General features: G+C 36.4%; 1 protein-coding gene and 1 pseudogene across 1 annotated transcript; one reads left to right on the forward strand and one right to left on the reverse strand.

The window, feature by feature from the left end:
- The first annotated feature begins 32,420 nt into the window (after positions 1-32,420).
- On the forward strand, positions 32,421-34,067 carry LOC139877767 (CBL-interacting protein kinase 2-like; annotated as a pseudogene).
- A 1,871-nt stretch (positions 34,068-35,938) lies between these two features.
- Positions 35,939-37,278, reverse strand: LOC139877719 (CBL-interacting protein kinase 2-like). The gene has a single exon (XM_071865147.1). It carries the CDS (start codon positions 37,225-37,227, stop codon positions 35,998-36,000), a length of 1,230 nt encoding a protein of 409 aa, XP_071721248.1. The 5' UTR covers positions 37,228-37,278; the 3' UTR covers positions 35,939-35,997.
- Between the last annotated feature and the right edge of the window lie 34,811 nt (positions 37,279-72,089).

Consider the following 72,089-nt stretch of genomic DNA (forward strand, 5'->3'; position numbering starts at 1 on the left):
GAAGGGCGTAAAACTTGGTGCAACCAAGCATTCCTTAGTGTTGGAAAATGTTTCTATCAAGCCATGGGTATGGGCTTTGGTGTTCGGTTGCTAAGTGCGTGTTTGCTTTCGTGTTGAAGTTGATGAACCAAGAGGTTCGACGGGTGGATAAATCCCTAAAGGTCGAGGGTTTGATCTCGATGTATGTTGGTAATGGAGTCTACGTGACGCGATATTAGGTGCCTCTTTCACACCTACTAGCATGGTATTCGACTCCGATGGTGTTGCGGTTACATTGTACGTAGGGTACCGGATGATCATATATATAGCATTGTATATGTATATTTTATTTTCTAAAAAGCTAAGGACATAACTACGCGGATTATAAGGCACAGTTATGCAATATTCGCTGAAAATAAATACTGCGGTTATGTATTCGCTGAAATGCCAAACTGCGGTTTGATCCGCTGACTTTCCGCGGAGAGCCGAGCATCTCGCAGACCGCGGATATCACGGATACTATAAATAGGGAGCTTGGCCTCTCATTTATAGGTTGTTGATTCTCTGCCATTTGCCTAAGCCTTTGTAGATTTCACTTGTGACTTTGCCCAAGGACTTCTTACATTGAGTTAAGGTGAATCATGCTAATCGATAACGAAGACCGGGTCGGGGTGGTTGATCACTTGATAGTTAAAGTGAAAGACGATCATCGGGGCCCAAAATAATCATCGAACATCCCATCCTCCATTACATTCTTATTGCACTCAATCCGTAATTAAGTAACATCGCTAATTAAGGATTGATCAATTGGCGCCATCCGTGGGACACGTTTTACAAATTAAACTGAAAATTTTTTGTTTTACGCCGATTAAACAATTAATTCAACGGTTTAATTTCAAATCGTGTTTTAGTTGTGATGATTTGCAGGTGTTTTTTCCAATACGTAAATTGTTAATCTGCTTAACAATCATGACGTCGAATACAAAACAAACTGGCGTCTCTGCGAATGCTGATGCATTGCTTGGCGATTCGCAGAACGTTATCGTATTTCCAATGCAAACAGATGCAAGTGTTACTGCGGGAAAATCGGTTCAGGAAACGAATGCTAAAAAATCTAATGCAAACAATGCTAACGATTCGCAGCCTGAAGCTGCCGCTGAAAAAATGATCGCACGCAGAACGTTATTGCAAAATCGCGAAGAATCAATCGCTGAAGGAAAGCGAGCGAAAATCTTATCGGGAAAATCCAGTTTACGCACTGAGAAAATTGTTAATACTGCTATTGAGCAAGCCAAAAGAGACGCTAAGCATAATTGTGAATCTCGCATACCGCGCACATACTTATGGACATTAAGTGGTTCAAGATCACAAAGTGATCGGTTGGTTCTTGAGCACAATGACAGCGATAGTGATAACGCGGATGATCAAATCCACGCGCGCTCCGCACACAAGTCCAGATTGGCGAAAGCGCCAAGGCAGGAAGATGAATTTTCTGATGACTCAAACAGCGCAGAAGAGTTTGTTAAAAATCCATACGTCAAGCGAAAGCGACCACCAACACCTTTCCCTCGCTATGGGGAGGAAGGTGAAGCGTCTGAAGCTGCGCGCAGAGAAAACGCCCAAAATTTTTTAGCGGATACTTTCAGAAGCATTGCGCCGAAATCAATGCAGCATAAGTTCGATCAGCCAAATTTTCTGCAAGATATGCTTACCAAATTTTGTGCGGATAACACAGACATTCGCGCAAAAAAGGCAACAGAAATTACCACTGCTGCAGATAAATTTGTCCAGCACATTTCTGACTATCCAATAGTTTCTCCGCCGATTGTGCCGGCGACGTTGGGAGTTTACTCAGGCCTCACTGATCCCTTGGATTTTCTGCAACGCTTTGAGGGCGTCGTAAGCACTTACAACTGGGATGAACCAGTCGCATATAGAGTGTTTCCTATGGCCTTGCAGGGGTCAGCAAGGGAATGGTTTCACAGCTTGCCATCTCGCAGTATCGTTGGCTTTGTGGATCTGCGAGAAAAGTTTTTGCTGCAGTTTCAAAATTTATTACCGCAGAAAAAGACACATATAGAGTGTCACGATATTAAACAAGGCAACAAGGAGACTCTAAGTGCGCTACTTACGCGGTATATTTATGAGTGCCAGAAAATTCCGCGGTTGAATGAAGATCAGAAAATTTCTGGTTTCTTGCATGCTATCAACCCACAGCGACACCCTACGCTTGTGCGGCGATTAAGAAGAGATGTCCCGCAGACATTCGCAAAAGTGCAACAGGAAACTTATGATTATATCCGCGGAGGAGAAGATAGCAGTATTACCCCTGCATGTGGCTGGGGTAGAGATAAAAGTTGGCGAGATGACAATGACTCTTTCAGAGATAGTAACAGCGATAGCTATCGCGGTCCAGGCTTTTCGCGAAGAAATGGTGGCGGCGGATATCAGCGTAATGACAGGTTTCAAGGTCAAAACTATAACCATTCATATGGCCGTAATAACCGCTATTCTACGCGCAAGTGGAATAATGAGTCATTCAATATCATTCAGATGCTAACAAAAACGCCCAAAGAAATCTTACTGCAAGAGCGAGTTGCTAAGTCTTTCCCTGATCCGCAGCCATTGGGAGAAAACAGCAGGCGTGACAGATCAAAGTTTTGTGTCTTTCACGACGATTACGGTCATGACACCAATCTCTGCAGAGATTTAGCGGAATTTATTGCGGAAGCGTATGAACAGGGTAAGTTGGACCATTTGTTGGCGCAGAACTCATCCAGCACTGCGAATGCGATCATTATGCCAGCTGAAGCTAATGGTTCGAGTGCCCCAAACGCGGTTGAGCGGAAAGCTCCTGCGGTGAAAAATTTGGGAGTACGGATGGTAAATAAGAAAGAAAATCAGCGCGGGGTACAAGTGATTAATGTGGTGGAAGTGCACGGTGAAATGTCAGTGCTGTAAATTTCGGCGCAAATTGTTAGCTGGAAATGTCCCTCTATTACATTTCCCTCAGCGCGTTTGAATGCGGATGTTGATAAGCCCGTGGTTATTTCATGTCGTGTTGCTAATACCGGCATTATAATCATGAAGGTACATGTTGACACTGGTAGCAGTGTAGATATCATGTACGAGCAATGTTTTCTCAAGCTGCCCGCACAAATTCAGGCTTTGATGAAACCTACTGCGGTTTCATTGGCTGGTTTTTCGGGAGAATCATCATGGCCTGTTGGCCAATTGGAATTACAAATGGAATTGGTTGATGATAGCGATGAGTCTCTAAGGCGTCAAGCCTTATTGAATTTGTACATTATGCGGAATCAATCGCGGTTCAATATGATACTTGGCCGCGCAGCTTTGCGCATGTTTGGCGCTATACCATCTACAATACCTGGTATGCTAAAGTTTTCTGCTAATAAGGGTATTGGCACGATGATTTCTGCGGAAATGGAGCCTTCATGTGCTATGGTTATGACAAGTGCGGATATGTGTGTTGAAGGGCATTCAGTTAACCCTGCTTAGTGCGAAAATGATTAACAAAATATTGTATTGAAATTCCATTAATGCGAGACATGTTATGTTCATGATTTGAATAATGTAATGCGAATTAATAAAGAATAAAGCGAAGTTAATTTCAGTGTTAGTACTTGTTTCTTTAAACAGCGAAAACACTGCGTGTGGCCACGCGTAGTGTTTATTTCGCAGAATAAAAATACTTATCTTTTTGAAACACTAAGTTAATGTTTGCTCTGCGGATGCTTTAAGTAAGGTGGCATTGTTTTCGCTAAACATGACCTGCTTAAAATAATATATCAATACATAACTGTATTGCGAAATACTTTGCAGAAAAGCCAAGTGATGAAATTGCCCACTTATGTTAATAAAAATTGCGAAAGGATAAATTTTCCTAAGTGTTTGATCTTGCCAACACTTAGATGCTTCGCAATGCTAGATTTTACCTAAGGATCGTTTTGTCGGACTTAGAAGATTCATAATGTTAAAAGATTGTTTCGCACAAAGTACGCTTTGTTATGTGCACAATAACGAATGCGGAAATTGCAATGGACAAGTCTGAATTATGAATAATTAAAGTAAAAGCGCTATATAAATAAAAGAAGTTGCAACTGCGAATGATAAATAAAGTGCGAATAATGTTATATTAACAAAGCGAACAAGTTGCAGATAGTTACAAAAAAGCAATTCATAAATTGCACGCATACATTAAAATAAACCAACTATAAACTAGAGCTTCAGCGCTTTAATGTCAGCGAATGTCATGCCTTCACGCTGACATAACTCTTCCAAAGCTGGAATGCTCACCTTCTCCACCTCTTTCTTAGCCACTTTTAATGCTTCGCGAGCATCATCCGTTGAACATATTTCGTCGGCTAAGTCTGATGGAAGGGGTTTGGAGAGATCGCCGAGCTTGCATAGTAAGTCATACCACTCGCAGCGAGTGGCAAGTTTGGCAGCTTGAGAATAAGCTTGAAATTTTTCAGTGACGGGTTTTGAGTCCATCACTTTATCTGCGAACTCGGGAAGATACTTAACAAGTTGAGCGAAATCATGTTCCGCAGTGTTCGCTCTCCTATTAAGCTGGGCGATTGCTTCCTTCGCTTTCCCCAGCTGCGTTTTTAATTTTTCCGCTCTCAAGTACTGAGTGTTGGCCACCTTGACAGCATGTTCACGTTCATCTGATAAATCAGTGAACTGTTCTATGCTATCCATAGTAAGACAGAGCGAGTTATAGCAATTATATAACCGAGGTCTTGCAGATTCAGCCAAAGTTAGACTGCGGTACTTTGCCTTTGTTTGCTCAGGAAGAAATTTATGCAGTTTCTGATACAGTCTGTTGGCTTCCTCATCAGCTACAGCCTCTTCTTCATCAGCACCCTCTCCTTCTTCCTGATTGGACGCCTCTGCGTCAGAAGGAAGGGATGGGTCTTGCTCAGGCTCTCCTACCACATCTGCGGGAGTGCGGCTCCTGATGTTGTAGCACGGATTGGTTTCAGCGGGAGACTCTGAAATCACAACTGAAATAAGATTAATAAATATCGCTAATTTATGCATAATATGCGCATATATGATTAGAAGTCGTAAAATTAAAATTACGCACTTATCTCTTGTTCTGCAAGAGTATGCAGTCGTTTCTTGCGTGGAGTCGGTGAACTCTCCACCATTTTCCTTTTGCCCCGGTCCTCGCCGCCGGCGATGAAAAGCTCGTTGATGATTGGTTCATCAATCAGAATAATATCACCCTCGCCCTCCTTCGGGCGGCGAGCAGGGCTGATTCTGCTAACATCCGTGGTCCTCATAACAAGGTCAAGAGGAATCTCTGCGAAAAAACAATGCGAAATGTTATACAAGGCAAAATGTATACTGTGAAATATGTTATGCGAAAAAAGACAAGTGAAATACCATTCTTGGCTTGATCAACTAAAAGTGCATCATGGTTGCTCCATGGCCACTGGATTGATACGTGTCCAATGTACAGCGGTACATTGGAATATGGCCTCACAATGATGCCCGCCTTCCTAAAAATATTGAGAACATCGTTCTCAAGATCATCCAACACCGGCTTCTCATTGACTTCCGAATTAATCTCCTCGCTCCACTTTCTCGGAATGTTGCTATCGACATACGCGGTATCGTTAATATAGAAAAACGAACCGCGCCAATTGCCGATGGAATCTTTAGGAGAAACCATATTGCCCAACTTGCTGGGAATGAGAACCATCCCATATCATATAAAATTAAGCTGTTAAGAGTGCGGAACACGGTTAACAACGGCTGCTTGTTGTTGGCGTGGCAATACATTTCGAAAAGCACAATTTTGTTCACCGCATTTGGGTGAAGCTGTGCTAACGCAACTCTGTAGTGTTCGCATACACTGCGAACAAATTCGGTTAAAGGAAAACGGAGGTTGCCCTGCGAAATGGCAGCCTCATATACCGTAATCATCCCCTTAGGGGGAGTATCGGCTCGGTCCTCGTGAAGGGGCACGGTTGGAACAAAATGCCCAAGTGGCGGATACCACTCTCTAAGGGTTTGTAGTTTGGCCTCTGTCATATATGACACAAAACCGCCGGGAGTATGCATCGATGCAGAAGCATCCATTAATAATATGCAAGGAAAAATTGAGTATGGAAGTGATGAAATTGAAGGTCGAATTGAGAAAATCAAAGGCTGAATTGGCTAATTGTCAATTACGATTGCGGTTGTAAGATTGCAAATTGAATGCGAAATTGGGAAATTAAAGCGTAAAGTTTTTGTGCGGCGTTGTCTTCTATTTATAATTGGGATTAGGGCAAGCAAGTTGAAAAGGTAATCATTGAATTTTAACGGCTGTAATTACTGTGACGCGTAAAATGGTAAAAATCTAGCCATTAAAATAAGCTGATTTGACAGAATAGCGAAAGTTACCGTTGTAATTACGCGTTTCGCCTAATTAAAACAACGGTAATAAATGGACAGTAAAAAATATATAATAAAGTTCGCGAGATATTTTAAGATGCACTTCTTTATTTTTAGAGTTTATCATGATGCATTTGCTTCGCGAAAATGCATCATAATAAACTGGGGGGACTTGATCATATACATAGCATTGTATATGTATATTTTATTTTCTAAAAAGCTAAGGACAGAACTACGCGGATTATAAGGCACAGTTATGAAATATTCACTGAAAATAAATACTGCGGTTATGTATTTGCTGAAATGCCAAACTGCGGTTTGATCCGCTGACTTTCCGCAGAGAGCCGAGCATCTCGCAGACCGCGGATATCACGGATACTATAAATAGGGAGCTTGGCCTCTCATTTATAGGTTGTTGATTCTCTGCCATTTGCCTAAGCCTTTGTAGATTTCACTTGTGACTTTGCCCAAGGACTTCTTACATTGGGTTAAGGTGAATCATGCTAATCGATAACGAAGACCGAGTCGGGGTGGTTGATCACTTGATAGTTAAAGTGAAATACGATCATCGGGGCCCAAAATAATCATCGAACATCCCATCCTCCATTACATTCTTATTGCACTCAATCCGTAATTAAGTAACATCGCTAATTAAGGATTGATCACCGGAGAGAAACCCTTAGGTACATGAGTGACTAGGTGGAAATTTGACAAGCTAGAGCAATTGGAAGATTGCAAGATTGAAGTTTGTGTAAATTGTGGTGAACTCTTCGTTCAAAGTGTTTAAGGATAGGTTAAAATCCTTCGTGTGCTCAAGGATAGGGCAAGGTATTGTGAAGTGTATATCATGGGATACCTTTATCTCGATGATGTGGTTATGGAACGGAGTCTAAGTGGGGGAGTTTAAACTCTCGCACGAAGATGCTCTAGGGTATTGATATTGGACGATGCTCGTATGGATTCGGAGCTAGTATTGAGACCTACGTTAGTCGATTGTGGTAAAAGTACGATTTGGAATGAATTGTACTTATGGTTGGATTTAAATTATCACCGAGGTGGTAATGTGGTGAATCTCATTTAGGGATAATGGACGTGTTTGACGAGCAAGTGAGATCCCTCGGTTAAGGGACGTGCGTGTCGGATTCTCTTCTAGGGAATTATTATTTTGTGCCTATGTGCGGTATGGGATGTTCTTGCTCGATTGTGTTAGCGTTGGGTACGCATACGTATGATGCGCGTATGTGTATGATGGATTTTACTTGGGTGGGTTAGTCGCGGTGTTAAGACACCACCTGGGAGTTAGTGTTATGCGGTGTTAAGTACACTAATGGAGATTTGCTTGGGATGGCGTTAGGATTCACTATGGTGTAGCAGTGCGCGATATTGCACTACTCGTTGTGATCGAGGCCAAAAGAGCGTGTGTTGATGGTTAGTGTATTCCGTTAGGATTCACTATGGTGTAGTAGTGCGCGATGTTACACTACTCGTCGTATGAGGCCAAAAGAGCGTGGGTGATTGGTGGGTTATGGCCGTGGCTCGGTCCGCCAACTTCATCATGGGAGTAGTGTTATATTGGTAAGGTATAACGTATTGGGAAATGCGAGTACCGATGGGGAGTGGGAGTACCATTCCTGTGTTGAGATTTGGGAGGTGGATCACATGTGGATGCGGATTCACGATGACGCGTGTAGTTCGGTCATCTTATTGTAGAAGTGAGTCTCGTGTAGTTCGGATTCACAATGACTCGTGTGGATGCGGTCATTATATTGTGGAAGTGAGTCTCGTGTAGTTCGGATTCACAATGACTCGTGTGGATGTGGTCATTATATTGTGGAAGTGAGTCTCGTGTAGTTCGGATTCACAATGACTCGTGTGGATGCGGTCATTCTTTTGGGATAGTGACACTCGTGTAGTTCGGATTCACTAAGGCGCGTGTAGTTCGGCCAATCCCGATTGTTGTGCGGTGGAGGTAGTTGAGTCGCGTGTGGTACGGATTCACTAAGGCGCGTGTAGTTTTCGGCCAGCCTTCATGTTGTGTAAACTATTGGTTGTTTTATACGCCAATGGTAGGGTCGTAAGGACCATATTGTGTGAACTATTGGTTATTTTATACGCCGATGGTGGGGTCGTAAGGACCATGTTGTGTGATTAGTGATGCGATAGCCGTGTTTCACTCACATGATTGTTGATACGGGTGTGACAATAGTCGTTTTTGTACACCTTGGGATTTGCGTTGCCATAGTCGTTTGGGGCACTAGCGGTTTAGCCGTTGGCTTATGATGTTACGATAGCTGCGTATTGGTCGTATTGCGCACTACAAGAGATGTTTAGTGTTAAGTGTTATCCGTAAGGATTCGTTTGTTCGGACTTCATCGTTCGGATTGTTGACCTTAGGCTGAGACTTGGTTGTTACTAGCAATGTACTTGGTATGGGTACGCTGGGAGTTGATATCTCGATGCGAGATTGGTTGAGTTTTCCCGTTACGAGGGATTGAGCAAGTTCTTGTGCTAGGATTTGTGGATTTGATAAATCGCGGACGACGATTTTGTGGTAAGGGCGATTCAGTGAAAAGAGTTGCTTATAGGAGTTAGAAGGATACACGGTGGTTCCGTGTATCCTAAGTGATTGATATAGATTTCGGATGTTGTGTGCATTGCATGTCTCGAAGTGCGTGAACGTGTGTATGTTTGGTAAATGGAATAATTCTCGAGTTTATGATACATGTGGTGGAAGTCGGATTGGAACACATGTTGGAGGACCATTGAATGTTGGTCCGGTTGGTTAAGTGATGGAGATCACGAGGGCGTGATCGATTTTAAGTGGGGGAGAGTTGTAAGACCCTGTTTCCTGTTTCAGCTCAATGGGACGACGTCCCAATTACTGGACGCCGTCCGGTTCTTTTGTGCTGGACGCCATCCCACCATCTGGACGCCGTCCAAATGTGCTGACGGGCCAGCTGTTAGTTTTGTTTTAAAAAGGGGTAAAATGGTAATTTCACTTGGTGGCCGATTTTAAGCCACAAATGGGCAAGGTTGAGCTCATTCAACCTTATCTTCACCAACACAAACACTCTCATCCATATCTAGTGAGAGAGTAAGAGTTTTGAGAAAGAGAGCTTGATTTGGAGAGGAAGGAGTCGGATTCTCGCTAAATCTCGGGTTCTAAAGTTGTTCATCTCGCTCCTAGCTACGTTGTGGTGGTATTGGTAAGTTCAAACGTTGTGGTGGTATTGATAAGTTCAAACTCCGAATTTCAATTGTTAGATTTGATATTCAAGTTAGGGTTTGAGCTTGTTTAGTTGTAAAACCCTTTGAGATGATGAAGTGGGTTTATGGTGACTATCACTTGGCGGGTTTTGGGTTGGTTGACGTTTTGGCCATGTTTAGGCTTTGATAATGGGTTTAATCACTAGGTTTAGTGATTTAGGAAGTGTTGGAACCCTTTTGAGAGTATTTGGTTGATTAATTTTAAAATGGGTCAAAATTAGGGTTTATGTGTCAAATTAGGCAAACCGAGTGTTTAACACTTGTGTTCGGGTTTAATTGGAGTATTAGGACCATTCTCACTTGTGTTAGTGATTATTGGTTAGTTTGGACGCGGTTTGGTGCTTGGAAGTGCAATGGGTCCAAATTGCACTAAGTGTCGATTTGAGTTGGTTTGTAAATCCACTCTAAGTATATTGTTTGTATTGTGATAATGGAATAGGTACTTTCCATTGGCGCGTTGCAAATTTTTCGGTTGCATTCATCAAGGCGACAAGGTGAGTGTTAATATCCTATGTGCATATGTATGTGTAGGATGGGTGCGGGTCGGGTGAAGTGGTTCTCGGTTATAGAGCTCACTTCACATATAGGTGGATTTGATGGACTTGCGTATAGGTCCAATTGGCACGGTTGTGCGTTTTGGTTGACCACCTTTGGTGAGGTGCACACTTTGTGTGTACGTTATCACATGTGCTTGTGATGCGGAGTATATAACCCCAATGGTGAAGGGTTGATATTGAGTTGCGATGTGGATAGCCCCAATGTGGTGGATTTTATAATCCCGTGACCGTGGGTTTTGATGTGGAGAGTGAATCACGTGTGGATGCGGATTCACGATGACACGTGTAGTTCGGTCATCTTATCGAAGAAGTGTGTCTCGTGTAGTTCGGATTCACGATGACGCGTGTACTTCGGTCATCTATTTGAGGTAGTGATCTCGTGTGGTTGCGGATTCACTGAGGCTCGTGTAGTTCGGCCAACCTCGATGTTGTTGTGATATTGAAGATAGTAGTCTCGTGTGGTTGCGGATTTACTAAGGCTCGTGTAGTTCGGCCAATCTTCATTGTGGTATTTTCGGCTTTCGGTATTTGGGTTAAGGGGTTAACCTTGGGCGGTTTACGCTTGACATATATTGTTTTATTGTTGTATTGTTGTGATGTAGCTAGCCCACCGGGCTTAACTCTATGGCATTGTTCATATCGTTGTTGGTGAACTTACATTGTTGATATTGCTAGCTTGTTATTTAGCGATTGTACGGTATGCATAGGTTAGCTTGCCTTATACTTGGATTCTCCGGTATGTGTTATTTGTTTAATATTGTGTGGCGTGTCCATTTTATGCATATATATGTATGTAGTATATTCTCACTCACTAAGCATTAGCTTACCCTCTCGTTGTTTACATTTTTATAGATTTGCATGGATGCGGTGGCTCGGGTAAGCGTGGGAACTAGTGGACTCGCGTAGTTGCTTTAGAAGATCTTGCTTTTGGATTTGATTAGGATTGGGTAGCGTATCCCCAATCGCCATGCTCGGTCTTTAATTTATGTTAAAACTCACATGGTCGAAAACTTGGAATTTTGTACGAAAGTCGTAAAACGGCCGATGTGGGCCGGTGTCGTAAAACTCGGTTTTATTGTGGAAAACTCTTAATTTTAATTATTATAACATATTGTGAAAGTGTTTTGGTTTAAAAGTGTCGGGAAGCGGGTTTTTCGCCCGTGTAACTTTGACAAACTGATCAGGAACTTTTAGTACATTTGGACGCCGTCCAAAAGGCTTGGACGCCGTCCTGGTCTTCACAACTGGACGCCGTCCAAATAACTGGACGCCGTCCAGATGAACTGTGTTACAAAAACTTTTTTATGGCACGTTTTTGGTCGGATCATGGGTTGGGTCGTTACATGGAGCCACTTTAAGTGACCCTGATGTTGCATGGGCACTACTCAGAGATTAGCAGAGGCTCTACCGAGCTCTTAGAGCATACCTTCAGCGCGAGGGGATGCCGCGCAGTACTCTGGGCCCGTCTTCATTTAGGCTAGCACGCCGTGTTCAGCCGACACGAAAAGCTACGCCTAGGCGTTCCACACCGGCCTCAATTCACTCAGTTGCCTCAGCTGCCATACCTGCACACGCTACTCCTATTCCCATCACGCCGCTTGCTCCAGTCACCGAGCCAGTTCCAGTCACTGAGCTACCTGAGGTTTGTCACTTAGTCACTATTCCCATTTCAGTTGAGCCACCAACGGCCCAGGCATTTGAGATCACTGGGAGCATACCTGACGAGGAGCCTTTCCCGAGCCTATCCCACCTGGAGTTGCCATCAGACCTATGTCTGGATTCACTACTAGGCCCTGAGTTGGATATAGGGCAACCTCTTGAGTATTTACCAAGACTAGAGGATGATGATGATATCTTCAGATACTTCGCAGCGCCGACTCAGCACATTGACCAGGATAGTATCCCATAGACTACTTTATTTTACTTTTAGTTTTATCTTTTTGAAGCATTGTACTAAAAAAGTTATATATAGTGGAAATGTTGCCTTTCTCTTTTTGTTCTTCATACAGAAATATTATCAAAAAGAGACTGGTCCCTAGGAGATTGACCGTAGGAAGGCCCAGCACTAGGAAAGTAACACGACCATAGGGAAGTAATCCTTCCTCAAACCTATTTCAATTATAACGCACTAAAATCTCTAAGTGTGGGGTAACCCCCGCAACTAACTTAGAAGTTTAGAAGTCAATGTCCTTAATTTATAAAGTATTAAAATAATCTTTCTAGAGAACATTAGGGACAATGTTCTTCTAAGTGTGGGGTAATGGGTAAAGGTTTTAAAAGTCGAGTAACCATAAAACGCCAAGTTTTGAAAAATTCTTTTGTCCAAAAAGTAATTAAGCAATGGATATTGGGTAATTTTGAAAAATTCTTACCTTGTTTTTGCCCAAAAGATCTAATAAAATTGCTAGAAATCGGTTTTTGGAACATTTATTAGAACGAAAAGATTAAGCTGAAACTTATGTTTTGTGTCAAAAGATTTCTTTTAAGAAAATATGTAAAAGGCTATGCATGATCAAGCACGACCCCTACTCCCTAAAAGGTAAGGAATCTTGGACCCAAAGTATCTGTATGACCCATCAAATCTACAGTACTTTGTTATTTCATTTGATGAGCATGCCGGTGTACGGTTCAAGTTAGAACTTGGTTCGGACATACGTTTCAAGACCAATGGTTAGTGAGCGTCATACGTGGTGCAGGTGCGATACTCCATCCGAAATCATTCTGAATAGAGAAGACAAAAAGCCATCCGTTTTCGTTTCCACTCCACGCAATTTAAACCGGCCAACTCACATAAAGATTTGATGAATCACAAATGTTCACCCCAAATTCACTCCCAAAATACACCATTCACATTCACCACCTTTCCATTCATCAAAAGATCCAGAGATTTATAAAGAGATAGATCGATCAAATTCGCTTCAAAAGCACTTGTTGAAAGATTCCGAACCCCTGATTGTTTTTGATAGGTCAAAGACCTATTTTCAGTGGATTATCACTTCCTCTCTGGGCACCAGGAATGAAAGACAAAAGTTAAGAAGAAAGGGTATGCCCAAAAAAAAATTTTTTTTTTTTTGAAAGAGCAAAGTCTCAAGAGCAAGTCTCTAGAGCAAGTCTATATGAATAAGGCAAAAGAACACCCGAGAAGTTGCCCTAAAGAAGGATGCTGGAAGAGCAAAAGAAAATTCTAGACAAAGTCTTAGCAAAATCCGCCTCTTCCGAAGAAAACTTTTACGGAATTCTAGGCCGTTCTCTATCCAAAATGGATACTCTGAAAAATCAAAGTCTATCAATTCTCTCAAAAATCAAAAGATCTGGATACCTTTCACCGATCCATAAATTCCCGACCAAAACCCTATAACCCGTCTTCCTCTTGAAAGAATGCTTAGGAAGAAGATCAGTGCCGTCCTTACTTAACCGGTGGAGATATCGATACTTTACCAAGCCTATGATGAGAACTGTTACACGACTGGCTTCTGAGCAACAATACAATTAGAATAGGACACCCTAAACACTTGAGTGATATGAGTGATCCGCTAGTGAGGAGCCTGATCATGTATACTCTACATCTGAGAGTTGGAAAGTACGCCTTTTTCACTATGGACGTAATTGAAATCTAGCGACCAAACCATCGAAGCTCGAAACTTTTTCTAATACTTTCGAAAGATGTCCCGACTTCTGATGAAGGCATAATAAAAAGATCTACGGGTAGGGTAAGGGAGAATCTATTAGAAAGATCCTTATATTCTCGCTTTTTGCATGAGGACAAGCAAAGCCAAGTGTGGGGTATTTGATATCGGGCAAAAAGTCACATTTTTATCCCCAATATTAAGCCCTAGAACAATAAATATTTAAACTTTGCCTGCAAAATTATCGTTTTTTCGGTTGATTTTGTAGATTAAGTAATTACGAAGGCAATGCAAAAAGAATCAAGTAAAACGGAGCAAAAACGAAGATTCTAGAGCGAAAACGGTGAAAGACAAGAAATCAAGTTACGATCCAGTTAAATCAGGCTGACCAGGCCAGCAAACGGCCTGCCATATGGCTTGCCAAATGGCCTGTCAAACGGTCAGAGCAAACGGGCTCGATAAACGGCTTGCCTTAGCAAACGGCCTCCAAAAACGGCCTGCCAAACGGCCTGCCAGCCGTTTGCAGGCAAAAATCAAGTCTATTTAAAGGGCTCTCTCTATCCATTCCAACACACACTCAATTTGTAATTCATTTCATATTTTCAAGCTTTTAGTTAGTCTCTAGTAGTAGTTAGCTTAGCTTTTATTTTCCGGAGGATATCCCAGCGAGTCCCTGCGATCTCGGGCATATTTCTTCGGCCTTTTCAGGTTTTTATCTGAAACGCTTGTCTTTTATATTAAACATGTGTTCTTACTTTTTATGTTTAATAATGCTTTCCGATATTACCATGATAGCTTAATTAATCAGTATGTTGCCGTGATAGAAGTTTGAGTTAGCGTAATTATGTTAATTTAGTACGATTACTGTTATAATACTGAACTAGGAAGTCTGATAGATTTGTATGCTAGCATCTTAAGGATTGACCAACCTAGGTTGTGATCAGGACTTGTCCACCTATATGAAGTTAGTTACTTCATAGGATTAAGACCCCTGGTTATACTGTATCTGAAGATTCTATGAACTCGGTATGGCCGGAGTTCCCGAGAGGCATTTAATGCGCTTTTAGGACACGGAACTTAGGAATTGAGACATGAATGACCTAGTATGCCTATTGACTGTTCCGAAGAGACCTCTTAGGAGCTGTTAAGATCTAGTTAGTGCCTTCACTATGTGACCCCAGCCTATTGCATGTTCTTGTTTGATTGTTGCCTTAGGTCTTAGTCATATCAACTGTTTAGGTATTCATTAGGTTTCTATCTGCTTTACTATCAGTATATTGACTGTGATGCTGTATAATGTTTGAATTGATATGATCTCATTAGTATGATGGAATGGTTGTTAGTTTTCATTTAAGGTTTTGCCAACTTAAACCGAAGGATTCCTTTCGTTTGTGATCAGTGTTCAATCAACACGACACGTTGTTATTCAGTTACCTGAACTGATAACGAGGGTTAGGATTAGAGCTTAACTCACTAATAAACCTAGTGCTTTACTGAGGATAACCTCTGAGGTATTGTTACCTTTCAATTATACGACTAAGTGACATACTTCTCATTGCTCAAAGAGAACTCCGAGAGTTCAGAGATAAGTAAGTCTGTGTAATTGGCTCATCCAACCAGATCTACATCATTCCAAGCATAGTCTTAACATAAGCATAATTACCTTCCCCTAACCCAATGCTAATATCTTGGACAACATTTCTCTGATCTGCATACTCCGGATATCCTTCCACTTTATTTGCTTTTCCACACTTAGGACTTTTAGCTAAAATTAGCTACTATCTTTTATCCAGACAATTTAACTAAAAGACAATTTTCCACTTGATCTTCAATTCGTTAATCAGCAAAAAAATACGACACTATGTTAACTTACACCTTCTACACCTTAGAAAGTAAAAGTAAATTTAGGACCCACAAAATATAAATAAACGAAGACACTGTGTGCTACCGAATCGGACATCCTGCGACCTAACGACACCGTACATATAAAATCGTTCATTAGTAGGATATCACTGCTTAACTTGATCTTCGAATGCTTTTATGACCGTTAGTGTCACTTGACGTTTAGAACGAGCTATATGTTTTGGTACATGTTTAACTTTTGTCGTAATTGGAATATTACGACTACGTAATACTAATTGTTATTTCCTAATAACAATTACTTGGGTTTTTGGTTGCTTAATTACGCTTAGTAATTTACTTATGCTCACTAGTTAGTCTTGTTGAACTTTCTACCTTGTTGGACTCAAGCCCACCCTACTCTAGCTAATGGACTATTTAATTAGCCTAATTTTAAATGGATTATGACCCATATAAATGTAAGACAAAAACCCACTAAGTTAAGCCAACATACTTGCATTTTTGTTCATCATTATCACAAATGTTGCATGGGATCCTAACAATAAGCACCACCTTTAGACCACCACTAACCAAAAAGCAAAAAGGTGTCCCCCTTGTCCCCTCCAAACCCCACAGCCAACCACCACCATTTCCACTATAAATACCAAGCTATTTTCTTTCATTTCACACTTGATCTCATTCACATTTTACACACACTTACTCCCTAATTCTCTCTCTAGTCTTTCTCACTTTAAAAAGTGTAAGTTTCAAATTTTCTTCTTCTTCTTTTCTTCTTATTTTCGACATCATCATCATCACTAAAGGATCAAGCTTTTTAGCTTCTTGATCTTGTTATATCTTGAAGATTCAAACTTTGATTTGAATCCTTCAAGAACATGAAAGATTCAAGCTTTCTAGCTTTGAATCTTCATTATTTTGATAGATCTAAGCTCTATAGCTTAAGATCACTTTATTTTTGTTAAAAGATCAAAACTTGTGTTTATGATCTTCATGTAACTTGTAGATCTAGCCTTTTGCTTTAAGGATCTTCAAGAACATTAAAGATCTAAGCTTTCTAGCTTAGGGTTTCATTATTTTTTTTTAAAGATCTTAGCTTTTTAGCTTATGGTCTCATTACTTTTACTAGATCTTAGCTTTCTAGCTTATGGTCTCATTAATCTTATAAAGATCCAAGCTTTCTAGCTTAGGGTTTCTTAATACTTGAGATCTAAGTTATTATTGTAGATCTCACTTACTTGGAACCTTTTTATGATTTGTATGGTGATAAAAATCAAGTCTTCATCATCTCATATGATGAAGATGCATTAACTTGTGTCAAAAGGACAAAGATTGAAGCTTTATTGTGTTTATGCAATAAAGAGAACAACCTTGACGTTCAAAACTTGTAGAATGTTAGCTTTTACTCTTAGTTGTGTGTTTATGGTTGAAACTTGGTCAAACTGATGCTAAAACATCAAAGAGTTGTACACTTGAAGCTTACACGCATCAAGGATGAGAACCGTGATGAGCATCAAGCACCAAGAAACCCACCGGAGCACTTGTTTGCTGTTTTTCGGGGTCTGATCAGACTCCTAGGACTTCTGAAAAATTGATTATCAGATAGTTCGTTTCGATTAGATGACTTTTCGTTTAGGACTCGCCTAAATCCGATATACGGTTTAGGACTCATAGCCTTCCGAAAATCACTACGCCCATGTAACGACGTGCTGAAAATTCTGACCTACTCGCGCTTGAACCGTCGCCACGGTCAAACGACATCGAGTTAGGATCTGAAAATTGGACAGCCATTAGAGGACTCACATACGGAGCCTGGGCCACTGAACACGCGTCTTTCGTTTTGTATAGAGGTCGTAGCAGCTGTCCGAAGTCAGCCTTTTGTTTCGATCTCTATTCTTGTTGAAAACTTACTTTATCTTTTACGAATGATGATGATGATGATGATACTTAAGACTTAATTTATTCACTTTTAAACTTTTGGGGACAATATACTGACTTAGTGACCTTTGACTTAGGTTGACGACCTTTCAGACCAACTTACTACCTGCATACTTTTCATATCGACTTTTACTGCTTATTTACTGTGAGTTATAGCTTCCCTTTTTACTTTAACTATTTTGAGATTGAGAATACATGCGCTTTTTATGTTTTACATACTAGACACGAGTACTTAAACTTTACATATGTGTGTGTGACATAACGGCACAAAGATTCCCCTTAGCTCGGTAACGTTTAGTCATTGGTTTATGAACCGGTGAACGCGAATCTTAGATATTGATTCATAGGGTTTGACATCCCCACTCGGGCTAGTCGCGCTAGCATTCAATGGATGTTTAATATTTCGTAAACAGACGCACTTGCCAAATGTACTTTTAGGGGGTAATATTACGTTAAGTTAGTTACCGGGTGCCCACGGATAAGCATATACTTTTCATACTATTTTGAATACGAAATCTCGTGGTCTACATTACATTACTGAATACAAACAAACTATAGCTCACCAACATTCGTGTTGACCTTTTAAGCGTGTATTTCTCAGGTGCTTAGACGTTGTTGCTTCCGCTATTAGACTTGCTGTCTTGGTGTTATAGACTTGCTGTTATAGACTCGCTGTGTTAGACTTCCACTACATTACTTAGAGATGTCTCAATCATGGAACTTTTATTTTGCATTCGCAACTTATGTTATTTTGAATAATGGCTTTGTAATGACCTTTGTATCACGTTATCTTTTGTAAAACGTTATCTTTTCATGAATGCAAAACTTGTTTTAAAACAGCATGTAGTATTATACCGTGTAATGGACCTGTTGTTAACGATTCGTACATGATGGTTTTGTACGGGGCGTCACATATCATTTGATTTGAGGTTTAGTAGTGATGCTAAATATTTAATAGTTCAACAACTAATGAGATAGCAAAATAGGCAAAACGGGGCAAGCCAGGCATAGAGAGGATTAGATAAGTGAACATGTCTTAGTTAATTTATTTTAAGTCTTAATACTTCACTACTTGTTTCGTGCTACTAGCTTAATTGTTAAATTTAGGTTTGTTTAATTGCGCAAGTTTTAGTTGTTAGTTGATATCAATCGAAACCACCCAATCAAACAAACCCTAGGACAATTGATAGTTTCAAATATCCGACTTACACCGTTTCCCTTGAGAGAGAGAGCTCGGTTTGAGGAAGAATAAGAGTGAATTGGGTCAACTCTCAAGTATTAAAGTTGTTCATCTCGTTCTTGGTTACATTTTGATGGTATTGGTATGTCTCAACTCCGAATTTCATCTTTATGATTTGATATTCAAGTTAGGGTTTTGAGCTTGTTAATGGTGAAACCCATTTAGATGATGAAGTGGGTTTATGGTGACTAGTTATTTTTGATACTTTGCGAGTTTTGGGTTGGTTGACGTTTTGGCCATGATTAGGCTTTGATTTTTGGTGTAATTACTTAGTTTAGCGATTTTGGAAGTATTGAAACCCATTTGGATGCATTTGGTTGACTAATTTTGAAATGGGTCAAAATTAGGGTTTATGTGTCAAATTGGGCAAGATAAGTGTTTAACACTTATGTTTTGGGTTAGTTGGCGTATTAGGACCATTCTCACTCGTGTTAGTGATTATTGGTTAGTTTGGGCGCGGGTTGAGCTTGGAAGTGCATTTGGGTCGAAATTTCACTAAGTGTCATTTTGGGTTGGTTTGTAAATCCACCCTAATTGTGTTGTTTGTTATATGATAAATGGAATAGGTACGTTCCATTGGCGATTGCGGATTTTGGTTTTGCATCCATCAAGATTTCAAAGTGAGTGTCAATATACTATGTGCATATGTATGTATAGGATGGGTGCGGGTTGGGTGAAGTGAACCTCGGCGATAGAGCTCACTTCACATATAGGTGGATTTGATGGACTTGTGTAATAGGTCCAATTGGCACGGTTGTGCGTTTTGGTTGACCACCTTTGGCGAGGTGCACACTTCATGTGTACGTTATCACATGGGCTTGTGATTTATATAACCCCGATGGCGTGGGGTTTGGTATTTGAGTTGCGGTTGAGTAACCCCGATGATGTAGATTATTATAATCCCAGAACCGTGGGCATTGATTTGGGAGGTGAATCACGTGTGGTGCGGATTCACGATGACGCGTGTAGATTCGGTCATCTTATTGAGGTAGTGGTCACGTGTGGTGCGGATTCACTAGGGCTCGTGTATGTTCGGCCAACCTCGATGTTGTAATGGTGTTGAAGATAGTAGTCTCGTGTGGTGCGGATTTACTAAGGCTCGTGTAGCTTCGGCCAATCTTCATTTGGTATTGGGTTAAGGGGTTAACCTTGGGCGTTTTACGCATTGTTATATATATATATATATATATATATATATATATATATATATATATATATATATATATATATATATATATATATATATATATATATATATATATTGTCGTATTGTTGTGATGTAGCTAACCCTCCGGGTGTAGCTTGATGGCGTTGTACATATCGTTGTTGGTGTACTTACATTGTTGATATATTAACTTGTTGTATTAGCGGTCGTACGGTATGCTTAGATTAGCTTGCCTTTATGCTCGGACTCCGGTATGTGCTATTTGATTATTATTGTGTGGCGTGTCCATTTTATGCATATATATGGATGTAGTATATTCTCACTCACTAAGCTTTAGCTTATCCTCTCGTTGTTTACATTTTTATAGATTCGCGTGGAGGTGGTGGCTCGGGTAAGCGTGGGAACTAGTGGACCTGCGTAGGTTACTTTAGAAGATGTGCTTTTGGATTTATTAGGATTGGGCAGCGTATCCCCAATCACCATGCTCGGTCTTTGTTTTGTGTTAAACTGAAACGGGTTGGAATTGTCGCTTTCACGTATTTATGGGTCGTTGGAGTCCCAAACGTTGTAATGTACTTTCGTCGACTAAAAACCCGGTTGTTTAATGTATGAAAAGTGTTGGGATGGGTTTTGGATTTAAACGGAACTCGGGTTGGGCGAAAAACGGTTTTCATGCTTAATTTTGGGTTGCAGTGTTTTCCCAGCTGTAAAGCGCGCTGCGCTTGGCTTTGCGCGCCGCGCAATTTGCCACATGCTGGTGGTCATGTCTATTGTCAAGTTCTGTTCCTGTTTGGTGTTATAGCGCGCGCCGCGCAACCCTATGCGCGCCGCGCAACCCAATGCGCACCGCGCATTTGGTCAGGCTGAATCCTTTGTTTTTAAAAAAAAAAAAAAAAATAAGGCGTGTTTTCTCGTATTATGTTTTGGGTCATTACAGTTTAGGTTGCATAATTTGTTCCCAAAATAATTGTGATCAGTAACTTAAGAATTCTTGTCTATGAGATTTTATCGAAACATGATAACATAATACTTGTTTGAATGATTGCATGCTTAATTGGGATTGAGAAGGGATAAAGGCATTTAATCCATTGTTTACAACTTTTAGTCTTTGATTTCTTGCTTATGATCTTTGCATTTAGTTGATAAAGTTCAAGTCTTGATTAGTTTAATTGCTTTTAAATTGTGAACGTACTTAGTTAATCAAACCCAATTCCAGAAAATTGCTTGCTGTTGACCACAATCTCCCCTGGAACGAACATTTGTTACCCTATCTAGTTTAAGGTAATTAAGTCATTTTTTATTGGTACTTCGATGCCCATCACAGCTAGAAACTCACGACTGCGAGTTTAGGGGTTAGGGTCGCGAGAAGCAAGTTAGTGAAACAAGTTTGCTGAGATGACAATTTCGCGACCGCGAGGCTTCCTATCTAGTCGCGAGAATTGCGCTGACGGGCAAGAATTGGTTTTGACTTAGGACTCCTCGTTGTGTCGCGATTCTAATTCGCTTTGTTCACTATAAATACCTCCATATGTAATACGAAATTTAAAGTAAAGAATATTCTTTGTTTGGTCGAGGACTAAAGTAATCACTTTGAGTACATATAACCTCGTTCTATTCTCGTGTTTTTTACGTTCTTGCTAGTTTCTTCGTGTTCATCATATTTTTCATTTATTGTCACTGGGTTTGATAACTTGAGGTTGCCAAGTCTTGTTAGGGCTCACTTAATTGTTCCTAACAATTGACGGTGTTAATAATAACGAAATTAATAGCAGGGTTTCTAACAATGAGGTTGATGGTAATAACGATGATGAAAGTAAATCCGATATGGTACAAAGGTTGCACGACCACCACGACATCACTCTTCAGTGCCATCAAGTAACACAATGAAGACTAAGATTTGCTACCTAGGATTTCATATCTACTAATTAATTTTCAGTTAATTTTGTTGAGAAATGATCGAAATGTGTTTTAATTTCAGGTGTTGCCTTGAACCCCCTTTCCTCATTTACATGATGGCAATCCATTCAAACCGCACTTCGCCTTGAATCCCCGTTCCTCGTTTACGTGATGGCAATCCATTCAAACCAAACTTGATCCATTCAACCCACTCACAGCAGGAACAAACGATGAATCAATGAAAGATATGAGCGTGTAACTCCGGTAAGACTAGAACTTCTCGTCAGAAATGGATCCAAATTTACCAACTGTGCTCTAGATCATATTGCGAGAACATTCTTTGACAAGTCTAACTATGAACATCGTATAACCAATAAAATGATCAAAGGTTTGATGAGAGGTTGAGTGAAAGTTTCCATCTCCCAACGAAGATAGATTTGAAGTGGGGAGAAATTTGAGTGATGAAAGTTTGAATTTTGAAATGGAAACAGGGAAAAGGGTTCATGCACCTCGATATATTCATTTTTATGGGTGTAAAAGTTGTCATTCTAAAAATTGTGTTAGAGAGTTAAAATCTTCTATTAAGAATACAGATCAGTGCCCGCTAAGATGTTATACAAATACAATCCCTTAACCTTAAATTTATGTTTAATCGTAAGTCCATTACGTTAATGAGTGTTAACTTTGTACATTATCTCGAACCACGTGTGTAGCACACAAAGGTATTATTGACTATGAGATCAATGAATACAAAATAGAATATTTAGCTTTTAAAAAATGACAATGCTAACAATAGACTTCGAGGTAATGATTAAACATTAATTACAAAGTGTTATTTGTGTATTACAATCGTACTTTTCATAAGTAATTTCAGAGAACTAAGTTAATTATGGAAATATTAAGTTTTATATCGAAATATTTATAAAAGTTAGGAAGACTTGACTATTGTTCTAATAGTTATGGTTACCATTTTTCTTGAAAAAAAAACATGTAAGTTGAAAGGTTGCTTTTATTATGAGTATAATATACTGTAATATAATACAATAATACAATATAGTTATTACTCCTTCCGTCCCAAATCTATTATCTCCAGACAAAATACACACAGTTTAAGAAAAAGTATCTGACACATGTATCTTTTTGTTAACTTTTCAGTCTTACCCTTTACTTTTTACCTATCTTTTTGTCCTACATGAACAAAGTAGGGGCACCAAAGACTTTTATCACATTATTCTTATCCATTTATGAAAGTGAACAATTAATTTGAGATATCATAAAATAGAATAGTGAACTATAGATTTGAGACGGATGGAGTATGTTCCAAGTTCTTACTTAGCCATTACAATAAGTTTATCAAATCAGCTTTCTATCATCTTTCATCTTATTGATTATAGAGTCAATTATATCATTGGTCCCTGTAGTATACTCAAAATTATACCAGTCACTCTTTTTTCTTTAAGTTATACCGATAGTCTTTATGGTTTTTAATATGCTCGGCGCTGGTCCAATTCTTAACTCTAGTTAACTTATACCGTTAAATGATTGGCAAATCAAGAATTTTTTCTAAATGATGGGCAAATTAAGAATTTTTTCTAAATGATGGGCAAGTTAGGTTTTTTTTTTTCTTTTTTTTTTTTTCTTAAAGTAATCTTTTACATATCGAGTAATCTTAGATTTGAACAACATGGCGTATTCGTGGTAACACATCAAAATCAAACTCAATTATATATCTTTAATTCATCAACCCTAAAAGTTTACACAATGACATTCAACAAATACTATACACAGATAATACATTACACAAAACCATAATTTATGATTTGTTACCTCCAACAGAAATCTAATTTATTGATTTGTAAGCTCTATTGTTACAACACATACGGTTTTTATGTTGGAAACTAAACTTATTTTTGGGCTATGCGTTTTGGATTTGGGCTTGCAAGTATACAAGTATATGGATCAAGATTGTAGCCCATTATCTAGAAACCTCATGGAATATGTAGTAGTCAAAGTGCGTAGAAAAATCTTATAAAATATCTAAGTCTAGAATTATCATGAGAATACTTAGGAAATATCTAGATATTAGTGGATGGTGAAGTGTTCTAGAGTAGTCCATTGTGTAGTATAAATAGAGGGTTTCACCCCTCATTTGTAATCAAGCAAATCAAGTAATAAACAAAGCCTTCAAGATCAATCAAACATCTAAATCATCAATCATCTCTTCCACAAATAATATACACATAACCTTCTGTTTCTAACAAATTGGTATCAGAGCTTGGTTCGACAAGATGATGGCCAACAATGTCATCACGTTTCCTCGCCTCACAAAGGATAATTATGATCGATGGAGCATCCAAATGAAGACATTCCTAGGTGGACAAGTCTTATGGGAGATTGTGGAGGAAGGCTATGAGAAACCTACATAAAAAGGTTCTCTCAGCAAGGAGAAAAAGTTATTGAAGACCAACGATCAAAAGGCTCTTTCCATCATCCAACAAAGTGTAGATGATGGGGCTTTTGAAAAAATTGCAAGTGCAACCACCGCCAAGAAAGCATGGGAGATCTTGGAGAAATCTTATAAGGGAGTTGATAAGGTGAAAAAGGTTCGAATACAAACACTACGAGGTGAGTTCGAATCCTTAAATAAAAAAGACTCAGAATCAATTTCTGATTATTTTACAAGAGTCTTGGCGGTTGTCAATCAATTAAAGAGGAATGGTGAAACTTTAAGTGATGTGAGGGTCATTGAGAAAATTCTTAGATCATTAGATTCAAAATTCGACTATATAGTCGTAGCCATCGAAGAATCTAAAGATCTAGAATCAATGACTATCGATGAACTCATGGGTTCACTACAAGCCCATGAAGTGAGGTTTAATAAGAAAAGTAAAGAGCCTTTGGAGCAAGCTTTACAAGCAAGATTCTATTTCAAGTAAGAGAACAGTGAAAAGACTCATCAAACGAGTCAACGAGGTCGTGGTCAAGTACGTGGCCGAGGACGAGGACAATGATATATCAAACGTGGAGGTTATAGTTCTTACAGAAATGAAGAAAGAAGTCAAAATCTTCACCCGACAAGAGGTCGCGGGAGAGGCTACACAAGTAGAAGGCCAAGGTATGACAATTCTCAAAGGCTATAATTGTCATAAATTTGGCCACTATGCTTCAGAATGCGAGAAGTCAAACAATTACGTGCAAGAAAGAGCAAATTTAGTGCAAGAAGATACCGAAGCCGTGAAAAACACTTTGTTACTAGCATGCAAAGGTGAAGATAACGGAGAATCAAATTTGTGGTATCTCGACACGGGTGCAAGCAACCATATGTGCGGTGACAAAAACATGTTTGTGGAGTTAGACGAGGTAATTAGTGGAAATATCACCTTCGGAGATTCCTCTAAAGTCCCGGTTAAAGGCAAAGGTAAGATTCTCATCCGATTGAAAAATGGAAGGCATCAATTTATCTCTAACGTGTATTATGTGCCCAATATGAAGACGAATATACTGAGTATTGGACAACTCTTAGAGAAAGGCTATGATATTCACATGATAAATCGTACCCTTTCTTTAAGAGACTAAAAAGGAGGTTTGATTGCTAAGGTGCCAATGTCAACGAATAGGAATATTCAACATGACATTCCAAGATGTTTAAAAGCATGTTTCAAAGATAATTCTTGGCTTTGGCACATGAGATACGGGCACTTAAATTTTGGAGGCTTAAAGTTATTATCAAGTAAAGGAATGGTGAAGGGTTTGCCTCCAATTAATCATCCGGATCAAATATGTGAGGGGTGCCTTCTAGGAAAGCACTTCCGAAACAGTTTTCCAACAGAAGCTTCTAGTAGAGCGAAGAAACCTCTAGAACTTATTCACACGGATGTGTGTGGACCCATCAGCCCAACGTATTTTGGTAAAAATAGATATTTTCTTCTATTCATTGATGATTTTAGTCGAAAGACATGGGTCTATTTTCTAAAAGAGAAGTCGGAAGCTTTTGGAATGTTCAAGAAGTTTAAAGCATTTGTGGAGAATCAAAGTGGTCTCACCATAAAGGCGATGAGATCCGGTCGTGGAGGAGAATTCACATATAAGGAATTCAAGGAATTTTGCGACAACAATGGGTTACGACGTCCTCTAACCCTTCCGTATTCACCTCAGCAAAATGGTGTTGCGGAAAGAAAAAAATAGGACCATTCTTGATATGGCTCGGAGTATGTTAAAGAGCAAAAGGATGCCTAAGGAGTTTTGGGCTGAGGCAGTGGACTGTGCGATATATCTAGCAAATCGCTCGCCCACTAGAAGCGTCAAGAACAAAACGCCCATTGAAGGTTGGAGTGGAAGGAAGCCCGGCATCTCACACCTACGAGTGTTCGAAAGTGTGGCATATGCTCATGTGCCAGATCAGAAGAGGACGAAGCTCGATGATAAAAGCGAGAAACTCATATTCATGGGCTATGACTCAAGTTCGAAGGGTTACAAGTTATACAATCCCAAGACCGGTAAAGTAATCTCAAGTCGAGATGTAGTGTTCGATGAAGAAGAAACATGGGATTGGAATGTTCCCGAAGAGGAGAACTACGACTTTCTCCCTTATCCATTCGAAAGTACTGCAAGGAACGAAGAATATCTAGAAGTTCAAGAACCTTCTGGTACACCATCTCCGCATTTCCCACGTACTCCAACCACTACACCTAATGAAGTGACACCAACATCAGGAGGAAAATCAAGTAGGCTACAACATCACACAAGGAGCATTAGGGAGTTGTACGAGGTAATCCAGCCTATGGAGGATCTATCATTGTTCTGCCTTCTTGCCGATTGCGAGCCAATAAGTTATGAAGACGCAACAAAAAGCCAAAAGTGGAAACGTGCTATGGACGAAGAGATTCAAGCAATCGAGAAGAATAATACGTGGGATCTTGCCACACTACCAAAGGGACATAAGGCTATTGGTGTAAAATGGGTGTACAAGGCCAAGAAGAATTCCAAAGGTGAAGTTGAAAGATATAAGGCAAGGTTGGTGGCGAAGGGATATAGTCAACGAGTCGGCATAGACTATGACGAGGTATTTGCTCCTGTCGCTCGTCTAGAAACTATAAGATTGATAATCTCACTTGCGGCTCAACATAATTGGAATATTTATCAAATGGATGTCAAATCCGCGTTCCTTAATGGCCACTTAGAAGAAGAAGTCTATATAGAACAACCTTTGGGATACATCGTGAAAGGCCAAGAGAATAAGGTGCTAAAATTGAAAAAGGCCTTATACGGGTTGAAGCAAGCGCCTCGGGCATAGAATAGCAGGATAGACAAGTATTTCCAGCAGAATGACTTTACGAAATGCCCCCATGAGCATGCCCTCTACACCAAAGTTAGCAATGATGGAGATGTTATGATTGTGTGCCTATACGTGGATGACTTGATATTCACCGGTAGTAATCCCAAAATGTTTGAGGAGTTCAAGAAAGCAATGGTTCGGAGTTCGAGATGACCGACATTGGTCTTATGGCTTACTATCATGCGATCGAGGTAAAACAAAAGAAAGAAGGAATATTCATATCCCAAGAAGGTTATGCGAATGAGGAGCTCAAGAAGTTTAAGATGAATGACTGCAAGTCAATGAACACACCGGTGGATTGCAATATCAAATTGTCAAAAGATGATGAAGGATACTTGGTGGACCCAACACAATATAAGAGTTTAGTTGGAAGTCTGAGGTACCTAACCTGCACGAGGCCAGATATTCTCTACGGAGTTGGACTAGTAAGTCGATACATGGAAGCACCTACAATAAATCACTTAAAGGCGGCCAAGAGGATACTTCGCTACATCAATGGTACGATTGACTATAGCCTGTTTTATTCGCCTTCTGATCACTTCAAGCAAGTTGGATACAGTGATAGTGATTGGGCTGGAGACATAGATGATCGTAAGAGTACGAGTGGTTTTGTGTTCTATATGGGTGATACGGCATTCACATGGAGTTCGAAGAAGCAACCCATTGTGACTTTGTCAACGTGTGAAGCCGAATTTGTAGCAGCAACATCATCTACCTGTCATGCAGTATGGCTGAGGAAGTTACTAAATGAGCTTAAGTTTTTCCAAAAGGAAGCTACAGAGATATATGTGGATAACAAGTCTGCGATTGCTCTAGCAAAGAATCCAGTCTTCCATGATAGAAGCAAGCACATTGATACGAAATACCATTACATCAGGGAGTGTGTTACAAATAAAGAGGTGCAGATAAAGTATGCGAAGTCATTTGACCAAGTTGCTGATATTTTCACAAAGCCCCTAAAACACGAGACATTTAAGAGATTACGGAATATGCTCGGAGTGACAAAATCAAGTTTAAGGGGGGCTGTTGGAAACTAAACTTGTTTTTGGGCTATGCATTTTGGATTTGAGCTTGCAAGTATACAAGTATATGGATCAAGATTGTAGCCCATTATCTAGAAACCTCATGGAATATGTAGTAGTCAAAGTGTGTAGAAAAATCTTATAAAATATCTAAGTCTAGAATTATCATGAGAATACTTAGGAAATATCTAGATATTAGTGAATGGTGAAGTGTTCTAGAGTAGTCCATTGTGTAGAATTATCATGGCTTCACCCCTCATTTGTAATCAAGCAAATCAAGTAATAAACAAAGCCTTCAAGATCAATCAAACATCTAAATCATCAATCCTCTCTTCCACAAATAATATACACATAACCTCCTATTTCTAACATTTTATTTTTCAATCTTTTCCGGTGGGTATCTCGCCGGAAAATACAGGGTTTAAATGGTCACCGATAGTCCGACCGTAAAATTAGATCCAACGATAAGAAGTAGACCCGGTTTGATACGACCGGTTATACGTGGCAAGTATGAAGAAACAGTTTCGTACGTATGAACTGTTTTGTACGTAAGAAGTGTAGTTTATTTCTCCACGTTTCACAAGTCATAACACTCCTTACATGTAGCCCATGATCTACCTTGTTTTATTTATTTATTGCATGTAGTTACGAAGAAGTTATCCATGTTCTAGAATAGCAAGAAGTAACCGTAAGTTTATATTAGTATAAATATGTGTAATGCTTTGTTCTAAATTATGAATGATACGGTCTATTCGAGTCAACCGCTAACTCCTAGAATAAAGCCGATTCGAAATGACGAGTCTCCAAAGAAAACAAGAGAGAAACAGACTTTTGGATTAAACCAATCTTTCATTCATAATTTAGAACAAAGCATTACACATATTTATACTAATATAAACTTACAGTTACTTCTTGCTATTCTAGAATATGGATAACTTCTTCATAACTACATGCAATAAATAAATAAAACAAGGTAGATCATGGGCTACATGTAAGGAGTGTGATGACTTGTGAAACGTGGAGAAATAAACTACACTTCTTACGTACAAAACCGTTCATACGTACGAAACTGTTTCTTAATACTTGCCACGTATAACCGATCGTATCAATACCCTCAGGTTCAAAAACAACCTTGTCCTCAAGGTTGGAGAGAACTTCCACGGTGGTTTCGGGAGTGGTCATCCATAAGTTTAAAACGGTGACAATTGGATGACTTGCAGCAACTTCCATGGTGGTTTCGAAGGGGGTCGTTCAAAAACCCCTTGAATAGCCGGACATAAACCCAAGATGAAGCAACTTAGGAGGTCAGCATGTGGTAAGCCTATAACACATGTGTTAATTGTTTCAAACTCAACATTAGTAGGACCCGTGCATTTGAGTTTGAAAGTGGTAGTTTGGTGATTCTCTAAAAAGATACCACATTGGTTATTCAGAGGTTGTTTTGTGGTTTTGATGTCAAGATTTGAGATAAGTGAATTTGGTTGTTCGATATCATTTGATTTGGAGACGGACCGGACAATGTTTGTGGTGGTAGCTTTGGTGGCGGTAACCAAGTTGGTGATGGAAGTAGTTTCAGTGGTGATGTTGTAGATCAGGGACGGAACATTTAAGGGACAAAAGGGGGTATCCGCCCCCCTCGATTTCGGGAAAAAAAAAGTTTACACTAAAAAAAAAAATTTACGAAAAAATAAGGTTTTTTTAGTGTTTTCCCCCCTTCGATTAGATTCTTACTCTCTTCAATTAGTTTCGCCCCCTCTCGAGTCGGGGTCAAGTTCTGCCACTGTTGGAGATGAGAGGTGGAGTTGTCTCGTGGTGTTGATTGGTGTAGGGAACTGTTGATGAAGATGGGGAATAGCCAAAGTCCGTAGATGGTGGCTGGATAAATTGTTTTGAATGTGAATCAATATGGTTATTGATAGTTGAAGCTTGAGTGGTGATTGTAAGAGCTAAGGTGTCAAGTTTTTCATTGGTAATTTGGGAAGAAGCAATCAATTTTTTTATATTTTCATTTAGGATGGAGAGTAACTGATTGTTATTTTTGAGAATTTGGTTGATGTTAGCAAATTAGGTAGCAAGTGATTCATCGAGGGATGGACTCAATGAAAGAACCATTGATACGGTCTATTCGAGTCGACCGCTAACTCCTAAGATAAAGCCGATTCGAGATGGCGAGTCTCAAAAGAAAACAAGAGAGAAACAGACTTTTGGATTAAACCAATATTTCATTCATAATTTATAACAAAGCATTACACATATTTATACTAATATAAACTTACGGTTACTTCTTGCTATTCTAGAACATGGATAACTTCTTCAAAACTACATGCAATAAATAAATAAAACAAGGTAGATCATGGGCTACATGTAAGGAGTGTGATGACTTGTGAAACATCGAAAAATAAACTACACTTCTTATGTACAAAACCGTTCATACGTAAGAAACTATTCTTCATACTTGCCACGTATAACCGATCGTATCATGGTTCAAAATGGGTTGCTTCTGATTCTTGAAGCATTTTCAGATATGAAATAGATCTTGTTTTCGAATTTGAAAATGGGAATCGACAGCAGATCTGCACCTGGTGACACTCATAAATCGATTGATGAAGCTTACTCGTAATTTTATTGTTTAGATCTAGAACTTTAGATGTTGTCAATTTGTGTTTTTGATTTGTTAAAAATAAGAACTCTGATTGTAGGTCTATTTACATATTTGTAGATTAGGTGATGGATAATATTACTTCGTATACCTTGTTTAAATCATTCCTCCAATGTAACTGGTATTTTATTTTTACTCAAGATATGTTAGTTTCGTATTCGTATGAATTTTGGATTGGGGTTTATAACATTTAGTTTCATGGAGTGATGTTGGAAGTTTATTGATATATACAATATAGATGAAATTACTAATTCGCCTATCAATTAAACCTAATAAGTTAACTGGAGTTAGGAATTAGACCAACGCCGCACATATTTTAAACCATAGGGATTATCGGTATAATTTTGAAAAGAAAGGGACGACTGGTATAATTTTGATTAAACTACAAGGACCAAAGGTTCTAAGCATTAATTGTATTTTATTTTCGTTTCCTAAATATGCTTTTGATTGCATGTTAAATGAATATTTAGTACTGGATATTCAACTATTTATTAAATATGTTTTTTTAGTGATATTTGAATAATAAATGATACTGAGTTTAAAGTTAAACGACTCTTTTAACCATTCATCACAAACTTAACTCTTTTAATATATTTCTTAATTTTTTCGTATGTTTGAACACGCCTGGAAATAGAGGATGACTGGCTCTAGCTACCCTGCGAAGAAAAAGAAAAAAAAAGATTTCGGAAACACACTTCCTTTATGAGCAAACATACACTTATAGTTATTATACAATAATACAACAACAATACAAAATCTTGCACAAGTGAGGTGTGAGGAATGTGAGATGTAGATAATTATTCCACTACAATTTTCATATAATAATACTTTGTATATATTTTTATTTATTTAATATATCAATACAATAATAATTTTAATATTATTAGAGTTCATTAAAAAAAATTATCAAACATATTATTATTTTCATTTACAATTAAATTAATAAACTTTCAAATAATTCATACTTTAAACCCTAATTAAACATTCGACTAACAATTTTAATATACAGAATTTTCAATATTTGATATTTATATACCGACAAAGATGACCGCCCACCTACCAACACGTTTATCATATAAATAAACAGTTGTTGAATACGAGTGAACCCCTTTAAATCAAAATTTGTTTTTTTGTTAAAACTATAAAAAAATATAATCTCATATCAATCCAAATAAATTTCGAAGATATCTTTTTATATATAAACACCACTTTGTGAACTAACTTTTGATCTGTTCCAGTCTGTATTCTCCTAATTTTGAATCACTAAAAGGTATTTCTTTGGGAAGAAAAAAAGCTCCTTAATTTACTTTTTTCCATTAATCATTCAATTTACTCACCTTCCTTGATCTTTCTTTCTATATATCATATATAGAAAGAAAGATCAAGGAAGGTGAGTAAATTGAACAATGTTGATTTGTTCATACTACTAGTACTATGCATATATATGTGCATACATATGTTGATTTGTTCATACTACTAGTACTATGCATATGTATACTTGATTATTGATTATTGATATTTCTTATCTTATTCTCTCTATCATCACATATAATTTAATAAGATTGAAAAATGGAGAATTATGTGCTTTGAAGCCAAAGGGTACGCGTTTCTTCTTCATATTGCTTAAATGAGATAGGTCTAATGCACATATAGTTTTGTGCTAACATAAATTTAATCAAGGTTGACCAAGTATCATCAAGGTCAAACACGATTTCAAATAGTGTGTGATCTTTTTAATACTATAGTTTAGTGATTCTGGTTACAAGTTTGTTTCGAACCATTATAAGAAATGGACGCGAATGGAGGGGCCGTTTTGATGCAACGTTACGAGTTAGGAAAATTATTAGGACATGGTAACTTTGCAAAAGTGTATCATGGTAGGAACATTGAAACCGGGATGAGCGTAGCGATTAAGGTTATAGACAAGAAGAAGATTATGAAAGCCGAAATGATGAATCATATCAAACGAGAAATTTCGGTTATGAAGTTAGTTAAACACCCGAATGTTGTAGAGCTTTATGAAGTTATAGCTAGCAAAACTAAGATATATTACATTTTAGAATATGTTACAGGTGGTGAGCTATTTAACAAGATAGCTAAAGGAAAATTGAAACAAGATGTTGCAAGAAAGTTATTTCAACAACTAATTTCCGCAATCGAATTTTGTCATAATCGGGGCGTTTATCATAGGGATTTGAAGCTAGAGAATTTGTTGTTAGATGATGAAGGAAATTTGAAGATTACGGATTTTGGGTTGAGCGCGTTGGCTGAAACCAAGAGACACGATGGTTTGCTACATACGTCATGTGGTACGCCTGCTTACGTGGCGCCTGAAATTATTGATCAAAAAGGTTATGATGGTGCGAAAGCGGATATTTGGTCTTGTGGGGAAGTTTTGTTTGTACTTTTGGCTGGTTTTTTACCATTTCATGATTCGAATATAATGGAGATGTATAGAAAGATTGCGAACGCAAAGTTTAAGTACCCAAATTCGTTCCCTAATGACGCTAAAAGTTTAGTGTCGCGCATTTTGGACCCAAACCCGTTAACCAGAGTTTCCATCGTGCAAATAATGGAAGACTCGTGGTTTAGAACGGGTTTGGGTTTTGAACAACAAAAAACAGAACAAACGGTTTTCTGTCATTTGGAAAACCGTTTAGATTCGTTAGTAGAGACGAAGGGGTTTGAAAAATCTGATTCTTTAAATGCGTTTGATATAATCTCTTTTTCTCGGGGATTAAACTTATCGGGGTTTTTCAACGACAAATTTGAAGATGATAAAGAACTGAGGTTCATGTTGCTAATGATACAAGGATTGGAAAAAAGCAAAGAGTAGTGTTTTAGTCATTGATTTTGAGGTATTCGAGATCATGCCTAATGTACACCTCATCAAGGTAAAACGGGCGACTGGTGATAGATTTCGAGTTTCAAGATATCTTGAAAGACCGTATAAGACCGGCCCTTATGGACATTGTAACTTAACTAGTCAATGGAATATAAGATATGATCAAGAGTAGTTATTCTTTAATTGTGATAATTATAGGTAAGTAAGCATTATTCATTGTTGTAATGTAAGCCAAGTTGTGAATGAAAATATGTTTTTATTACCTTACAAGTGGAGATGATGCAAATTCAATTAATACAATGGTGGTAATTTGGGTATATATAACTTGAGACATGTTTACTGTATTATTGTTTACAGGGTGTTCAAAAGATGGAAGATATGTTTGGTTTGAAGCATTTATGGCTTTAAATTCTATAAAAAAAAATATAGTACACACTTTTATTGTATGGTTGTAATGGAAGATAGAATGGAGTTTGATGGTGGTGGGGCTATAACAATTTGTAAACATGTGACAACAGTTAGATATTTTACAAATATAGAGCTAATAATTTTCTTTTAATTTAGGACATGTGATTATGAGTATTAAAGTCCTTTATAAGTGGTAATCATGTTATTAATGTTGAAATACTATTTAGAGTTTGCATATTGAAGATATTCTTAGAACTGTTTTTTTAACTAAAGTTTCAGAAACTGGAAAAAAATTAGAACTGTATCATTTGTTGAAGTGTTAGAATAGAACCATGAGTGTTTTCTATCATTATTTATATAAACTTATTTGTCAATTCTAATATAAAGTTTCAGAAACTGGAAAAAAATTAGAACTGTATCATTTGTTGAAGTGTTAGAATAGAACCATGAGTGTTTTCTATCATTATTTATATAAACTTATTTGTCAATTCTATTTCATATTAATTAATTTGGTTGTTATTGTTATGTTGATTGTGTTATTTTAGTTTTCAGAAATATATGCATCAACAAATGGACATAAAGTGTATAATTGTATAATTGCATTTTACATGGGTCAACCTGGACGAATCATGTGTAGCCCAAGCTAGAGAGATCCACCTTAATGGGTCGACCCATTGGATCACTTGTTGGGTCCATGAGTCTAGTTTTCCAAACCATTGGGTCACATATATGAGGCTGGGCGAGGCAGATCTAGATCTAGATCAAGATCTGCCCCATTGAGAGCCCTTTAGGAGTCGGATGATAGTGTTTATCTAGGGTAAAAGGTTGGAAACGTATACGGGATAAATCAGTTAGGTCACTTACATATGAGTAAAAATATTGCCCTTTCCGGGTACCCTCAACGGGAAAATCTTATCCGTCTTTTATAACCTTGGACTTTAAGTAGCGATAATTGAAAGTCGAATACATATACTAGTAAGTTTAAAAGTAGAATACGTTCCGGTACATTTTCGAGTAAAGTTGTATAAATTTAATGATATTTAACTTGTCCGATGTGTACCAAAAGTCTACAAGATATCACACGAGCTTAAATGGTGATGATGATTATGTACCGAAAAAGTCACTCAACACAGATTTCATAAATAGTGTCCATATATTGATTTTAAATTTGCTTTTTATGGTAAACAAGAGGGATTCACATGAGCATTTTAGGAGTTGTTAGTATTCCTTGTTTACTTGATTGTTAATCTGCGGTTAATTGGTATTTGGGCAGGATTTCCTCCCATGCCGTGTTGTTTTGGGCAGAGACTAAGCCTGTGCCTTTCTGATGTATTGGTTTAATTTGTTAAATATATTTACCTTTAAAAAAAAGTATACAAGATCTAAATTTTAGTATCTCACTCTCAAATTTTGCCCCACCAAAATCAATTGCACACATCATAACATTTATCCATTACACTACAACCGCTCAATTTTGTGTATGACACCAGCAATTAGCATTACATGGGGCCTGAATATATTTTAATCTCAAATCATAATCATAATTGCTACAAACCAAACGTAACTATTACTTCTAGAACAATCAGAAGAATAACTTAACCTTTTCCTTTAAATGAATGATGATCCAATTTTTTATACATAATACTGCCTATACACATTTCTTATGTACAGTTTAAAAAGAATAAATATACATATATAATCTAATTTAATTCTAATTATAATTAACTCTTTAATAATCACAAAACAGAATAGAACTATTAGATTGACATCTATGATTAATTCTTCTTCAACTTCAAACAATGTCCATAAGGGCCGGTTTTATATGTTCATTTATGATCTTCTGAAACTCGACCTGATCACCTGCTAATCTATTCGACTCAACAAGATGAGCATTAGGCGCAATCTCGAATATTTCAAAAATAATGACTAAACCACCATTTTTTCCTCTTAACGATCCTTCCATATTCAGCAACATTTCATTCTTTTTCAACAATTTCAAATTCAAACTTTCCGCTATTACTTCAAGTTTCGAAACAATCTCTGCAACAGTCTGTTTCAACATGAACTTCACTTCTTTTTCTTCGATTCCTTCATCGTTAAACAATCCCGATAAGTCAAATCCCGGCGACAAAGAAATAATATCAAACGCATTCAAGTTAAAATCCTTTTCTTGAAGAACAAAAGCTTTTTCTGTTGTTTGTTGTTGTTCAACAAACCCTTTTTTAAACCAAGAATTTTCCATTATTTTCTTAATCGAAATCCTAGTTTTAGGATTTGGATCCAACATTTTTGAAACCAACTTTCGTGCTTCATTTGGGAACCAATTCGGATAATTAAACTCCCCCTTCGCAATCTTCCTATACATCTCCATTAAATTCGAGTCATGAAACGGTAAAAACCCCGCCAAAAGCACAAACAAAACCACCCCACAAGACCAAATATCCGCTTTCGCACCATCATAACCTTTTTGTCGTATAACTTCAGGCGCAACATACGCAGGTGTACCACACGAAGTATGTAATAAACCGTCTTGTCTCTTAGTTTCAGCCAACGCGCTTAATCCAAAATCCGTAACCTTCAAATTTCCTTCATCATCTAACAACAAATTCTCCGGTTTCAAATCCCTATGAAAAACGCCCCGATCATGACAAAATCCGATTGCACAAATTAATTGTTGAAAATATTTTCTTGCAACATCTTCTTTTAACCTCCCTTTAGCTACCTTATCAAAAAGCTCACCATCTTTTACCAATTCTAATACAAAATATATCTTGTTTTTGCTAGCCATAACTTCATAAAGCTCGATGATATTCGGATGTTTAACTAATTTCATAACCGAAATTTCCCTTTCGATTTGTTTCATCATTCCCACTTTCATAACCTTCTTTTTGTCTATAACCTTAATCGCTACGCTCGCCCCTGTCTCAATGTTCTTACCTTGGTACACTTTTGCAAAACTCCCTTGCCCTAATAATTTCCCTAATTCGTAACGTTGCATTAAAACACCTCCATTGAAATCCATTGACTAAAACCGCGTAACCCTAATCTTTAAACTATTGTGCTAACTTAATAATTTTACTTAATCCCCTTCACAAGTATCACAATATGATACAATTTGGAAGTACTTTTTAAAACTTAACAAAATGTTTTTACTAAATAATTTATTGTATTTGCATCCAATCTCATCTAATAGAAATGATGATGGATCAAGTGGTGCTTTGAATTCAGAATCATCAGAGATTAGTATCAAACCTTTGTTACACATCTTTCTGCATTCCCTGATTTCTTTTCCTTTTTTCGAAGAAATAATATAATGGTTAGAATCAAATCAATGAATCTTTAGAGAAACAAAAATCTTAAAATTATAAGAAATAACATATGATCATAATAAGAAAGGCAAGTGAATTGATAAAGAAATATGATGAATTTGAATTGTGATGAATTACCTTTTGCAATATAGAAGCAGAACAACAGATACCAAACTAACACATGCACTCACATACATACACAAGTGTGGCTTTATATACAAGAGACAGAGAATCACTTGTTGTCAAGGAGTTTTTTTTAATAATATCAATATCATATCAATTACCAATTATTATAAAGTATATAATATAATTGTAATTATAATTTATAATATAATATAATATAATTATAATAAATAATAATAATAAACTATATTTAAAATGTAGCTTTAGAAAAACTTGTAACTTTTTAGTTTTAATTTTTTGTTTTTATTACAATTTGGCGTTCTAAAATAATTATTCAATTTCTGTATTAACCAGTCAAAATACTATCAATACATCAATATAAAGAGATAAAATTTTATTGTACAATAGTATAATGATTTCACTTTTTCTCACAATGTTAAAATTTTCAATACGGATATTTTAGTTGAGACAAATGAAAGAGTAAATAAAAAAGAGCTTACAAATTCGATGCAGTAACAACGATTTTTGTTACGAACTTTTAAAGAAGTAGTTTTGTACCAAAGTGACATTATAAATTTAAGTTCAGGGTGCACATATTAATGATACCGCAACCCGCATGCGCACCTCATATGTATGCGGGCGCTTAATAGTGTGCGTATGCGTGTGCTTGTATGCGCTATGCGGTATGCGGATTTGTATCTGATGCCTTTGTTCTCGGTACGGCGATTGCTTGGCTAACAAGTAAATATCTTTTCTATAATTACATCCGTGATTCGAGGAGTTTGTTATGGAAAGGATTGCCAAGATCTCGGATGGTTCTAGAATTAGGGTTTGCCTATATATACAAACCCTAACTATCATTCTAGGGATCATCGCATTCCGTAACTACCATCTGTCACACGTCTTACGTAATTAAGCATCGTTCTCCGTCTCTTCAAGGTTAACAGGTTAGTTCTTCATTAAGCTAGCACCTACAACCTTATTTGGGGTCTTCTGATCAGTGACCGCTATCGAAGGTGGACTTAACCACTTGGCCACCCCGCCGACATCATCACGTCGGCCAGGGTTAATCACGGTAGCCGGACCGGAGAGCCTTGTTCTAAGATCCTTAAACCCCACCAACGTATTGAGCAGGCATGTTAAACCCTATGGTGAAAACATGCATGATCAAGTGGTGCTTTCATTGAGAGTTGAATTAGTTCAAGACCGTTTAATTGCTTTTTCTTTTAAAAGGTTTTGAATTATAAGGCTTATTATTCACGAAATTTATTTTTGAATTTTTTCTTTTAACAGTATCATGACTTCCGGGGACTCGTCGGAACGTACTCAAACGGATAATCAAAACACACCATCTGGCAGTCAGCATACGCAGGCTATGACTACAGGGGCGGGATACGCGCCTTATCTTCCACCTATATCCGGCGAGCCTTTTCAGAGGTATAAGCCGATATATCCAGATGGGATTACACCGCCAAGGGCAAACTCGCCAGTTACCACCACGCGGTTGGATTTTTCCGCAGTGGATCCAAGGGTCATCTTGGTAGGCACTAGCGGTGAAACAGTAGGCCCGCACGTATTATGCTGCGGTCAGGTACCTATTTATAGTACCACAGTTTCAATCCCTCTGCGGACACAGAGTGTGCAGCAGAATTCATCGTTTACACCGCTGCAACCTTGGCAACCACTGAAATGTCCCGTTCTTATTGATTAAAAACGTTCCATATTAATTGATTTCGTTGCGAGGGTTTGACCTCTATATGAGACGTTTTTTCAAAGACTGCATTCATTTTTAAAACAAACCATAACCTTTATTTCATAAATAAAGATTTAAAAAGCTTTACGTAGATTATCAAATAATGATAATCTAAAATATCCTGTTTACACACGACCATTACATAATGGTTTATAATACAAATATGTTACATCGAAATCAGTTTCTTGAATGCAGTTTTTACACAATATCATACAAACGTGGACTCCAAATCTTGTCCTTATTTTAGTATGCAATAGCGGAAGCTCTTAGAATTCACCTGAGAATAAACATGCTTTAAACGTCAACAAAAATGTTGGTGAGTTATAGGTTTAACCTATATATATCAAATCGTAACAATAGACCATAAGATTTTATATTTCAATACACATCCCATACATAGAGATAAAAATCATTCATATGGTGAACACCTGGTAACCGACATTAACAAGATGCATATATAAGAATATCCCCATCATTCCGGGACACCCTTCGGATATGATATAAATTTCGAAGTACTAAAGCATCCGGTACTTTGGATGAGGTTTGTTAGGCCCAATAGATCTATCTTTAGGATTCGCGTCAATTAGGGTGTCTGTTCCCTAATTCTTAGATTACCAGACTTAATAAAAAGGGGCATATTCGATTTCGATAATTCAACCATAGAATGTAGTTTCACGTACTTGTGTCTATTTTGTAAATCATTTATAAAACCTGCATGTATTCTCATCCCAAAAATATTAGATTTTAAAAGTGGGACTATAACTCACTTTCACAGATTTTTACTTCGTCGGGAAGTAAGACTTGGCCACTGGTTGATTCACGAACCTATAACAATATATACATATATATCAAAGTATGTTCAAAATATATTTACAATACTTTTAATACATTTTGATGTTTTAAGTTTATTAAGTCAGCTGTCCTCGTTAGTAACCTACAACTAGTTGTTCACAGTTAGATGTACAGAAATAAATCGATAAATATTATCTTGAATCAATCCACGACCCAGTGTATACGTATCTCAGTATTGATCACAACTCAAACTATATATATATTTTGGAATCAACCTCAACCCTGTATAGCTAACTCCAACATTCACATATAGAGTGTCTATGGTTGTTCAGCAATATATATATAGATGGGTCGACATGATAGGTCGAAACATTGTATACGTGTCTATGGTATCTCAAGATTACATAATATATAATATAAGTTGATTAGGTTATGGTTGGAATAGATTTATTACTAACTTTCACGTAGGTAAAATGAGTGGTTTTTATCAATTTTGTTTTACTCGCCATTTCTTCGTTTCTAATCCGTTTTGAGTGATTCCAGTGGCCACGGTTTCGTATTGAACTTAACTTTATGAATCTAAATAGAAAAAGTATAAGTTTATAGTCTAAAATACAAGTTACAAGTCATTTTTGAAAGAGGTAGTCATTTCCGTCGAAAGAACGACATCTTGATAACCATTTTGAAAAATATACTTTCACTTTGAGTTTAACCATGATTTTTGAATATAGTTTCATGTTCATAAGAAAAATCATTTTTCCAGAAGTATAGCTTTTAAATCAAAGTTCTTCTTAGCTTTTAATTATCCCAACCAAAACAGCCCCCGGTTTTACTACGACGGCGTATATCCAGTTTTATGGTGTTTATCGTGTTTCCGGGTTTTAAATCATTAAGTTAGCATATCATATAGATATAGAACATGTGTTTAGTTGATTTTAAAAGTCTAGTTAGAAGGATTAACGTTATTTGCGAACAAGTTTAGAATTAACTAAAATATGTTCTAGTGATTACAAGTTTATAACGTTGAATAAGACAGCTTTTTATGTATGAATCGAATGATGTTATGAACATCATTACTACCTCAATTTCCTTGGATAAACCTACTGGAAATGATAAAAATGGATCTAGCTTCAAAGGATCCTTGGATGGCTTGAAAGTTCTTGAAGCAGAATCATGACACGAAAACAATTTCAAGTAAGATTTTCACTCGAAATAAGATTGTTATAGTTATAGAAATTGAATTAAAGTTTGAATATGATTATTACCTTGTATTAGAAAGATAACCTACTGTAAGTAACAAAGGTTTCTTGATCTTAGATGATTACTTGAAATGGATTTAGAAAACTTGGAAGTAAACTTGCAATCTTGAAAGTATTCTTGATTTTATGAAACTAGAACTTTTGGAATTTATGAAGAACACTTAGAACTTGAAGATAGAACTTGAGAGAGATCAATTAGATGAAGAAAATTGAAGAATGAAAGTGTTTGTAGGTGTTTTTGGTCGTTGGTGTATGGATTAGATATAAAGGATATGTAATTTTGTTTTCATGTAAATAAGTCATGAATGATTACTCATATTTTTGTAATTTTATGAGATATTTCATGCTAGTTGCCAAATGATGGTTCCCACATGTGTTAGGTGACTCATATGGGCTGCTAAGATCTGATCATTAGAGTGTATATATGATGTTTTGCGAGGTGTATATAAAATAGTTTATTAATTTTAGCAGAAAACACTATTAAATACGATACAATTTTACACAAGATATTTATTTATTTATAGAATGGATATACTTAAACCTTGCTACAACACTTATAGGCAGTATACCTAATCGTACAGTAGTGTAGTTTTTAGTAAGTCCGGTTCGTTCCACAGGGAAATCTTTAAACAAAGCTCAACGCTATATTAGTTTACTTTTATAAAAATACAAACATATATATAAGTAATATTATTATTATAAAGGGGGGTTTTTACCGTTTAATGACCGGTTTGTCGATTTTAAAACTTTAGTCGCAGTTAAAACCTAATGTAAAATATAAAATAAATACAAGACTTAAATTAAAGCGTAAAGTAAATAACGATAATGAAATTGCGAATAATAAAAGTGCGATAAAATAAACTTACGATAATTAAAAAGTACGATAATTAAAAGTGCGATTAAATAACAATAAATAAAAGTGCGATAATTAGAAGTGCAATTAAATATAAAATAAAGGAAATTAAATATGAAATAAAAGAATTATGCTTATTTAAACTTCCGTAATCATGATGTTTGACGTGTTGATTTTAGTTTTATGCCCATGGGTTAATTGTCCTTTGTCCTGGATTATTTAATATGTCCGTCTAGTTTTTGTCCATAACAGTCCATCAGTCATAAATATAAAGTGCGAGTGTCCTCGTCAAATTATCCTTATACCCGAAGTTAAATATTCCAACTAATTGGGGATTCGAATTGTAACAAGGTTTTAATACTTTGTTTAATGAATACACCAGGTTATCGACTGCGTGTAAACCAAGGTTTTACTACTTTGTTTACAATTACACCAATTACCCTTGAATGTAATTTCACCCCTGTTTTAATTATTCTAGTGGCTATTAATCCATTCCCGTGTCCGGTTAAATGAACGATTATTCGTACATATAAATACCCCGCCCATCGTGTCCGATCGAGTGTATATGGTAATTTATAAGGACGCCCAATTGTAAATCTTTATATTAACATTAACAAACTATCATTTAGTTAAACAAATATAAAGCCCATTAATAGCCCATAGTCTAATTTCCACAAGTGTCGTTCTTTTGTCCAAACCCCAATTATGGTACAAAGCCCAATTACCCAATTTTAGTAATTAGCCCAACATCATGATTACTTCGTTTTAAATAAGCATAATAATAACTTAGCTACGAGACATTAATATAAAAAGGTTGAACATAACTTACAATGATTAAAAATAGCGTAGCGTTACACGGACAGAATTTCGACTTATACCCTTACAACATTCGCTAACATACCCTTATTATTAGAATTAAAATTAAAATTAAAATTAAAATATAAATTATATATATATATATATATCGTATATATGAGAGAGAGAGAGATATATTTTCTGTGTTTTTAAAAACGGATCACGAAGTCGCTTTAAATAGAAGGTGGCCTGGAAAAGGTACTCATGCGAGTCGCATGAGTTTGGGCATTAGGCCATGCGACTCGCATGGCCGTGATTTCCAGCTCAGGATCATTTGTTTTCTAGCTTGCCGACATAATAAATAAATAATATAAATATATAAATAATTTTAATAATTATTTATATATTATATTATATTTATATGCATAGTTGAGTAGATATTTTTGGTCCGTTACGTCGGGCGTTTCTTCTAGGCTCAGGTCCCGGTTCCGGATTTTCGGACGTCTTCGCGTATTATTTTAAATCGCGTACTTTGCGTCTTGTAACTTGTACTCTTGTTATTTTGAGACGTTCCTCATCAATAATTTGAACCTTTTTGATTGAATCTTGTACTTTTTAGCTTTTTGGACCTTTCCGTCTTCAATTTGTCGAATCTGCCTTTTATCTTCACTTTTTAATATTTAAACGAATAGTGCTTGTAAATCGAACAATATCAACTAAAATCTTGTCTTTCTTGGGAAATAATGCTGTAAAATATGTGTTCATTTTTAGCCTTATCAATATTCCCACACTTAAGCGTTGCTTGTCCTCAAGCAATATAGTCTTGAAACACTTGAATCACTTCTTTATTCTTCACACTTTGTACATAAGTGACTTCAATACAGCGGTATAAACAATGATAGTAACGATGTGGTTTAAAGGTGGGTGTGTCTTTTATAGTTGCCTCGGGTTTAGGTCAACGACACTTGCAATCAAATAGCCGATTTTACTTTCGGTTTCCAAAGTAAAGTGCACATTTGAAAGGTGGTTTACAGTCCCACATGACTATAAAAATTTAGATCCTTAAGGAAATTGGATCTTTATAAAAACATTTGATCTTTTGAAAATTCAAGCTAGATTTTACCCTAGATAAGTTTTCTGATTTAATCCACCATCGGTGTTGCAAAATATATTTGTGGATCAATAGTTTGGCTAAAACTTTTAGGTTCGTGTAATCCACTGCTATCCCGGTATCGGAAAGCACACATCCACTTTACTTGTTCCGTATATTACCTTTCGGTAAACTACCGTCCGGTTGTAAAGGAAAGCGATGAACAAGAAACTGTTAAGGCAATGTCCTATGACATGCAGATGATTATGGTCTTATTAAACGTGTCGGATGCTAGAACTATCCTTGGTAGGAGCGATAGTAAAGATCATCCTATGATTTTTCGGTCTGGCACAAGGTCCTGTCTCCGACCATGCTATGCAACCACCGTTCTTACGGTTGACACCCGATTTAGTTCAGGTGACCTAATGAATTCCAGGTGAATTCCTAGGATTTTACGTTCAATGGTAATGAACGCATTGAAAATGGATTTTCAGAAAACAAATCGGTTTGTAGTTTTGATCAAAATATTTTCTCGTTCAAGCTCGAGTTTAGATATCATTGAATTCCATGAGTTTGAATTCTCAATCTTTAAGGTCAATCTCAAGGATTGAGTAATATCAGGCTTAAAAGCTGATTTTTAATCTTTAAGGAGATTATCCTTTCTGGGGATCTGATTCATTAGTCTTATCCAGCTAATTTGCACGGTGCCTCCCCATTGTACGAGATAAATCCTTCTCATGGTTAGGATAAATCTGACCACTTGGCGACCCTGTTTAATGCTGAGGTCCGTGGATTTCCTGCTGATTTTAGTGATGACTTTTCTAGATTTTTCGTCAACCTACAGCTGGTCTGGACGACAACTTCATGACCTAAATCAAGAAGCGCGTGTCTTTTTCGGAAGACTTTACTTCCTTTTAATGATGGAATTGATTCATCGTGTAGATCCATCTCTTCTTTTCTTTTATCGGGTAAAACAGTTTAGTTTAGTCCAAAGCAAAAGTATTTTCAGTTATTTGTTACAGATATATGTGACATATGTTTAAAATAACTTGGTAAATTTTCCCACACTTGGCTTTTATTTTCCTTTTTATCGTCCTCTATTCCATTTTAAATGAATTTTAACATTTTAGTTTGTTTCTCAATTTATGTCCTTTCCGAGGTAACAATAATTTCGGTGTTAAAACCTAGTTTTATCGTTCATAAATATGTATAAACATGATTTGAATTCATTTAATTGAAAATTTTGAAAAATTTTACTAGAATTGGGTAGTTAGTATATAAGACTAGGGCTGTTCCTTGTTATCGGAGAGCACTAGATTCTAACACAACTACTGCGTTACTAGCATTTTTAATGGTAACCAAGTGTTTAAATCAAAAAAAAAAAATTTTAAAAAATCCGAAAGAATTTAACCCCTTCCCACACTTAAGATCTTGCAATGCCCTCATTTGCAAGAAATCAGAAACAATTTAAATTATTGAGGGTTATTAGCGTAGAAAAATGATTAAATTTTACCAAAGTTTCAAACATATTGTCGTTTGATTGTTGAATGATAAATGGTGCACGTCATTTGTTCATTCCGTCTTGTTGTTATTTCACATATATTTTGCATCTTGTCGTCAAAATTACTTGCTTTTGCTGAACTTAATGCCAGTCTTTGAAAACGCGTTGTTTTATCCTGTTTTGTGCATAACATAAAATACATGCTATACAAATATAATCATACATGCAATTTGAAATGGAACTTTGGCATCCCACTTTCAAATTATAAGAAAAATATTAGTACACAATAATAATAGAAATATCAAACATTACATAAATGTAATTAAAATGTTAAGTGTTTAAAATAATAAAAATATAAATTACCAACTTATCTCTACTGATCAGGAGGTGGGTTAGGAGGATAATTAGGATAGGGATCCCAATTCATGTTCGCGTCCGGGTTCCATGGCTGATGATAGGTGAACTGGTATGCTGCGTCATAATCATATAAATCATAGGGTGGTCTCATTTCTGGCTGATGTGCGGGATAGTATGCGGGTCGGGTCGGATAATACATCTCGCCAGGCTGCAACTGGCTTATAATTTGGCGCTGATGATAATCCCATCGGCCATGCTCTCGTTGCCGGGAATGCTCGTAGTCATTCCGACGTTGCCATGCCTCGTACTGCATATGCCTATCATAGTTCGTCATGTATTCATCCTCCATACGAACGCCTAAATCAAGAGCAGTCTCCCGAACAACTCCTATAATGTTGTTCGCCTCTTCCATTTCGTCATCCGAACCTCTTTCTACCTGTCGCTGAGGTCCCTCGTATCGATATACCCGACCACGTCTCATCAATAATACCCTTGCACCGTGATAAAGGTTTGAACTTATAGTTTCACCTTCGTCCTCTATTTCGTTCATTGGACCCCCTTGGTGCTTATCCACACCTAAATACTCTCCAATGAGAGTAATGAAAATACCACCACCTATAATACTCCCCGATTTCATCCCCGAAACTACATTAGCGAGATAATAACCAACACAATAGGGAATGTTAACGAAACTCCTCGGGTCTCTAATACACTTGAGGTAGAACAAATCGTTTACGGTCAATTTCTCCTTATTCTTACCCCTTTGTGTAATTGTGTTTGCTAAGAATCTATGAATCACCCGGAGTTCAGCTCTATCTATATCTAAGTATGTATTATTTCCACTGGCGTGAAATTCATTAAAGTGGGACATACGCCTCCAGACGGCGTTAATATCAAATTCCCTATCTATCCTTTCTCCTTGGGCAATCAGGCTATTACAGTCGGGGCTCAAAAGTTCAGCAGGGGTGTAAATCTGTAAGGCCCTGGCTAAATCTATCATGGACATTCTGTACATGCGTCCACCTAACAGAAATCTAATAAAGCTTCTATCATCTATCCTCCTAACATCACTGTTTAACTTAATAGTACTAAGTAATTCTATACACCATTCCCTATATATGGTTCTACGAATGGAAAATAGGCGCATCCAATCGTTAAACTGAGAATTACCATACCTTTGCACCAATAATTCCCGAATCGGTTCGGCAAGGTCAACTGTTTCCAAAGGTACCCAGTCAATTGCCCTTGGTATTTCAACAACCTTAAAGTAGAGAATGTGCATGTTCTTTTGATAATCTGGATACTCTATCCAACATCGATCAAATCTCAGATTTGGGTGTAACTGATCTTCATTAATGTCTAAGCTCAGAATCATTTGATGTGGAGCGAATTGACGAAACTGATTCATGAATAATTGATCTTGATCGTGATATGGAATATGTTGATCCTCATGTTGTTCTTCTTCTTGTTGCATATGTTGTTCTTGTTCATAAAACATTTCCGGTTCGGGCTCTGGTTGCCTGGACGATGATGCACCGTCCGTATTTGTATATCTCTGCAAAACACATTAAACACAAAAATTGTGCATCCAAATATGCATTAGTGTTAGCAAAATAATAACTTGAAACAATTATGATGACATGTTCAATTCATAACACATTTTATACATATTTTCCTAACAATAATAATTCTACACTTTTACATACGAAAATGTATACAATGTTTTATCACATTTAAACTCTTAAACATGTCAACAATAATCATTATAGCAATTAAACACTTATTACATGGCATTCAAATCAAACTCATGTTCATTTTCATACTTCGTCAAGTCTACACTTTTTCAAATAAGTACATAAGAAAATGTTCATCAAGTTTTTAATCATTCATCGCAAATTATATGCCAAACTAATCACTACTAGCAATTAAACAAGTTTAAATTGGCCTTTACATCAAATTATCCAAGTTTATGAATTTTTTAAACTTAAAAAGTCTACTTTAATTCTCAAAAACATGTTTAGGCTCAAAGTTTGGATCAATTAACTACCTAAACATGTTACACTACTTAATTTAGCAACAATTCATGACAAAAATCGGCCATAACCTGTTTATATCAAAAAGCCCCAAATTACTCAAGAACACAAACCCTAGATTCTTAAAAATTTGAAGTTTTTAGCTTCAATCCATGTTAAATAGCTTCAATCTAGGATATTCATGCATAATATAACAACAATTTAAGTCTAATTACACTAGAATTTAACAAAATCAAAATATAAAATTTATAGCTCAAGAACACAATAATTCGAATTTAAAGAGATTAGGGGTGAAATCTTTACCATGTTCCTGAAGGGGTTGAGCCTACTGAATCTACGTATGATTATTGTGAAGTTTTGCAAGTAATTTGGTAAAAATTGGTGAAAAATTGAGAGAGTTTTGAGAGGTTTTCGTGTATGTGTGTGTATTGTGACAGAATAAGCAGCTCGCTGAGTTTTATGATCCTGACCAGTTTTTTTGTTCCATGCGAGTCGCATGGATTTGTGCATACCCCCATGCGAGTCGCATGGGGTGAAAATCCAGGATTTTAATTTTTTTTTTTATATATAAAACCTTATACTTTTAAAACATAGAATTAATAAAATTTTAAAAATTTTGTTTCTTTTTAAGACGAGGTCGTTTCGGGACGATGCCCTAGTCCGTCCCTCGACAAAATTTTAAAATTTTGTCATTTTCAAGCGATTGTTTTTAAAGCTTAGATTTTTGGATTTTTTAATTTTTTTTTTTTGGCATACTTTAAATCAATAAGCTTAAAAATAATGATAATAAAAATTCTCGTCCCGCCATCGGGTAAGGCAATTTCGGTTCAAAGACCTAGTCTTCAACTTACGACGAATTTTAAAAATCATATTTTTAACTTAATGAGATAGAGTAAATTTTTGTTTTTAAATTCACACAATTTAAATATAAAATTCAAAATTAATATTAAAAAAATTCACACCAAACTTAAAATTTGAAATGCATAAAATTAAAAATTCATATTTTAAAAATTCACACCAGACTTAATTTAAAAATTCATATTATAAATTCACACCAAACTTATATTAAAAATTCATATTATAAATTCACACCAAACTTATATTAATTTTTCAAATATTTACAATTTTAAATATATTGTTTTTACAAAGTTTACAATATTAATTTAAGATTTATATTAATTTTAAAAACATGGTAAAAATAAAATTAAAAATCTTTTTGGCTTTTTATCCCACTTTAATCAATCAAATATTATCAAAAATATGCGCCCCTCTTTTCGGTAAAGTAATTTCGGTTCCAAGACCTAATTTGACTCATGACGAATTTTTGAAATATTTTGGGTTGATTGATTAAAGATATTTATACCTTAAGAATAAACGTTAAATTTCGCAGTGATGTAATAAATTTTTGAATGATATCAATAATTTCGGTCGCCAAACCTAATTTTATTCAATACCAATTTAATACTTTTTAGCGAACAAATTAGCGTTTATTATCAAAAGGTTAAAAATAAAAATAAAAATAAAAACTGTACAGACATACCTGTGAAATAGATTTCTTAGTTATATGATCTATTCCATTCATAAGATAGTCGGTTTAATTGGTTTTCCATTGCTACATAAGCGTAACCTCGAGCATTCAGTGTCTTTTCTTCTAAACATATGAACGGTCCGTCTCTGCATAAAGTAACAAATTCGGTATTTGAATAGGTTTGATTATTTGAACATTTACCTCCATGTGACCATTTTCTGCATTTGTGACATCTTTCTAGGTGTCGTGCTCTTCTTTTTGCTGCGGATTTTGATTTTCCTTTACCAAATTGTAACTTATTATCTTCGCATCTGGATTTTTTTCTAACTCCGTCCATTCTTTCTCTGATTACTGATACTATTTCACTCGGGAGTATGTCATTATTACGTTTAGTGATCAAAGCGTGTAGCATTAGACCATGGTTTAGTTCACAGGCAGTCTTCATTTCGTAAAAGCCTAAAAAAAAATAAAAATTCAGAATGGGGGGAGAAGACTAGTTCTTTAGGGTCTCCTAGGGAAAGACCATTCGGGTTCCATTTTCGAGAACTACACGAAAACAGACAATCTAACTTTAACAGAAATACATATTATCCTTTAAAGACTTGATTCTCCCCAAACTTAGTTAGCTGTGGTGTCGAAATTGTGATTAACTTCGCTGTCGACTTCCATCTGACCATGTATGTAATGTTTAACTCTGTGACCATTAACTTTAAATTCAATCCCATTCGAATTTATTAATTCTATCGTTCCGTATGGGAAAACTCTTTTGACTATGAATGGTCCAGACCATCTTGATTTCAATTTTCCAGGAAATAGCTTGAATCGTGAATTGAAAAGAAGAACTCTGTCTCCCTTTTTAAATTCTTTTGAACTTCTGATTCTTTTATCATGCCATTTCTTCGTTCTTTCTTTATAGATTAACGAATTTTCGTATGCTTCATGTCTTAATTCTTCTAATTCATTTAGTTGACTTAATCGTAGACGTTCGGCTTCATGTAAATCAAGATTACATGTCTTCAAAGCCCAAAATGCTTTGTGTTCAATTTCTACTGGAAGATGACATGCTTTTCCATAAACAAGTCTAAAAGGTGTGGTTCCAATTGGAGTTTTGTAGGCTGTTCTAAAAGCCCAGAGTGCATCCTCCAATTTAATGGACCATTCCTTCGGATTTGATCCTACGGTTTTCTCTAGAATACGTTTTAAAGCTCGGTTGGTATTTTCAACTTGTCCACTTGTTTGTGGATGATATGCGGTGGAGATTTTATGAGTTACTCCATATCTTTTAAGAACTTTCTCAAGTTGATTATTACAGAAATGAGTACCCCGATCACTTATTAAAGCTTTCGGTGTTCCAAACCTTGCAAAAAGACGTTTTAAAAAGTTGACTACAACTCGTGCATCGTTAGTTGGGAGAGCTTGTGCTTCCGCCCATTTAGATACATAATCAATGGCTACGAGTATATATAGATTATTATGAGATTTTGGAAATGGACCCATAAAGTCAATACCCCAAATGTCAAATACTTCACATACTTGGATGACATTTTGTGGCATTTCATCACGTTGACTTATTTTTCCGGCCCTTTGACATGCATCACAGGATTTGCAAAGAAGGTGTGCGTCTTTGTAAATTGTAGGCCAATAGAATCCAGCTTCATAAACTTTTCTTGCTGTTAGTTGAGGCCCATAATGCCCTCCTGTTGGTCCTGTGTGACAATGGTTTAATATTTTACTAGCTTCATCTCCAAATACACATCGGCGTATTATTCCATCGGGACAACTTTTAAACAGATGTGGATCTTCCCAGAAATAGTGTTTTATATCACTGAAGAATTTCTTTCGTCTTTGGTACGATAATCCTTTTTCAAGGAATCCACAAACTAAGTAGTTTGCATAGTCTGCAAACCATGGGATTTCTTTATAATCTATCTTCAATAGATATTCTTCAGGAAAGTTGTCTTGTATGGCTGATTCATTTAGAACTTCTAATTCGGGATTTTCAAGACGAGAAAGATGATCAGCGGCGAGATTTTCTGCTCCTTTTTTATCTCGGATTTCAATATCAAACTCTTGTAAGAGTAAGATCCAACGGATTAATCTTGGTTTAGCATCTTGTTTTGAAAATAGGTATCTAAGAGCAGAATGGTCGGTATAGACCACCGTTTTTGCTAGAACGAGATATGATCGAAATTTGTCAAAAGCAAAGACAATAGCAAGGAGTTCTTTTTCAGTAGTTGTATAGTTCGTTTGTGCTCCTTGTAATGTCTTACTAGCATAATATATAGGTTGAAATCGTTTTTCAATCCTTTGTCCTAAAACGGCTCCCATTGCAAAATCACTTGCATCGCACATTAGTTCAAATGGTAGATTCCAATTTGGTGTTATCATGATCGGCGCATTAGTGAGTTTTTCTTTAAGAATATTAAAAGATTTGATACATTCATCTGAAAAGATGAATGGCGCATCCTTTTCTAGGAGTTTATTCATAGGAGTGGCAATTTTAGAAAAATCTTTTATGAAACGTCGGTAAAAACCGGCATGCCCTAGAAAACTCCTAACTCCTCTAACATTGGTGGGATGTGGAAGTTTAGCAATTACATCTACTTTAGCTCTATCCACTTCAATTCCTTCTTTTGAAATTTTATGTCCAAGAACGATGCCTTCTTTAACCATGAAATGGCATTTCTCCCAATTAAGTACTAGATTTGATTTTTTGCATCTAATTAGCATTCGTTCCAGATTAACTAGACATGATTTAAATGTATCACCGAAGACTGAAAAGTCATCCATGAATACTTCCATGCATTCTTCTATCATGTCGTGAAAAATCGCCATCATACACCTTTGAAAGGTTGCAGGGGCGTTGCAAAGTCCAAATGGCATTCTTTTGTAAGCAAAAGTACCATAAGGGCACGTGAATGTGGTTTTCTCTTGGTCCTCGGGTGCTATTGGAATTTGAAAATATCCGGAAAATCCATCTAGAAAACAATAGTAACTATTTCCGGCTAATCTTTCCAACATTTGATCTATGAAAGGTAAGGGAAAGTGATCTTTTCTGGTGGCGTCATTTAATTTTCTATAATCAATACATACACGCCATCCTGTTACAGTCCTAGTAGGAATAAGCTCATTTTTCTCATTTGTGATGACAGTCATGCCACCCTTCTTAGGTACGCATTGAACTGGGCTTACCCATGGACTATCAGAGATTGGATAAATTAAACCTGCATCTAGCAGTTTAATAATCTCTTTCTTAACTACATCTTGCATATTAGGATTTAGTCTTCGTTGGTGTTGCACATACGTTTTATGACCTTCTTCCATAAGGATTTTATGTGTGCAATACGAAGGACTTATTCCTTTAATATCATGAATCTTCCATGCAATGGCTGGTTTATGAGCTTTCAACACAGAAATGAGTTGTGATTTCTCATCATTTGTGAGAGAAGACGATATTATTACAGGTAATTCAGATTCACCATGTAAATAAGCGTATTCCAAATGGGTTGGAAGTGGCTTTAACTCTAATTTCGGAGGTTCTTCTATCGATGATTTATATCGATATCTGTCTTCTTCTTTTAGCATTTGAATTTCTTCTGTTGTTGGTTCATATCCATTAGCTATAAGTGTAGCTAACATTTCAGCTTCATCAATTGGTTCATTACCTTCTCTTAAAGCACATTCTCCTGTTCCTTGTAATTCTGGAAATTCTTCTAATAATTCTGCATGTGCATCTATAGTTTGAATATAATAACATGTATCATCTGCAGATTGTGGTTGTTGCATTGCTCTATCAACTGAAAAGGTAACACTCTCATCCTCTATACTTAGGGTCAGTTTCTTACCGAACACGTCTATCATTGCTTTAGCCGTGTTTAAGAATGGTCTTCCTAATATGAGAGGAACTTGAGAATCTTCTTCCATGTCCAAAACAACAAAATCTACTGGAAATACTAAAGTACCAACTTTAACTAGCATGTTCTCCATTATCCCTCTAGGATATTTTATTGATCTATCGGCTAGTTGTATGCTTATTCTGGTTGGTTTTAATTCTCCAAGGTCTAGTTTAGCGTATAGTGAATACGGCATTAGATTTATACTAGCACCTAAGTCTGCCAATGCTTCTATTGAACTAAGACTACCCAGAAAACATGGAATTGTGAAACTTCCTGGATCAGATAATTTTTCTGGTATCTTATTCAACAGCACTGCTGAACAATTAGCATTCATAGTAACAGCCGAGAGTTCTTCCATTTTCTTTCTATTTGAGATTAGATCTTTCAAGAATTTAGCATATCTAAGCATTCTTGAAATCACATCAATGAAAGGAAGATTTACATTTATCTGTTTAAACATATCCAAGAATTTGGATTGCTCGGCTTCAAGTTTTTCTTTCTTCATTTTACTCGGGTAAGGAAGTGGTGGTTGGTATGGTTTAACATAAGGTTTATCCTTAACTGTGTTATCTTCATTATCCTTTTCAACTACCGGTTCTTTTTCCTTATCTTGATCAGGTTGTGGTTCTTGTGGAGTAGGAATAGTTTCATCAGAAGTTACAGGTATTTCAGGTGGTTTAAGTGTTGTACCACTTCTTGTGGTAATAGCTTTAGCTGTTTCATTCCGGGGGTTAGCATTTGTATCACTAGGTAGACTTCCCGGTTTTCTTTCACCTATTAATCTTGCTAGGTTACTTACTTCTTGTTCCAGATTTTGAATAGAAGCTTGTTGATTTCTAAATGCTTGAGCATTTTGTTCATTAGTTTGTTTTTGAGATGTGAAAAACTGCGTTTGAGTTTCAACTAGCTTCGTCATCATATCTTCTAAATTCGGCTTTTTATTATCAGTTTGTTGTGGTGGTTTGTTTTGAAAATTAGGTCTTTGCTGATTATAAGTATTATTGGATACTTGTTGATTGCTAGGACCTTGTTGGTTGTTGTATGGAATATTTCGGTTATAATTCTGGTTTTGATTGTAAATCGGTCTTGGCGGTTGATAATTATTCTGATAATTATTTCCAGGCCTTTGGTTTATGTATGAAATATTCTCTCTTTGTTCCATTGTTAATTCAATACTGAGACAATCTTTTGTCAAATGTGGTCCTCCACACTGCTCACAACTAATTCGTATTGAGTGAATATCTTTAGTCATCTTTTCCATTCGTCTCTCCACAGCATCTATCTTTGCGGAAATGGAATCTAAGTCATGGCTAGAATCGGCTCTAGCTGCTTTAGATGATCTAACGATATCTTTTTCTTGGTGCCACTCATGTGAGTGGGAAGCAGTATTATCAATAATTTTGTAAGCATCAGTTTCGGTTTTCTTCATAATAGAACCACCAGCTGCTATATCTATGTCTTTCCTTGTAGTGATGTCGCATCCTTGGTAGAATATTTGTACTATTTGACAGGTGTCTAAACCATGTTGCGGACATCCTCTTAACAACTTTCCATATCTTGTCCACGCCTCATATAGAGTTTCATTTGGTTTCTGTGTGAACGTAACAATTTCTGCTTGAAGTCTTACGGCTTTAGATGCAGGAAAGAATTGTTTAAGAAATTTGTCAACTAAAACATCCCATGTATCAATCGCCCCTTCAGGTAACGATTCCAACCAATCTTTGGCTTCTCCCTTTAAAGTCCAGGGAAATAACATGAGATATATCTGTTCATCCTCCACTTCTCGGATTTTAAATAGTGTGCAGATCCTATTAAAGGTACGTAGATGTTCATTTGGATCTTCCTTCGGCGCACCACTAAATTGGCATTGATTAGTCACCATGTGTAAAATTTGTCCTTTGATTTCATAATCTGGCGCATTAATGTCTGGATGAGTAATTGCGTGACCTTGGCCAGTGCGTTTAGCTCTCATTCGGTCTTCCATACTTAAAGGTTCCAGATTCTCCATAATTGAATTTGTTGAATCGGTATCACTAGATGATTCTGATTTAATGGTTCGTTCCTCAACAATCTCTGTTTGAATGATTGGTGGTTCCGGAGGAAAGTTTAATGGTTCAGGATCTACGAACCGTTCCTGAATATTCTCCGGATTCTCAATTGTGAGGTCGGGTTCAAAAAATGGATTATCGGAAATTTGAACTGAAGTACTTGGTCGACTGGATGACGATTCTAAAGAAAAATCAACGGCGGTTATATTTGCTAAATGTCTTGATCTAGTTACAGGTGGTGAACGTACAAAAGGTGATGAACGTCTTGCTCGGTGCATTCACTGAATATCCTATTAGTTTTAAAAAGGAAAGAAAAATTATAATAAGTTATCCAATCAATAGACTTTTCTGATTTTGCCCACGTTTCGAATAGCCAAAAGATGCAGCAGAGGGGCAGGATTCGTTTGGTCTCAATATAATTGAGGACTGTTTGGCTCCAATAACCCGGTCCACGTACAAATCCAACTATTACTACGAACCAGAAAATTTTGATGTCTATTAATTTAACCACTTAAAATAAATTTTCGTAATTTTAAGAAATTTAGATAAGAAGTAGAAAAAATTCTATGTCCTATAACTAGAATGTCGAGAAATAAGGAAGAAATAGATTGCGCGTCAAAAAGTGTCGAAAAATGAAAAAGGCGAAGAGTAGCTTGTAACATTTTTAAAACACTCAACTAATCGATCCTTATAACGACTATTATCTTAAAATTAAAATTGCAAATGGAGATCACTAATTGGAATTGTAATTGATACATAGGTAAAAGCGTCGAAAAATAAGAAAATAAGAAAGTAGCACGAAAAATGGCGTCGCAAAATTCTAAAGCACCTAATACTTAATTTAAGGAATAAGCACTTAAGGGATTTTACGGCAATCCTAAAAAATCTAGAAGTAAAAATAAAACTACGACAAAAAACTAGACTAAAAACTAAGTACGACCGAAGAAAATATAAAAATTACGCTAAAACGATTAAAAAGTATAAAATATAAAAGTTATAAAAAGTTAATAAAAATTATTAGTTTATTATAAAAATATTGTTTTTATATTTTATATAATAAAAGTATTAAGTTTATAAAATATAAAAAATAATTATAAGTAATAAAAATTAATTAAACTAAAACTTAAATATAATAATTAATAAAAACTAGGGTTTAGATAATATTAATTAAATAATACCTGTAATAAATGCGGAATTAGGGTAAGTTTGTGGCCTGTCTGGGCTTACCATGCGAGTCGCATGGGACAAGGCAGCAGGTCATGCGAGTCGCATGGCCTTGCTGGACTGGTTCAGTTGACAGGTCAATTATGACAGGTCACGTAATTTTTTTTAATATTTATTTTCCTTTTCTGTTTTAAAATAAAATAAATATACAATTTAAATAAAAACTTAATTTTAAAACTAAAAAAAAATAAAAATACTTATAATTTTATAAATATAAAAGAAAAACTTAAAAATAGATTTTAAATTTTTTTTTTTCGGTTTTATAAAATTTTTAATTTTTTTTATATTTTTCAAAATTTAAACAAAAATATATATTTATAAAAAAAACTAATTAAAACTTAAAAAATTTTTATAAATATTTTGACGTTTCGCTTCGACGATTCCCCGGCAGCGGCGCCAAAAATACTTGATGTTTTGCGAGGTGTATATAAAATAGTTTATTAATTTTAGCAAAAAACACTATTAAATACGATACAATTTTACACAAGATATTTATTTATTTATAGAATGGATATACTTAAACCTTGCTACAACATTTATAGGCAGTGTACCTAATCGTACAGTAGTGTAGTTTTTAGTAAGTCCGGTTCGTTCCACAGGGAAATCTTTAAACAAAGCTCAACGCTATATTAGTTTACTTTTATAAAAATACAAACATATATATAAGTAATATTATTATTATAAAGGGGGGTTTTTACCATTTAATGACCGGTTTGTCGATTTTAAAACTTTAGTCGCAGTTAAAACCTAATGTAAAATATAAAATAAATACAAGACTTAAATTAAAGCGTAAAGTAAATAACGATAATGAAATTGCGAATAATAAAAGTGCGATAAAATAAACTTACGATAATTAAAAAGTACGATAATTAAAAGTGCGATTAAATAACAATAAATAAAAGTGCGATAATTAGAAGTGCAATTAAATATAAAATAAAGGAAATTAAATATGAAATAAAAGAATTATGCTTATTTAAACTTCCGTAATCATGATGTTTGACGTGTTGATTTTAGTTTTATGCCCATGGGTTAATTGTCCTTTGTCCTGGATTATTTAATATGTCCGTCTGGTTTTTGTCCATAACAGTCCATCAGTCATAAATATAAAGTGCGAGTGTCCTCGTCAAATTATCCTTATACCCGAAGTTAAATATTCCAACTAATTGGGGATTCGAATTGTAACAAGGTTTTAATACTTTGTTTAATGAATACACCAGGTTATCGACTGCGTGTAAACCAAGGTTTTACTACTTTGTTTACAATTACACCAATTACCCTTGAATGTAATTTCACCCCTGTTTTAATTATTCTAGTGGCTATTAATCCATTCCCGTGTCCGGTTAAATGAACGATTATTCGTACATATAAATACCCCGCTCATCGTGTCCGATCGAGTGTATATGGTAATTTATAAGGACGCCCAATTGTAAATCTTTATATTAACATTAACAAACTATCATTTAGTTAAACAAATATAAAGCCCATTAATAGCCCATAGTCTAATTTCCACAAGTGTCGTTCTTTTGTCCAAACCCCAATTATGGTACAAAGCCCAATTACCCAATTTTAGTAATTAGCCCAACATCATGATTACTTCGTTTTAAATAAGCATAATAATAACTTAGCTACGAGACATTAATATAAAAAGGTTGAACATAACTTACAATGATTAAAAATAGCGTAGCGTTACACGGACAGAATTTCGACTTATACCCTTACAACATTCGCTAACATACCCTTATTATTAGAATTAAAATTAAAATTAAAATTAAAATATAAATTATATATATATATATCGTATATATGAGAGAGAGAGATATATTTTCTGTGTTTTTAAAAACGGATCACGAAGTCGCTTTAAATAGAAGATGGCCTGGAAAAGGTACTCATGCGAGTCGCATGAGTTTGGGCATTAGGCCATGCGACTCGCATGGCCGTGATTTCCAGCTCAGGATCATTTGTTTTCTAGCTTGCCGACATAATAAATAAATAATATAAATATATAAATAATTTTAATAATTATTTATATATTATATTATATTTATATGCATAGTTGAGTAGATATTTTTGGTCCGTTACGTCGGGCGTTTCTTCTAGGCTCAGGTCCCGGTTCCGGATTTTCGGACGTCTTCGCGTATTATTTTAAATCGCGTACTTTGCGTCTTGTAACTTGTACTCTTGTTATTTTGAGACGTTCCTCATCAATAATTTGAACCTTTTTGATTGAATCTTGTACTTTTTAGCTTTTTGGACCTTTCCGTCTTCAATTTGTCGAATCTGCCTTTTATCTTCACTTTTTAATATTTAAACGAATAGTGCTTGTAAATCGAACAATATCAACTAAAATCTTGTCTTTCTTGGGAAATAATGCTGTAAAATATGTGTTCATTTTTAGCCTTATCAATATACCAATAGTACATACATCTAAAAGCTGTGTATTGTACGAGTACAAATACAGGTGCATACGAGTAGATTTGTTGATGAAACTGAACGAGGATGTAATTGTAAGCATTTTTGTTAAGTAGAAGTATTTTGATAAGTGTCTTGAAGTCTTTCAAAAGTGTATCAATACATATTAAAACACTACATGTATATACATTTTAACTGAGTCGTTAAGTCATCGTTAGTCGTTACATGTAAATGTTGTTTTGAAACCTTTAGGTTAACGATCTTGTTAAATGTTGTTAACCCAATGTTTATAATATCAAATGAGATTTTAAATTATTATATTATCATGATATTATGATGTACGAATATCTCTTAATATGATCTATATACATTAAATGTCGTTACAACGATAATCGTTACATATATGTCTCGTTTCAAAATCATTAAGTTAGTAGTCTTATTTTTACATATGTAGTTCATTGTTAATACACTTAATGATATATTTACTTATCATTTAACATAATTAACCAAGTGTATCAATATCTTAATATGATTCATATGTACCTAGTAAGACGTTATAACGATAATCGTTATATATATCGTTTTCGAGTTTCTTAATTTAATAGTCTCATTTTTATGTATAAAACTCATTGTTAAAATACCTAATGAGATACATACTTATAATGAAATCATGTTAACTATATATATAACCATATATATGTCATCGTATAGTTTTTACAAGTTTTAACGTTCGTGAATCACCGGTCAACTTGGGTGGTCATTTTTCTATATGAAACCTATTCCAATTAATCAAGTCTTAATAAGTTTGATTGCTTAACATGTTGGAAACACTTAATCATGTAAATATCAATTTCATTTAATATATATAAACATGGAAAAGTTCGGGTCACTACAGTACCTACCCGTTAAATAAATTTCGTCCCGAAATTTTAAGCTGTTGAAAATGTTGACGAATCTTCTAGAAATAGATGCGGGTATTTCTTCTTCATCTGATCTTCACGCTCCCAGGTGAACTCGGGTCCTCTACGAGCATTCCATCGAACCTTAACAATCGGTATCTTGTTTTGTTTAAGTCTCTTAACCTCACGATCCATTATTTCGACGGGTTCTTCAATGAATTGAAGTTTTTCATTGATTTGGATTTCGTCCAACGGAATAGTGAGATCTTCTTTAGCAAAACATTTCTTCAAATTTGAGACGTGGAAAGTGTTATATACAGCCGCGAGTTGTTGAGGTAGCTCCAGTTGGTAAGCTACTGGTCCGACACGATCTATAATCTTGAATGGTCCAATGTACCTTAGATTTAGTTTCCCCCGTTTACCAAATCGAACAACGCCTTTCCAAGGTGAAACCTTAAGCATGACCATTTCTCCAATTTCAAACTCTATATCTTTTCTTTTACTGTCCGCGTAGCTCTTTTGTCGACTCTGGGCGGTTTTCAATCTTTGTTGAATTTGGATGATTTTCTCGGTAGTTTCTTGTATTATCTCCGGACCCGTAATATGTCTATCCCCCACTTCATTCCAACAAATCAGAGACCTGCACTTTCTACCATAAAGTGCCTCAAACGGCGCCATCTCAATACTAGAATGATAACTGTTGTTGTAGGAAAATTCTGCTAACGGTAGGTGTCGATCCCAACTGTTTCCGAAATCAATAACACATGCTCGTAGCATGTCTTCAAGTGTTTGTATCGTCCTTTTGCTTTGCCCATTAGTTTGTGGATGATAGGCAGTACTCATGTCTAGACGAGTTCCTAATGCTTGCTGTAATGTCTGCCAGAATCTTGAAATAAATCTGCCATCCCTATCAGAGATAATAGAGATTGGTATTCCATGTCTGGAGATGACTTCCTTCAAATACAGTCGTGCTAACTTATCCATCTTGTCATCTTCTCTTATTGGCAGGAAGTGTACTGATTTGGTGAGATGATCAACTATTACCCAAATAGTATCAAAACCACTTGCAGTCCTTGGAAATTTAGTGATGAAATCCATGGTAATGTTTTTCCATTTCCATTCTGGGATTTCGGGTTGTTGAAGTAGACCTGATGGTTTCTGATGCTCAGCTTTGACCTTAGAACACGTCAAACATTCTCCTACATATTTAGCAACATCGGCTTTCATACCCGGCCACCAAAAATGTTTCTTGAGATCCTTGTACATCTTCCCCGTTCCAGGATGTATTGAGTATCTGGTTTTATGAGCTTCTCTAAGTACCATTTCTCTCATATCTCCAAATTTTGGTACCCAAATCCTTTCAGCCCTATACCGGGTTCCGTCTTCCCGAATATTAAGATGCTTCTCCGATCCTTTGGGTATTTCATCCTTAAATTTCCCTCTTTTAAAACTCCTTGTTGCGCCTCCTTTATTTGAGTAGTAAGGTTATTGTGAATCATTATATTCATAGATTTTACTCGAATGGGTTCTCTGTCCTTCCTGCTCAAGGCGTCGGCTACCACATTTGCCTTCCCCGGGTGGTAATGAATCTCAAAGTCGTAATCATTCAACAATTCAATCCACCTACGCTGCCTCATATTCCGTTGTTTCTGATTAAATATGTGTTGAAGACTTTTGTGGTCGGTATATATAATACTTTTGACCCCATATAAGTAGTGCCTCCAAGTCTTTAATGCAAAAACAACCGCGCCTAATTCCAAATCATGTGTCGTATAATTTTGTTCGTGAATCTTCAATTGTCTAGACGCATAAGCAATCACCTTCGTTCGTTGCATTAATACACAACCGAGACCTTGCTTTGATGCGTCACAATAAATCACCAAATCATCATTCCCTTCAGGCAATGACAATATAGGTGCCGTAGTTAGCTTTTTCTTCAATAACTGAAACGCTTTCTCTTGTTCTTCCTTCCATTCAAATTTATTCCCTTTATGCGTTAATGCAGTCAAGGGTTTTGCTATTCTGGAAAAGTATTGGATGAACCTTCTGTAGTAACCAGCTAGTCCTAAAAACTGGCGTATGTGTTTCGGAGTTTTCGGGGTTTCCCACTTTTCAACAGTTTCTATCTTTGCCGGATCCACCTTAATACCTTCTTTGTTCACTATGTGAACGAGGATTTGAACTTCTTCCAACCAAAATGCACACTTTGAAAACTTAGCGTACAATTCTTCCTTCCTCAATACTTCTAACACCTTTCTCAAATGTTCACCGTGTTCTTGGTCATTCTTTGAGTAAATAAGTATGTCATCAATGAAAACAATGACAAACTTGTCAAGGTATGGTCCACACACTCGGTTCATAAGGTCCATGAACACAACTGGTGCATTAGTTAAACCAAACGGCATGACCATAAACTCGTAATGACCGTAACGTGTTCTGAAAGCAGTCTTTGGAATATCATTTTCTTTCACCCGCATTTGATGATACCCGGAACGTAAGTCAATCTTTGAATAAACAGACAAGCCTTGTAGCTGATCAAATAAGTCGTCGATTCTCGGTAGTGGGTAGCGGTTCTTGATGGTAAGTTTGTTCAAATCTCGGTAGTCGATACACAACCTGAATGTACCATCTTTCTTCTTGACAAACAAAACAGGAGCCCCCACGGTGACGTGCTTGGTCGAATGAAACCATGCTCTAAAAGTTCTTGTAATTGGCTTTACAGTTCTTTCATCTCGCTGGGTACGAGTCTGTAAGGAGCACGAGCTATTGGTGCAGCTCCTGGTACAAGATCTATTTGAAATTCAACGGATCGATGTGGGGGTAATCCAGGTAATTCTTTCAGAAATACATCGGGAAATTCTTTTGCGACGGAAACATCATTGATGCTCTTTCTTCAGTTTGTACTTTCTCGACGTGTGCTAGAACAGCATAGCAACCTTTTCTTATTAGTTTTTGTGCCTTCAAATTACTAATAAGATGTAGCTTCGTGTTGCCCTTTTCTCCGTACACCATTAAGGGTTTTCCTTTTTCTCGTATAATGCGAATTGCATTTTTGTAACAAACGATCTCTGCTTTCACTTCTTTCAACCAGTCCATACCGATTATCACATCAAAACTCCCTAACTCTACTGGTATCAAGTCAATCTTAAATGTTTCGCTAACCAGTTTAATTTCTCGATTTCGACATATATTATCTGCTGAAATTAATTTACCATTTGCTAATTCGAGTAAAAATTTACTATCCAAAGGCATCAATGGACAACTTAATTTAGCACAAAGATCTCTACTCATATAGCTTCTATCCGCACCCGAATGAAATAAAACGTAAGCAGATTTATTGTCAATAAGAAACGTACCCGTAACAAGCTCCGGGTCTTCCTGTGCCTCTACCGCATTAATATTGAAAACTCTTCCGCGGCCTTGTCCATTCGTGTTCTCCTGGTTCGGACAATTTCTAATAATATGGCCCGGTTTTCCACATTTATAACAAACTACATTGGCATAACTTGCTCCGACACTACTTGCTCTGCCATTACTCGTTCCGACACCATTTGTTCCTTTCGTTCTGTTAACCCCTGGTCCGTAGACCTCACACTTCGCCGCGCTATGACCATTTCTTTTACACTTGTTGCAAAATTTGGTGTAGAACCCCGAGTGATACTTTTCACACCTTTGGCATAGCTGCTTCTGATTGTTGTTGTTATTGTTGTTGCGGTTATTATTGTTGTTGGGATGATTGATGTTGTTGTTATTGTTGTTGTTGTTGTTGTTGTTGTTGTTGTTGTTGTTGTTGTTGTTGGGCCGTTTGTTGTAGTTGCGATTGATGTTGCGATTGTTGGGATAGTTGTTGCGATTATTGTTGTAATTGCTATTGTTATTGTATTGGTGATTCTTATCACCGTTTTCCTCCCACTTTCTTTTGACTTACTTCACATTGGCCTCTTCAGCAGTCTGTTCTTTAATTCTTTCTTTAATCTGTTTCACTAGTTTGTGAGCCATTCTACATGCCTGTTGTATGGAGGCGGGCTCATGTGAACTTATATCTTCTTGGATTCTTTTCGTTAATCCTTTCACAAACGCGTCGATCTTCTCTTCCTCATCTTCGAACGCTCCCGGACACAATAGGCATAATTCTGTGAATCGTCTTTCGTACGTGGTAATATCAAATCCTTGGGTTCGTAACCCTCTAAGTTCTGTCTTGAGCTTATTGACCTCGGTTCTGGGACGGTACTTCTCGTTCATCAAGTGCTTGAATGCTGACCACAGTAGTGCGTAAGCATCATCTTGTCCCACTTGCTCTAGATAGGTATTCCACCATGTTAACGCAGAACCTGTGAAGGTATGTGTAGCGTACTTCACTTTGTCCTCTTCAGTACACTTACCTATGGCAAACACCGATTCGATCTTCTCGGTCCACCGTTTCAATCCGATCGGTCCTTCGGTTCCATCAAATTCCAAAGGTTTGTAGGCAGTGAATTCTTTGTAGGTGCATTCTACACGATTTCCTGTACTGCTAGATCCAAGGTTATTGTTGGTATGTAGCGCGGCCTGTACTTCGGCTATGTTTGAAGCAAGAAAGGCACGAAATTCCTCTTCGCTCATATTCAAGGTGTGTCGAGTAGTTGGTGCCATTTCCTTCAAAATAGTCTAATGAAACAAGTTAATCATACAGAATATTAAGAGTAGTCAATAGTATCTCGTAGCATAATATGAACTCATTTATAAAAGCTTTTTCTTTATATTAGCGTTTTATAAGTTTAAATTCGGGTAGTACCTACCCGTTAAGTTCATACCTAGTAGCTAATATACAATTCAACTACTACAATTCTATATGAAAAACTGATTATAATAATATTTCGCGTTCAAACTTTTACACAATATTTTACAAACTTACAATACCGCTTATTTTACATATAGCATGAAATATAGCACACAATAAATTTGATACAAGATGGTTGTGAAGATAATTCTAGCTAGTACACAAGTCGTTTAGCAAAGGCAATAAAGACACGTAATTCATACGTCCAGAAACAAGTCATGCATTCTGGTTTTACTAGGACTACTTCCCATCCTTGGTCTTGTGGAACATAACCGTTATGGCCGTTGATAAGACAGCGTGTTGTAACGTCGTCAAAGGGATGAGGGTTACGTAATGTCCAACAATCCTGTAACAATCTAAAAACCTCATTTCTTACCCCAATTACCGACTCCGTCACTTGTGGGAACGTTTTGTTTAATAGTTGTAGCCCGATGTTCTTGTTCTCACTTTGGTGAGAAGCGAACATTACTAACCCGTAAGCATAACATGCTTCTTTATGTTGCATGTTAGCCGCTTTTTCTAAATCACGAAGTCCTATATTCGGATATATTGAGTCAAAATAATTTCTTAACCCGTTGCGTAAAATAGCATTTGGGTTCCCCGCAATATATGCGTCAAAGTAAACACATCGTAACTTATGGATTTCCCAATGTGATATCCCCCATCTTTCGAACGAAAGCCTTTTATAAACCAAGGCATTCTTGGAACGTTCTTCGAATGTCTTACAAACTGTTCTCGCCTTAAATAGTTGTGCCGAGGAATTCTGACCGACTCTAGACAAGATTTCATCAATCATGTCTCCGGGTAGGTCTCTTAAAATATTGGGTTGTCTATCCATTTTGTATTTTTATACTGTAAAATAGACAAGAGTTAGATTCATAAAAAAAAATACTTATTAATACAAGCAATTTTTACATATATCATAAAGCATAAGCACACTATATTACATATATTACACCACACGAATACAACTATCTTATTCCGACTCGCTCGTTTCTTCTTCTTCGGTTTTGGTTCGTTTTGCCAAGTTTCTAGGGATATATGATGTTCCCCTAATACGAGCCGTCGTTTTCCACATTGGTTTAGAAAAACCTGGTGGTTTAGAGGTTCACGGGTTATTGTCACAACTTAAGAAATACGGGTGTTGACGATACATATAAAGTTCATCGGGCTTGGAATCAATTTCTCTATTTTTATGCCCTTTCTCTTATTGTTCTCTTTTACCTTATTAAATTGTGTCGGGGTAATTTCTATAACATCATCGGAATCCTTGTCGGGATCCGATTCATCGGAGAATTGGTAATCCTCCCAATACTTTGCTTCCTTGGCGGAAACACCATTGACCATAATTAACTTTGGTCGGTTGGTTGAAGATTTTCTTCTACTTAACCGTTTTATTATTTCCCCCACTGGTTCTATTTCTTCTTCCAGTTCCGATTCTTCTTCCGGTTCCGATTCTTCTTCCGGTTCCGACTCTTCTTCCGGTTCCTCTTCGGGAACTTGTGAATCAGTCCACGAATCATTCCAATTTACATTTGACTCTTCATTATTATTAGGTGAGTCAATGGGACTTGTTCTAGAGGTAGACATATATCACATAATATCAAACGCGTTAAGAGATTAATATATCACATAATATTCACATGTTAAAAATATATAGTTTCCAACAAAATTTGTTAAGCAATCATTTTTCAAGTAAACACGGTCGAAGTCCAGACTCACTAATGCATCCTAACAAACTCGATAAGACACACTAATGCAAAATTCTGGTTCTCTAAGACCAACGCTCGGATACCAACTGAAATGTCCCGTTCTTATTGATTAAAAACGTTCCATATTAATTGATTTCGTTGCGAGGTTTTGACCTCTATATGAGACGTTTTTTCAAAGACTGCATTCATTTTTAAAACAAACCATAACCTTTATTTCATAAATAAAGGTTTAAAAAGCTTTACGTAGATTATCAAATAATGATAATCTAAAATATCCTGTTTACACACGACCATTACATAATGGTTTACAATACAAATATGTTACATCGAAATCAGTTTCTTGAATGCAGTTTTTACACAATATCATACAAACATGGACTCCAAATCTTGTCCTTATTTTAGTATGCAACATCGGAAGCTCTTAGTATTCACCTGAGAATAAACATGCTTTAAACGTCAACAAAAATGTTGGTGAGTTATAGGTTTAACCTATATATATCAAATCGTAACAATAGACCACAAGATTTCATATTTCAATACACATCCCATACATAGAGATAAAAATCATTCATATGGTGAACACCTGGTAACCGACATTAACAAGATGCATATATAAGAATATCCTCATCATTCCGGGACACCCTTCGGATATGATATAAATTTCGAAGTACTAAAGCATCTGATACTTTGGATGGGGTTTGTTAGGCCCAATAGATCTATCTTTAGGATTCGCGTCAATTAGGGTGTCTGTTCCCTAATTCTTAGATTACCAGACTTAATAAAAAGGGGCATATTCGATTTCAATAATTCAACCACAGAATGTAGTTTCACGTACTTGTGTCTATTTTGTAAATCATTTGTAAAACCTGCATGTATTCTCATCCCAAAAATATTAGATTTTAAAAGTGGGACTATAACTCACTTTCACAAATTTTTACTTCGTCGGGAAGTAAGACTTGGCCACTGGTTGATTCACGAACTTATAATAATATATACATATATATCAAAGTATGTTCAAAATATATTTACAATACTTTTAATACATTTTGATGTTTTAAGTTTATTAAGTCAGCTGTCCTCGTTAGTAACCTACAACTAGTTGTTCACAGTTAGATGTACAGAAATAAATCGATAAATATTATCTTGAATCAATCCACGACCCAGTGTATACGTATCTCAGTATTGATCACAACTCAAACTATATATATATTTTGGAATCAACCTCAACCCTGTATAGCTAACTCCAACATTCACATATAGAGTGTCTATGGTTGTTCCGCAATATATATATAGATGGGTCGACATGATAGGTCGAAACATTGTATACGTGTCTATGGTATCTCAAGATTACATAATATACAATATAAGTTGATTAGGTTATGGTTGGAATAGATTTATTACTAACTTTCACGTAGTTAAAATGAGTAGTTTTTATCAATCTTGTTTTACTCGCCATTTCTTCGTTTCTAATCCGTTTTGAGTGATTCCAGTGGCCACGGTTTCGTATTGAACTTAAATTTATGAATCTAAATAGAAAAAGTATAAGTTTATAGTCGGAAATATAAGTTACAAGTCATTTTTGAAAGAGGTAGTCATTTCCGTCGAAAGAACGACATCTTGATGACCATTTTGAAAAACATACTTTCACTTTGAGTTTAACCATGATTTTTGAATATAGTTTCATGTTCATAAGAAAAATCATTTTTCCAGAAGTATAGCTTTTAAATCAAAGTTCTTCTTAGCTTTTAATTATCCCAACCAAAACAGCCCCCGGTTTTACTACGACGGCGTATATCCAGTTTTATGGTGTTTATCGTGTTTCCGGATTTTAAATCATTAAGTTAGCATATCATATAGATATAGAACATGTATTTAGTTGATTTTAAAAGTCTAGTTAGAAGGATTAACTTTATTTGCGAACAAGTTTAGAATTAACTAAACTATGTTCTAGTGATTACAAGTTTATAACGTTGAATAAGACAGCTTTTTATGTATGCATCGAATGATGTTATGAACATCATTACTATCTCAAGTTCCTTGGATAAACCTACTGGAAATGACAAAAATGGATCTAGCTTCAAAGGATCCTTGGATGGCTTGAAAGTTCTTGAAGCAGAATCATGACACGAAAACAATTTCAAGTAAGATTTCCACTCGAAATAAGATTGTTATAGTTATAGAAATTGAATTAAAGTTTGAATATGATTATTACCTTGTATTAGAAATATAACCTACTGTAAGTAACAAAGGTTTCTTGATCTTATATGATTACTTGGAATGGATTTAGAAAACTTGGAAGTAAACTTGCAATCTTGGAAGTATTCTTGATTTTATGAAACTAGAACTTTTGGAATTTATGAAGAACACTTAGAACTTGAAGATAGAACTTGAGAGAGATCAATTAGATGAAGAAAATTGAAGAATGAAAGTGTTTGTCGGTGTTTTTGGTCGTTGGTGTATGGATTAGATATAAAGGATATGTAATTTTGTTTTCATGTAAATAAGTCATGAATGATTACTCATATTTTTGTAATTTTATGAGATATTTCATGCTAGTTGCCAAATGATGGTTCCCACATGTGTTAGGTGACTCACATGGGCTGCTAAGAGCTGATCATTGGAGTGTATATACCAATAGTACATACATCTAAAAGCTGTGTATTGTACGAGTACGAATACGGGTGCATACGAGTAGATTTGTTGATGAAACTGAACGAGGATGTAATTGTAAGCATTTTTGTTAAGTAGAAGTATTTTGATAAGTGTCTTGAAGTCTTTCAAAAGTGTATCAATACATATTAAAACACTACATGTATATACATTTTAACTGAGTCATTAAGTCATCGTTAGTCGTTACATGTAAATGTTGTTTTGAAACCTTTAGGTTAACGATCTTGTTAAATGTTGTTAACCCAATGTTTATAATATCAAATGAGATTTTAAATTATTATATTATCATGATATTATGATGTACGAATATCTCTTAATATGATCTATATACATTAAATGTCGTTACAACGATAATCGTTACATATATGTCTCGTTTCAAAATCATTAAGTTAGTAGTCTTATTTTTACATATGTAGTTCATTGTTAATACACTTAATGATATATTTACTTATCATTTAACATAATTAACCAAGTGTATCAATATCTTAATATGATTCATATGTACCTAGTAAGACGTTATAACGATAATCGTTATATATATCGTTTTCGAGTTTCTTAATTTAATAGTCTCATTTTTATGTATATAACTCATTGTTAAAATACCTAATGAGATACATACTTATAATGAAATCATGTTAACTATATATATAACCATATATATGTCATCGTATAGTTTTTACAAGTTTTAACGTTCGTGAATCACCGGTCAACTTGGGTGGTCATTTTTCTATATGAAACCTATTCCAATTAATCAAGTCTTAATAAGTTTGATTGCTTAACATGTTGGAAACACTTAATCATGTAAATATCAATTTCATTTAATATATATAAACATGGAAAAGTTCGGGTCACTACAACCACCGCGTCCAATTTCGCAGTTTTTGACTCCTGCGGATGCGCAGGCATTACTTAATAGTTGGGGGTTCGGTGTCATTCCGGATGCCAATTCTCATTGGACGCCGATAACCGCAGAACAGCAAAGCACTGCGCATACGGTTGGGCTTATAGCGGCATATCCTCAGGTCTCGCAGGCGTCTGCGCCACAGGTTTCGGCACCTTTTCAGATACCCGAATACTATGCGCCTGCGAGCCTACCTTCTTTTCCAAATCAGCCTTGGCTGTATCCGTAGACGCCAGGGCAGCCATGGCAAAATATTCAGGGGCAGGCGAATCTCGCAGGCCAATTTATGTAAGCGGCACCTCCCAACATGGTTCACCTGTTTTCACAACCTGATTTTGTTCAGGATATGATGAGGCGTTTCTTCGCAGGGCTCAAAGGTAACCCTGTTAAACCACCTTTTGAGCTACCAACAACTTTTGATAAGTTTCCTCCGCATATAGCTACATATCCATTTCCATCTGCGCCAAAGATACCTCATACGTTAGGTACTTACAATGGCTTAACTGATCCGGATGACTTCTTACAGCGTTTTGAAGGAGCAATGCGCACTCAAGGTTGGGTGGATCTGGTTGAATGTCAGATATTTCCAATGACAATGCAGGGTATTGCTCGTGAATGGTTTAATAAACTGCCGGCGGGTAGTATAGCCGGGTTTATGGATCTGCGGACGAAGTTCTTGCTGCAATATCAGAATCAGAGGCCACGCAAACGCACTCATATTGAATGTCATGATATTATGCAGAAATCCAAGGAATCTTTGGGTGAATTTCTCACAAGATATACTAATGAGTGTCTGCGCATACCAGATCTCAAGCCAGAGCAACAGATTTCCGGACTCATACATGGTATAAACTCAGAACGTCATCCAACGCTGGTAAGGCGTCTGCGCCATACGGTCCCAACAACTTATGCTGAAGTGCTTAATGAATGCCACGACTATATGCGGAGTGGCGAAGATAATGACATCCCAACAGCTAGCTCACGCAACGAGAGGAAGGACGACGATGATCGTTCGCACGATCAAAATCGTGGTAACAACTCTCGCGGAAGGTATCCTAGCGGTGGTCCTATCAGGAATGATAAAGGGAAATCAAGTGGCAATTATCGAAACAATAATCAGCGCGGCATCAATAATCAGAACTATGCGCTGCTTAAAAGTTTGTCTAAAATGCCAAAAGAAATTTTGGCAACCGAACCGGTATGCGCAACCTTTGCGGTTCCAACTCCGCTTATATAATTTGGTAAGCGGGATAAAACAAAGTATTGCGAATTCCATGACGATTACGGGCATGACACTAATCGATGCAAAAACTTGATGAAACGAGTGCTCGAGGCACTATGCGCAGGTAAATTGGATCACTTAAAACCACTTAAGAAGGACAAGGGAAAATCCGCAGAGGAAGGTTCGAAGGCTAAAACTTTCGCATGGCAAAAAGTTGATAAAACAAAAAATGCTGACTTAACCATCAATATGGTTGACGCAGAGAAAGTTGGCCAGCGGAGAAAGTGCAATGATCATCATGACTGGGAACTTCTCCCAATCACGTTTCCTCCTATAATGTCAATCGACACAGTTAACGAGCCCATTATCATCAAGTGTCGTATCCCTACTTGCGGAGTACAAATTAAACGCATGCATGTTGACACCGGGAGTGGCGTCGATATTATGTACAAACATTGCTATCGTTTCCTTCCTGTAGAAGTTAGGAGGCAGCTACGCCAGTCTGATGTTACGTTATCTGGGTTCTCCGGAGAAAGCTCATGGCCGATAGGGCGGATAGAGCTGATGGTAGAGTTTGTGGATGACAGGAATTCACAGATGGTCAGACATGAGTTGGTTGATTTTTATGTGGTCCGATCGACTTCGCGGTATAACGCGCTGCTAGGAAGAAACTTCATACGGCGTTTTAACAT

This window comes from Rutidosis leptorrhynchoides, chromosome 11 (genome assembly GCF_046630445.1).
Source record: "Rutidosis leptorrhynchoides isolate AG116_Rl617_1_P2 chromosome 11, CSIRO_AGI_Rlap_v1, whole genome shotgun sequence".
Classification (NCBI taxonomy): Eukaryota; Viridiplantae; Streptophyta; class Magnoliopsida; order Asterales; family Asteraceae; genus Rutidosis; species Rutidosis leptorrhynchoides.

Coding starts and splice junctions, on each gene's coding strand:
- LOC139877719 (XM_071865147.1), bottom strand. CDS start 37,227: ATGGATTTCAATGGAGGTGTTTTAATGCAACGTTACGAATTAGGGAAA.